The sequence below is a fragment of the Arvicola amphibius genome, chromosome 4, assembly GCF_903992535.2.
Source record: "Arvicola amphibius chromosome 4, mArvAmp1.2, whole genome shotgun sequence".
Classification (NCBI taxonomy): domain Eukaryota; kingdom Metazoa; phylum Chordata; class Mammalia; order Rodentia; family Cricetidae; genus Arvicola; species Arvicola amphibius.
In genome coordinates, this window is record NC_052050.1 from 26,306,618 (window position 1) to 26,378,021 (window position 71,404).

Genomic DNA, 71,404 nt, shown 5'->3' on the forward strand with positions numbered 1-71,404 from the left:
AATTCCATTTTTCATCCACTCTCTTCAGAATCTTCTCCTAAACTTCTCAGATGAAACACTCCACCCCTTCTCTGTAGCCAGGGGACCTTCCCTCTCTGTTTGTTTTTCATCCTCCTAGCACTTTAGTACTATGAGCTTACTGCCCAGTTTCCCGCAATAGACTCCTAGCTCCACTGAGGGAGTTGGTGTTTTCTTCATCTTGGTGTGACTTGATGTCTGTGTTAATTGTTGGGTTTCTAAAGCTGACGAGAGGTTAAATAGATAAATGCAATCACTAATACCATGTGAAATCACTAAACATTAGGATGTTATAGTCATGTTTAGGGAGACTATAAACACAGAAGCCATGTATTGAGCCCTTACTCTAGCTCACGAACTCGCTGAGTATTTCAAAACACTCATTTCTTTTATTAATTACAACCACTTATGGTCATTAGCAGACACTTCAAGATGAGAAAACTCAGATCAACTTAAAAACTTGTCCAAGAGCCGGGCGGTGGTGGCGCACGCCTTTAATCCCAGCACTCGGGAGGCAGAGGCAGGCGGATCTCTGTGAGTTCGAGGCCAGCCTGGTCTACAAGAGCTAGTTCCAGGCCAGGCTCTAAAAAAAAAAAAAAAAAAAAAAAAAGCTGCAGAGAAACCCTGTCTCGAAAAAACCAAAAAAAAAAAACCAAAAAAAAAAAAAAACACTTGTCCAAGAGCAACCCACAGAGAGAAAATGACTGAGTTGATTCAAACCTAGATCTGACATCAAGGCCTAGTGCTCGATGACGCTAGTAAAGCCGGTGAGTAAGGGGATGGGAACCATGTTCCTCTAGGCTGCACAGTGGAGTGGGGGCGAAGTACCCGCCGAACTTTGAGAGAACATACAGTGGTCACTGCTAAGGGGTATGTCACTGAGCTCTACCGCCTCACAAACAGTAAATCAGAAAGGAAAGTAACTCTAGGGGGTTGGAAGATTCATCTAGGCAGGAATGTCACTGCTAAGGGGTACGTCACTGAGCTCTACCGCCTCACGAACAGTAAATCAGAAAGGAAAGTAACTCTAGGGGGTTGGAAGATTCATCCAGGCGGGAAAACTGAATCTAAGGAACATTGACAGGCAAAACAGTGGTGAGTGCTTAGGTCGCCTGCCAGATGAGGAGAAGCAGAGAAATCTGGGTGAAGGATTTGAGACCAACGGTTCCTGTTTGTATCATAATGAAAATAACTCTCAGAGTAAAGATTACAATTGGAGAGAGTGGAAAAAATAAGAATAGGAAAATCAGGAAAAAAATAATTGGGGAGAGAGGTAGAGGCAAAGACAGTGAGAAAGGGAGAAGGGGAGAGAGAAGAAGAGAGAATGAGAACGAATGCAAAAGAAAATGCCTTTAAAATTCTACTTTCCCTAAACGTCCCATTCTCATCTCAAGATACTTTTGTTATATGATCATATTTCTATCCTAGTAGTGTTAGTTCATTTTCTTATTCTTTTTCTTTTCTTTTTTTTCTTTTTTTTTTTTTTTTTTTTGTCTTTTGAGACAGGGTTTCTCTGTGTAGCTTCAGAGCCTGTCCTGGAACTCACTCTGTAGACCAGGTTGGCCTCGAACTCATATAGATCTGTCTGCCTCTGCCTCCCGAGTGCTGGGATTAAAGGCCTGCGTCATCACCGCCCAGCTCGAGTACATTTTCAAAAGATAAGAACCATATCTAAACAAGATTTTACACTAACAAAAACGATGAACACCTGTAATGATGTAAATGCTAAGAATAATCTGATTGAGTAGCAATGTTCACTGTGGATTGAACGTGGAGCGGGTACTCTGGAAAGGCTGGTATGGAAAACCTGAAATACAAAATAAAATAATACATAAATTTCTCTTCTTTTTTGGCAGGAGGGAACGTTGTTTTTTGATAGTGTCTCCTATAGCCTAGGCTATAATCATGCTATAACCATGTAGCTGATAACCTTAAACTGAATCTCATGCCTCCTCCTCCAAGAACTGGGATTACAGACGTGTGTCACTACAGCTATCTTAAAATGATATCATTTAAATATAGTTAGGGAGTTAGAACATTCCAGAGTAACCCCAGGAAAACATCTGTAAGTGTAAAAAAACAGTAATGCCACGGAACTAAAGGCATGAGCGCTAAAATCCTAGAGGGAGAAATGTGAGCCATTTTCAAGTAGGTTTTTATGTGCAGTTCAATTCACATGGATTATTCAAAGGTATTTATGCTAAGTACTAAAAATGAAATACTAAATGCTGCCTGTGTCAACAATGGCTCAAACTATCCCCAAGGCTAGTGGGCTAAGGGTCTAGAACTTTTAACTCTAGAGATTCTCTGTTTAGCATATCAATCAGGTGTTTGTATTCTGTTCTTTAAGGCTTTCTCTAGAGCTTAGCTGGTCGCAGATAGAAATTCTGATAGGGGCCAGTGAAAGGGCTCGCTGGGTAAAGGCACTTGCTCTGCTCAACAAGCCTGGTGGCCTGAGTTTGACCCTGAGACCCCATAAAGGCGGAGTGAACCTACTCCACTCCACGAAAATTGTTCTCTGAGCATTCACTCAGTCAGGCCTGTACACACACACACACACACACACACTTAGTCAGGCCCGTGTGCGCGCACACACACACACACACACACACACACAGCATAAACTCAGTCAGGCCTGTACACACACAGCACTCACTCAGTCAGGCCTGTATACACACACATACACACACAGACACACACACATTTGAAGAAACTAGAATCCTAAGTCAGTAACTAAGCTTGCTTTGATCCCACCTAGTCACTCCTCGCCTGAGGTTAAAACTTCAAGGCCTACTAACCACTTGCCTGCCTTTTCTTTTTTTTTTTATTTTTTATTTTTTTTTGGTTTTTCGAGACAGGGTTTCTCTGCAGCTTTTTTAGAGCCTGTCCTGGAACTAGCTCTTGTAGACCAGGCTGGCCTCGAACTCACAGAGATCCGCCTGCCTCTGCCTCCCGAGTGCTGGGATTAAAGGCGTGCGCCACCACCGCCCGGCTCTGCCTTTTCTTTTTTGAGACAGGGTCTGGCCGGCGTAGCCCTAGGCTAGCCTTGAACTCAGAGATCTGCCTGTCTCAAAAAGCGCGACCTACACGCCCGGTTCCACGCTTTTCTTATGGCTCTTCTTCCAGCCTTAATCAACTTCTTTCCTGTGTCCTTTTATTATTTTTAAATACCCACTCCTTTTGGAGGGCTCCAGTGTCTTTGAAAATACTTCTTTCTCTACCTCCCATTCCCAAGTCTTGGCTCCTGCTTTTGGGCTAGAGGTTACACGGGCCGAATGGCGTTCAAGGCTTCTCCGACTTTGGTACAGCACCCAGCACCCTCGTGTTCATATCACCTCCTCGGCCCCTCTCCAGTCACCCAAAGCTCGCAAGCCATAGCAGAAGTCGGGGGCGTTTCACCGCAGAGCTAAACTGGGAACTCTTTGGCGCCACGGCGTTCGGAGAACAGCTCTGCATCATCCTGGAACGTGAACGTAACTTACTTGCTGTTTTCTTAATGCAAGGACAATGTCTCCTCTACCAGACAGGAAACTTGGTGGCTGACAGAACCCTGCCAATCCTTTATTCAAGCCCCCACTGGCCCTACTCCGGAACACAGAATAGGCCTTAGAACAGTTCCTTAGACAAAATAGTTTTTCCCAGCTCCGAGCTTACATGATAAACGGAAACGACCTCTGATCGACTAGGAGACAAAAGGGTTAAAGCTCGACAACCTGATGGATTCTGGGGTTTTCCTTCCTCCACGGCAGAAATTAAACGACCAGGAAGGGAGATTTCGCCCAAGGTAAAGATGAAAACGGTTAACTTCAACTGTCAGACGTCTGCCCCAAACAATCATGGCTACCTAATCCCACAAAGGTTGCCACACACCTAACTAAAAATGGCTGGCCCAAGGTTTCACTATCGGTGTGCTTTCCTGCCCAACTCCAAAATGGCGCTCACTGGCCTCTCTACAAGTTGCAAACTTTCCCAGTATCCTCTCTGGCTTAATCGTCAGGTGACGCGAGCCTCAGCCGGAAGTGAAGGAAAAAGCGCTTCAGCCCGCGGCGCCTGCGCAGAAGGCTCCAGACGCTGAGAGGCAGGAGGCACTTGGGATCGTCCGCAGGGTTTGGGATTGCTACAGAGGCCGCCACGGAGCCCGCCGGAGCCACCGTTCCTGCTGCTGCTGCTGCCGCCGCCCGAATCGGAACCGTCGGGCTGCAGCCGCCGGCAATGCCGCGAAGGAAGGTGAGAAATGGCAGAGGAGGGATGGCGGGTTTCTGAGGCGAGGCGGTTGAGTAACGTGACGCAGCTGGCCACGCCTCGCCGTGGTCGGCTTCCAACTTCCCGCTCCCCCGAACCCAGCCTAAGCACCCCGTCGCCTCTCGGTACCAGACAGAAAAATGTGGGCCCGACCCTGGCCTCGGCCTATGCTTGTAGCTATTCCCGCCCTCTGCTTTCCTGGGCCGGAGGCGTTCTTCTTGTTAATTGGTCGCCGAAGCGTCTCGAAGGATATTGATTGGATGGTGACGCCGCCTATTTGGGCTCAACGGTCACCTCCCCGCGTGCGTGGGCGGCGTCTGGGTCTGGCCCCGGTGCTCTCCGACTGGCTGTGGAGGATGCTCGCCCTTTCCCTCATTGGCCCAGCGTCGCAGTCTGTTCTTGTGGCGGGTGCGGTTTAGCAAGGCCCGGATTGGGTCGCCCGAGGCCCCGTCCTTCCGGATAGAGGTGGCGTTAGGCGCAAAGACGAGTTTTGCAGAGCCCACTTTCCCCTCCAGGTGGGGAGCACAACAAAACAGAGGAATGGGTGGTGGCAAAACCAGCGCCCACTCCCAAGGGGTACCTCGCAGGCCTGTTGCATCGCAGACGCCGTCTTCCCCTGACTCAGTTTGACATTGCCTGGAAAGTACATTTTGGAAAAATAGCAACACAAGACTTGATAGCTAGAAGGGTTTTTTTTGAATTTTGAAATCATACAGGAAATATATGATCGTGTGTGGTGCGTGCTCTTGAGGGTGCGGGTGCGGGCGACTGACGTATATGCCTGAGCAAGACATCTTCCTCTATGTCTTGCTTACTGAGCCAGAAGCTAGGTTTTCTGGCTTGCAGCAGGCTCTCAGGACCCACCTGTCATGTCTCCCCAGTGGTAGTGTTCTAGGCTCGTGCTGGTTTTTTTTTTTTTTTTTTTTTTTTTTTTTTTGTGCATGCTGGGGATCTATACTGAGGCTTTTATGCTGACATCTAAAGCCGGCTGTCCAGCCCCGAACCTACTCATTGCATTCTACAACTGAATATAGGAAGGATAGCTGACCTGCATCTAGGCCACTTGTCAAGTGCAGGCAAGCCAGAACTACAGAACAAATGTAATGCAGTTCCGCAGATGTTCGCTGACCTCTTGCCACATGCTAGTCATTAGGAATTTAAAAAGTAGGGATGATCCCTGGTTTACGGGTATCACAGTTGAGTGGAGAACGCAAAGAGGTAACCACAGAAGGCTGCAGTACAGGCTCAGCTGGAAATTACGCTGTGAGGAAGCAGTTAACTCAAATAAATGGCGAAGAGCTGGCTGTCAGGGTGAAGCCCTGAAGAATTGCTAGAAGGTCGTGGATTCCCATTTGGTTCATTGGATGCGGAGACTTTAAGGATTGCCTCTTATTTTAGTGATACTCTATGACTCTGGAGCCAGATTATGAATGAGATACATGGATGGATAGATGGTTGGTATTCCTGTTTCTGCAGAAATCATTCTTCATGGAGGCTTTTCAAGAAGAATATTTATATTAATGTCTTTTAAAATGACTGAGTTGACAAGTTGTGTTTATGACCAAATACAAGAGACATACATACGGGTACATTGGAAGAGGTCCGGTATCCTTTTAGCATTTTCCAAATAACTAGAGTCCTGGAAAATGTAAATTCTTACTGGGTATTATGGCACAAACCTTTAATCTCAGCACTTGGGAGGTGGATCTCTGTAGTTTGAGGTACACCCTGCACGCTAAGAGAGATCCTGTCTCACACATTCACACACACACACACACACACACACACACACACACACACACAAACAAGAAAATGTAAGCTCTTGCTGGTATAGTGGTACACACCTATAGTCCTAGTTATTCTGAAGGCTGAGGCTAGCCTAAGCAATATAGCAAGATCCTATCTCAACAACAACAAAGCCCCAGATGTAAATAAGTTAGTATCTTGTCTGATGGCAGATCTGTCCTAAGTTATCCTTAGACTATTTAATTTTTTTATCTATCTCTTTCAGTGTAGTACTATTCTATTTGCATTAAAAATATTAATGTGTTTAATGAGGGGGTTATTTGCAGGACTTGTGTTCTTTCTAAAAATCTAAAGACTGAGAAGTCGGATCTCTGTGTGTAGCCTGTCTACAGAGCTAGTTTCAGGACAGCTAGGGCTGTTACTCAGAAAACTCTCCCACCCCCAAAAATCTAAAGGATTTTTTAGCTCCAAACATACTTGGCAGCTTATTTTTTGAATAATGAATTTTGACCTAGAGCTAGGGTAAGCTCAGTGATACATGGTTAGTGCCTGGAAACCCCAAGTTTAGACCTAGTGCATCCTACTTTTTGCCCTGCCAAAAATATTAGGACTTAAGTTTGAGGTGTTGAAGTGATTTCAGCAAATTTTCTTCTATTTCTGGTTTAGAAAAGGGCATAGTGTAAGTGCTTAAATGATAAAAGTAATCTTCGTGGCTAATCACTCCGCTGGAGGCTAACTGACGATTATGACTAGGATGTGAGGAGAGCTTTTAAAAACCTGACATGTGGGGCTGGAGAGATGGCTCAGAAGGTAAGAGCACTGGCTGCTCTTCCAGAGGTCCTGAGTTCAATTCCCAGCAACCACATGGTGGCTCATAACCATCTGGTTTTTTGTTTTTGTTTTTTGTTTTTTGTTTTTTTTTTTTTTTTTTTGGTTTTTCGAGACAGGGTTTCTCTGTGGCTTTAGAGCCTGTCCTGGAACTAGCTCTTGTAGACCAGGCTGGTCTCGAACTCACAGAGATCCGCCTGCCTCTGCCTCCCGAGTGCTGGGATTAAAGGCGTGCACCACCACCGCCCGGCTTTTTTTTTTTTTTTGGGCTCACAACCATCTGTAATGAGACCTGGTTCCTTCCTTGCCAGCAGTACATTGTATGCTTAATAAATAAATCTTTAAAAAAAAAAAAAAAAACCTGACATGTGAGACTGGAGAGAGGGCTTGGTCCAGAGCATTTGTTGCTTTTACAGAGGGCCTGGGTTCATTTATGACTCCAGTTTCAGGGGGTTTGACAATGTCCCTTGACGTCTAAAGGCATGTATGTGATACACAGACATGCAGACAAAGCTGTCATACATATAGAATAAAATAAATGGGGGCTGGAGAGATGGCTCAGCAGTTAATAGCACTGGCTGTTCTTCCAGAGGTCCTGAGTTCAATTCCCAGCGCCCACATGGTGGCTCACAATCATCTGTAATGAGATTTGGTGTCTTCTTCTGGTGTGCAGGCATACATGTAGACAGAATACTGTATACATAATAAATAAATCTTTAAAAAATGTAATTTCTTTTTAAAACCTGGTTTGACTACCTATGAGTCTTTAGTATAAATTCCTTTTCTAGCACTTAAACACCCATGTATAGAAACTTCAAGGACAGGTGACTCAAAATAATGTGTGTCTTTTTTCTTAATTTTTTTTGAGATTAGAGTTATAGACCATGTTAGTTTGATGTGTCTTTTTAGATTTTTTTTTATGTATAATATATGTGTGTGTATATACTTGAATGTATATAGATTTACCACATAGGTACCTGTAGAAGCCAAATGAACTTGTTGAAGTTCCTAGAACTGGAGTTATAGGTAGTTGTGAGTCACTATGTGGATGTTGGGAATCAAACTCAGGTCCTCTACAAAAAAGCAGCATATGTTCTTAAACAGTGAACCATTTTTCCTACCTCAAGGCCATATTTTGAAATGATGTATTTTTTAATGTGTTGTTTTGTGTTGGGGTCAGGGTCTTTCTGTATGTCACTCTAGATGTTCTGGAACTCACTTATATAGATAGATCAGGCTGGCCTGGAACTCACATAGATTTTCCTACTTTTACTGGGATTAAAGGCATGCACCACTTTGCCCAGCTAATGTGTGATTTTTCTTGATGGAGAGTTTGAACAAAATTTACCCTGACGTTAAATGGGGCCTAGCATTAACATTTTATTCATTGTCTTGGACTTTTTAAAAAAATGATTTAGTTATATTGCTCTAACTATGTGTATGTATGTATGCCCCAGGAGGCGAGAGGACAGAGGCATTGGTTTCCCTGGAGCTGGAGTTACAGGCAGTTTGTGAGTCACTGTGTAGCTGCTGGGAATTGAACTCTGGTGTATACAGCCTGAGCTGTATACGCTCTTAGCCAAGAGCCACTGGTTCGTCTCTGCTTTTTCTTTTCTTTTCTGACATGGTTATGCTAGCCAGACCATTTGATTTTGGTGTTTTGTTGTTAGATTAGGTGCTTTTATTTCCAATTTGTTGATCTCTTATGAGAGTTCTAATGATTTAGTCCGAATTGTTTCAGAATTAGTGATAATACAATAAGATTACTTCTTTTTCCAAGTTTATTTAGCACAAGTGTCTTACTTATTTGTAGGTTGTTCCACTAAAATGTCTGAAATGAAGGACAGTTCCTCTGAGCAGTAAGGGGAAATTGTGGTGGAGTCCTTTCTTACATTGGAACTTGATACTTCAGCTTCACGGTTCATTTTACTTCCAGTGCTAATAGAATCCCGCAGTAAATGCTTCCATGCTAATGTCTGGATCTATGGTATTACAGAGAAATGCAGGCAGTAGTTCAGATGGAACCGAAGATTCCGATTTTTCTACAGATCTCGAGCACACAGACAGTTCAGAGAGTGATGGTACATCGCGACGTTCTGCCCGAGTCACTCGCTCTTCAGCCAGGCTAAGCCAGAGTTCTCAAGGTAAAAGTCATTATTTTTTTTCCTCACCGTTCCTCACACTGGACAGATTGGTACCATTTTATTGTTCTAGTTCATAGGGATACTGGTCCTTAGGCTTGGTGTAGATAGACTGTGTCAAAGTGTAAGGCAAATACAGAGATACTAGGTCATCAAAATGTTTCTGACAGATACCATGTCCTATGTATAGGCTGTGGCTTGCATAAATATGAGACACAGGTGTCTTGAGTCATTTTTTAAAGACTTTATGGTATTGTCAGTCATAAAATGGTAAAATGGGAATGTTACTTTAGCTCTTTGTAAAATGACTTAGGGCCTTTAGACGCGTATTTCATGTGTTGGTGAGGCTTATTGCTTCTAAAAGAACATTTAATTATAGAATGTAGAGTCACATTTGATAGATGTGTGAATAAATACCCAGACAGTGTGTGAATAAATACCGAGAATTTTGCTTTGGTCATAAAAGGACAAAAGTCTTGTGTTTGGAAGGTAGTTGGAAGGCTCTTTAGTGTACTTAGCCGCCTGTTTGGGCTCATTTGGTAGGTAGCCTTTGCCCCACCAAATTTGTGTGGAAGAGAGGTCTTGCTAAAACACGAAGGTGACTCAGTCTGTGATGATAGAGTAAACGGAAAAATCATAATATGGGAGTGGGTATGGTAGTGTATGCCTTGACCCCCAATACTTGGGAAGCAGAGGCATGCTTGCAGAGCTCTGAACTCAAGGCCATTCTGGTCTATATAGTTCAAGACTAACCAGAGCTTCATACTGAGACTCTGGATCACCCTCCCCCCAACCCCCCCAAAAAAAAAAAAAGTAAAAAGCAAAGAGTAATTGATAGGTAGGTAGATACAGTTACATGGATGTTTGTGTGTGTGTTTGTACACACACAAATAAATGTGATTTGTTAAAGAATCCTGTGGAAGCCCAGAGGTGGGGCAACCACATTGTTATCTGGTAGCAGTCTAATAGGAGTTTACAGATTGAAACCTAAAGGCAATGGATACTCAAAACAGCTTGAGGGGGGGATCCTCTGCAGTTATTTTATTTCCTGGCCATGGAACTATACAACTCTTGAGCATCAGCACAGGGTAAGACTGCCCTCCCTATGTGAAATAAAGACAGCCTTGTGAAAAGAGCCCCCAAAAGTATATGAATTTGGGGACCTGTGTACAAACATCTCTCTGGACAGCTTGAGAAACTCAACTTACATTTCACACATTGTTATAGTATGTGTTTATATAACAATCTATAGTTTCAACTTTGAGTCTCTTTTCTTATTGGAGATGTGAAGGTCTATAAAGGCTTTAGAATAGGTTTCTCTATGGGAACAACTTAAGGGGCTGAAGTGAGGGCTCAGCAGTTAAGAGCACTTAGTTGCTTTTTCAGAGTACCTAGGTTCAGCTCCCAGCACCCACCTAGTGCCAAGTAAATCCAGGGAATTTAATACTCACACACATAAAAATAAAATAAAGCACCAGGTGGTGGTGGTACACACCTTTAGTCCCAGCACTTTGGGAGGCAGAGACAGGCTGATCTTCGTGAGTTTGAGGCCAGCCTGGTCTACAAGAGCTAGTTCCAGGACAGCTAGGACTGTTACACAGAGAAACCCTATCTTGAAAAACCAATAAATAAATAAAGTTTTTTAAAAATCCAAAACTTAAAAACGATAAATTTCATTTGTTTTGAGCCAGTTTATTCTTAGGTAGCCCAGGCTGGCCTGTAAGTTACTATCATTCTGCCTCAGACTCCCGAGTACAATACTTATGTCACTAGGTTTGTCTTAAAAATTTTTGTACTTTTCGAATACATTATAACGTCACATAAAAATGTAAGGACAATTAGAAAGACTAAGTAAACCCCCAATATAGTATGTATTATTCTGTTAGCTTTAGGGCATCTGTATTATGATGGGCTGTAGCAAGGAAGGAAACAGGTGGCATAGTTAAGTAAAGAACTCTCCTCATAATATTGAGGAATATGCAGCTAGTGTGTCCTCCCCCCCAACTAAGGTAAGTATTTTTCTTTTTCATAGATAAAGAAGCAAACTTGGAGACATTAACTTGCCCAAGATGCCACACATGGTTTCTGTGTGGAGTGGAATCTGAATAGAGTTCATTCTTCACTACAGAGCCTAAATTTTCATGTTCTGCTCTTATGAAATTATTACACCTGAGCTAAACTCCTGTCATGTGTCATTTAGTGAGATCAATATAGTCTAAGGACTTGTTGGGTTTGTGAAATAATGAAGAAAAGGAACTGCATTCTTATTAATTGTGTGGATGAGAATACAATGGCTCTTCTTTTTTCCTTTATTTTATGACCTTTAAAACTGGGATCAGATTCTAGCCCTGTTCGAAATTTGCCATCTTTTGGTGCTGAGGAGCCCGCATATTCTACCAGAAGAGTGACCCGTAGTCAGCAGCAGCCCACCCCAGTGACTCCAAAAAAGTACCCTCTTCGGCAGACTCGCTCATCTGGCTCTGAAACGGAACAGGTGGTTGATTTCTCAGATAGAGGTAAGTGGATGTGTATGACTTGTTGGTATACAAAGGATCTGGTCAGTTTCTCTTAAGGCTTTGATGCTGCTGATAGTCAGAATTTAGGTAAACAAACACTATTTACTTGAGTTTTGTTTGTTTGTTTGTTTGTTTGGGGTTTTGTAGATGGAACGGCGGGCCGCTTCCCTCCACCTGGCTTTCGGCCGCCTGGCTAGCTTATGCTCCAAAATAACAACACACAAATTGTATTCTTTTAAACACTGCCTGGCCCATTAGTTTCAGCCTGTTGTTGGTTAATTCTCACATCTTTAACCCATATTTAGTAATCTGTGTAGCACCATGAGGTGGTGCCTTACTGGGAAGAATCTTAGCATCCGTCTTGGATAGGAGAGTCATGGCGACCACCTGAGACGTCTGCCTTACTCTGCTTTCTTTTCCCACAATTCTGTTCTGTCTACTCCACCTACCTATGTTCTGACCTATCAGGCCAAGCAATTTTCTTTATTAATTAACCAATGAACAACAGATACACAGATGACCCTCCTCCATCAGGGTTTGCAGCTTTGTTTGTAGTTTATGAAATGGGGTTCACAGTAGATAGCCTCAGAATTGTGATCCTCCTGCCTCAACCTCCAGAGTGCTGGGGCTGCAGATGTATGCCACCATGTTCAATTTATTTAATTTCTTACTGTCTTGCACAGTCTGTTTTGGTTGCTACAGTGTTAATGTCCAAGCAGCTAGAGTGTATTAGATTGGATGTGTAATGGGGGAAAAGGAGGTGGGGCCTTCTGAGCCTCAACATGAAGAAGGCATGGCCCAGATTTTACTAGCTCTGTGATTACTAGTCCATTTTCCTCCAGACTGTTGACTAGAAGAGATCTTTGGTGATAGATAGTGGTAAGTTATTTGGTTGTGACTCAGTTACTCAAGAGCCTTAGAGAGAGGTGTTAGAGTAGATCTTACAGGCTACTGAGATAATTCAACCAGGCAACATGGTTGGTTGGTTTGCACAAATTCAAATGGTTTAACTCTATTAGTAATACTTGGAAGTACAAAGATTTTCATATAAAAATTTGTACTTATTTTTAAATTTTTATTATATTTTATATGTTTGGTCTGCATATAAATCTTTGAACCATGTTTGTGCTTAGTACCCAAGGAGCCAGAGAGGGCATAAGATTTCCTGGGATGAGAGTTCAAACTGTGAACTGTTGTGTGGATGCTGTAATGAAACCCAGGTCCTCTGGGAGAACAGCTAGTGCTCTTTAACCAATGAGTCATCTCTCCAGCCCCAATACTTCATTTTTTGGTTGTCTAATTATTTTTGCTTTGTTTGGTTTGAGACAGGATCTCTATGTAGAGCTGGCTATCCTGGAACGTACTATCTAGATCAGGCTGGCTTTGAACTCACAGATCAATAGTTAATTTTTAAAACAGGAAAGATTTGGAAATACTGGTGGCCATTTATCCACAGTAATTATTAGCTGGAGCTGAATAGTAACTGTCACCTTTGGAGACAATGAGATTATTTGACCATCTTCAGCTCTATAGGTATCTGGCTTGTAATCCTTGATTTAAGAGTGTTCAGTTGGCCAGGTGTGTTGGTGTACCCCTTTAATTCAAATACTTGGGAGGCAGAGGCAGATGGATTTCTGAGTTCAAGGTCAGCCTGGTCTATAACCTCTATAGAGCTAGTTCCAGGACAACTAGGGCTTTACACAGAGAAACCCTATCTCAACAAGCAAGAGTGTGCAGTTTCTGTGGCCGGACAGATGGCTCAGTGGTTAAGAGCATGTATTGCTCTTTTTTTTGCAGGGTGAGGGACAGAATTTTACATATCCTTGGCTGTCCTGGGATAGCATCGCATAGACTAGGCTGGCCTCAAGCTCACAGAGAGCTCCCGAGTGCTGAAATTAAAAGCATGAATCACCACACAGGACACTGCTCTTGTAGAGAGAGGACCTGAGTTAGGTTCCCAGTACACATGTCTGGTGGCTCACAACTGCCTGTAACTCCAACTTTAGGAGATCTGATGCCCTGTTCTGGCCTCTGCCAGTATCTACATTTTGTCCACATACACATAATTAAAAATGAGATCTTTAAAGAGTATAGTATCTTATCTAAGTGTTTGGGAGGTAGAGACAGGTAGATCCCTATGTGTTTAAGGCCACCTGTCATACATAGAAAGTTCCAGACCAACCAGGGATAAATAAAGTCTGTTGTTTTGTTTTTAAGAAAAAAAAAACCAAAATGTTTGAATTCCAAGATTATGAGACCCCAGTAACTTCAGGCACATTGAGTATACACACATACATGCAGACAAAACATTCATACACATAAAATAAATATGAAAAATTTTAAGTCAGTTTCATTCCTTTTTTGTTGTTGTTGTTGTTGTTGTTGTTGTTGTTGTTGTTGTTGTTGTTGTTGGGGTTGGTTTTGAGACAGGGTCTTTCTGTGTAGCCTTCCTTGCTATGTAGTCCAGGCTGGCCTTGAACTCAATCTCAGAGAATGCCTGCTTTTACCTTCTGAGTATTGGTATTAAAGGAATGTACTACTGCACCCAGCTTATTTATTTTCTGTCTTGTGTATCTCTAGGAAGGGAAATGGGTTGATTATTTAGTAACTTATTTTTTCCAGTAAAGAACATAATACCTTTTGGTGAATTTTTAAAATGACAGTAAAAAGTTTTAAGTTTTACTGCTAAACAACACTTGGGATGGTGAGAACACGGCTTTGTGATATTTGGGTGCTTTTGAAGACTTTATATTCAGTTTTTGATTACCCTGGATTAAAAGCTTAGGAGAAACATAAAAAAGTAACATGTAGTAGGAAAACCCCAAATTTACATTCAGCCAGAATTTACAGTTACATCAAAGTGATGGTTTCAGTGTCTTATAGCAGATAAGTAGATAAAAATTACTGGTTAAGATCTTGGAGGGTTATATAGACATAGCTCATTTGTGGACTGCTGGCATAACATGTATGAGGCCCTGCTGGGCCTACCACTGCAGAAAACTAGGTGTGCTGGTACATGCCTATAAGCTCAGAACTAGAGAACTAGAGGCAGGAGGATGCAATCTATAGAGTCTGGGCTGCTTGACACCATGTCTTTTTTAAAAGCTGTAAAAAGAGAGCTGCAAAGTCTATAAACTCTTCAATCTAATGAATCTTCAAGTAAATAGACCCATTCACCAGTTCTACCAATTGCTTTTTTTAGAAACTAAAAACACAGCTGATCATGATGAGTCACCTCCTAGAACTCCAACTGGAAATGCACCTTCGTCTGAGTCTGACATCGACATCTCTAGCCCCAATGTGTCTCATGATGAGAGCATTGCCAAGGACATGTCCCTGAAGGACTCAGGCAGTGATCTCTCTCACCGTCCCAAGCGCCGTCGATTTCACGAAAGCTACAATTTCAATATGAAATGTCCTACGCCAGGCTGCAACTCTCTAGGTGAGTGTGCCCCAGCTTCGTGACTGTGATACAAGGATCCCATTGTGATCCAGTGGTTGTGTACTCAGAGCAGTCATAAATGAAAACTGTTCTTGGCCTATTGTTCGTACATAATATCAGATGTAGGGAAATATAACTATGATTAACTGTTCACTGCATGCTTTTCCCAGTGAAAAAGTCCCTCCTTTCCTCAGCAGAAACAAAAATGGAAAACTAGTTCTTTTGAAATGCCTTATCATGCAGCACCTGGTTTATGCTTCTGAGGTCTGATGCAGTATAAGATAATGCCTAATAATGGATGCATGGCCACCCACAGCTGATACAGAAACGATGAGAACATATGCATGAGACCTGACCTTTCATGACCAAGAGTTTTTAATTTCTAAGCTTTGTGTATTAGGCTAGTCTAAGTGGGAAAAACTTCTCTGATAAATGTCTTGTTTTCTTAAAACTTTTAACTTTTAGGGAATCACTTTTGGGATTCTTGCAGTGATTTGAAGCTTATTTGTGCTGCTTGAATGAGCTGAGATGTAGCTGTTGTGAGTGAGCCTTTGCCTGAAGTTGGAAGGTTGATAGATAAAGCACCTTTTAGTATGGATTTATCTTTATTCTTATACTCTGGTCATAAAGGGTGCCAGCAGTGTTGTGTGCTTTTTAAAAGTAGATACTTTTAGACATGCTTTGACGATACTAGTGAATAAAAGCAGTTGGTAAATTGGTGTCAGTAGACTTGTTAAACAGAACTGCCATAACCTTCAGTTTGTAAAACATTCAGTCTCTGAAAACAGGTTTCGAAGTAGTGGCGCTGCACTTTACATGCTGTGTTTGATTAGAGAATAGTTTTTTTTCTGTCTAAGAAATGGCTTCATGTTGCTTAATGGCAAGGATATGTTTTGAGAGCATATACTTTGACAAACTTTGATATATCCTACTGTACAATTAGGCTGTTGGATGGGTGTGTGTGTGTGTGTGTGTGTGTGTGTGTGTGTATTTGTATATAGCACAGCCTATTATTTTTATACCCCAGTGAACAAAGCAACCTGTGGTCAGTCAAACATGAGAACACGGCGCAGTTTACAGACTCAGTAAACTCAAAATGTATGTGATGGTTGCTAGTGGAACTTGGATGCTGCTTTACTAGGAACTTTTATTTAACAGGATTGCACTGAAATAAGGATGAGCTGGGTATGGCGGCAGGTGCCTTAATCTCAGCACTCAGAAGACCAAGGTAGAAGGTGGCTGAGTTCAAGGCTGGTCTAGGCTGTCTAATGAGACTTTCTAAATAAATAAAAAAATGATGAAAAGTATAATGCCCTAAACCAATAACCTAGTTGCTTATATTGTCAGTCATTATATGCTACATAGAATTAGTTGTATGTGCTATGATCAGCTTAATAGATTTGTTTATATTAGTGTGCCCACAAGTACATGAGTTGTGCATCCCACTTTACACATTGCAGAAACTGCAAAATCATGAACTGATAGGAACTTTTCAGCCCCACTGTAATATGATGGAACCCTTATTTGTGTGGTCTGCTATTTTTGTTCTTAGAGGTCCACTGTTAACTGAAACATTAGACAGTATGTGTCTCTCTAAAGTTATAATCTTTTCCTCTCGTCTTCATTCTTTTGAAATAGGTTCTTGGTATGTAGCCCTGTTTGGCCTGATAGTCACTGTGTAGCCTACGTTGACCTCAAATTTATAGAAATCCTCTTTTAAAATTTTTTTTAAAGAATTTTTTTGTTGTTTTGAGATTTTATGTGTATGAATGTTTTGCCTGTGTGTATGTCTGTATACCACATTTGTGTCTGGTACCTGAAGAAGTCAAAAAGGTTATGGGATCCAAACTGGAGTTAAAGGTGGTTGTGGGTCCTTGGATTAAAACCTGGGTCCTCTGGAAGAGCAACAAGTACTTGAAATTTCTGAGTTATCTCTTCATTCCCTAGAGAAATTGTTTCAGTCTTCCAAGTGATAGCATTACAGGCATGTTCCACCATGCCTTGGTAAAGTACAGTCCCAGTGAACTGACAACCTGAGTGTCATAAATACCAAACTTCCTTTGGAGTTGGATTATTATCAGCCTTCAAAATTTACTCTATGGATTATGCTATGGTTTTTTTTATCTTGTTTTTTATTTATTTATTTTTAAGAATTTCATGCTGTATATTTTGTTTAGATCTTTTTCCCCAATTCCTCCCATATTCAACCCTTCCTCCCTGCTGTATAATTTTTAAAATCCCAGTGTCTCCTTAAGCCCAAAGTTAACAGTTTTTTACTTTGAAAGAATGGTGAGCTTTTTGAAAGAAAATTGTGCAGTGTGTTTGCAGGTACTTGAGCCAGATACACATCTGTGGGAGCTAGATGAGTATATTGGATGTTTTTAAAAGGGTGAGGAGTTTTGTAGGCTTGCATTTAACTTGACTAGTTAATCTTTTTATCTTATTAGCATTGTCTCTCTGCTCTTTGAATCATTGGTGTTTTATAATCCTCTTAGAAGAGGTATATAGCAAAGAAATAATGTTCAGTTTTCTGTATTTTTAAAGTTTGTTATTTATGTATGTAGGGTACACTTGTCATAGCATGGGTGTGGAGGACAGAGATCATATTTTTGAAGACTGTTCTCTCCTTCACCTTTTTGTGGGGTTCAGGGATTGAACTCATGTTGCTGAGCTTGAGAGCAGCCAGAGCTACATAGTTAGACCTGTCTAAAAACAGAGAGAGACAGAGACAGAGACACACAGACAGAAATTGCCTAAGGGGACCCAGGAAAATGACTCTGTAGGTAAAAGTGCTTGCTGTACAAGCAAGCCTGACAATGGAACCCTCATAAAGTGAATCTGTTAAGCCTAGCACCCCTACTACTCTGAGATAGGAGGCAGATGTAGAATCATTGGTGGAATCTGGAGAGCCCAGGAGTACTGATACACAGCACCCAAAACAAGAAAGATCCTGGCTCAACAAGGTGGAATGCAAAGAGACAAATACCACTTTTAACACATGTAAACAAATGTACATATGAGCACAAAATAACATGGAGAACAAGAAAGGGTACATATTAAGTGAAGGACTGAGTGCAAGTAATGGACACTTAAGTCATGAAAGAGGGTATGAAGCTAATTTTCCAGTTTTAACTCTCATGGGTTGTATTTGGTTTGTTGGTTGAAGAGAAGTGCATATATTTAATAGTGAAAGTGTGAAATCCATTATGAAACTCCACAGCTTCAGATTGGCTATCCTAACTGTACAGAAATTTATTGGTTATTCCCTGTATGATTTTTTTGTATGCAGGCTCTTTATAATATTAAGTTTTAATAAATTATAAGCAAAACAAAAAACAAGGTGGAAGGTAAGAACCAATTTCCAAAAGTTGTTCTCTTCAACACACACATTAATAATGACAATAATAATAGCACCTGTGATGGTGGTGATACACAATCTTTACTTCCAGCACTCAGGAGGCAGAGGCAGGGGGATCTCTGTGGGATCGTGGCCAGCCCAGTCTGTGGAAAGAGTTTCAGGACAGCCAGGGGTACACAGTGAAATCCTGTCTCAGAAAAAACAAGAACAAAACAAAAACCTATCTGAAAATAGAAACATGAGTAGAAATATGACTCTGTAATAGAGTGCTGGCCTAGCATGGCTTAGACCCTGGCTCCCATTCTCATTCATCAGTGTTAAAAAAGAAAGAAAAAAGGAACAAGAGAAGGAATACAGGAAGACTGCCCTGTAGTTAGAACAAACTTCCTGTGTCGTCCCTGATATTTTCCCCAAGAAGGCCTTATGCAAATTGCCCTATTAACTTAGAGTTTGGTTATAGAAATTCAGATCTTTAAATATTCATTCTTCAAAAAAAGTATATTGAATCTTATTCAAGATTATCAGAATATGTTTTCATATTGTAAAAGTGGCCATTTTCTTTTGATTATTCAAAGGAGTTAAATGTAGAGTAGGTTAGTTTTGCATAGTAGAAAGAATTAATATACTTCTTTTAAATTCATTAGACTGGATTAATTTAAGAAAGGTTTTGTTCGTTTGTTTTACTTGTTTTTTGAGACAGGTTTCTCTGTGTAGCCCTGGCTGTCCTAGAACTCACTCTGTAGACCAGGCTGGCCCCAAACTCAGACCTGACTGCCTCTGCCTCCTGAATGCTGGGAATAAAGGTGTGCACCACCAGGTACAAGTCATGATCTTCTAAGTTTTCCCTCCTTTAACAGGACATCTTACAGGAAAACACGAGAGACATTTCTCCATCTCAGGATGCCCGCTCTATCATAACCTCTCAGCTGACGAATGCAAGGTAACTGTGTGCTCCTTTTTTCAGGGCGTGCTCTAGAATGCTTGCTACTTGACCTGCACTTTGCTAAGCACTCGGGGTACAGCAGTAACAAGGGGACAAGGTCTTGTTCTTACATGTCAGTGGAGGAAGCAATGAAAAAAAGTTTTTTGTTTTTTTTTTTAAACAAAATCTAGCTACATGGACAAATAAAAGAATATCATGTGTAATGAGTGTTAGGGAAGAATTAATAGAGATTTATCTTTAGAATATTGGGAATTTCACCTCTAGCACATTCATTTCCTTGGTAACTGACTTCATAATCTGCCAGGGACAAATCTTTTCTACTCAAGCAGAATTTGCATAGATAGTTGATCCCATTGTTCCACCTCAGGCTTTAACAACTCTGTGAAGTTGTTTTGCTTTTTCAGCCATTTTCAAATGTTTATTCTTCTGTTCATTCTTCAGAATACTATTCCTATCTGTTCCTATCAGTCACAATCTATTCTTGGCTAGTTCTTTTACATTCTTCAAAAACACAGTTCCTAAATAACCTTTGGGACTTGGGTTAATGTGTTTGAGACTCCAGCCTAAGGTCCTCTTTTGTTCGTTCCTGCGTGGGTTTCTGCTACCAGGGTGGATCATGCTAATTATGGGGAAGCAAGAATTTCAAATAGTAATTAAATAGAGGGCTCAGGTAGTCTTTGGACAAGTTATCCAAGCTAAGTACTTTGACTGCACCAAAGTGTTAGCTGCTGTTTTGTTGTTGTTCCTTTGCTCACAAGGCCTGGGTCACAGGATTATGCTTGTGCGAACAGGTCTCATTTGGAAAAGAATTCAATTTCCTGTTCTTTTTGCTTCAGGAACTTGTTCATATTTACAAGGTCTTTGGGTGGAGATGGGAAAGCGTTTCTTCACATGTTTAAATTTTCACCAAGTAAAACTTGAAATGCTTCCATGTATTTTTCATGTTGTCAAAGACCCTGCTCTTTATTTCCATTCCAAATCTGTCTGTAGGAGGCAGCGTCTGTGTTGGTTTTGTTTATCTTCTCCCTGTCTTCCATCAGCTGGCTGAGAGTAAGCATGGTGCTGTCAGCACCCAACTCAGGCGCTGACCAAACACTTCTTTTTCTGAAAATAACTGCGATGGTGTTGTCGTGATGTTCCTCTACTGCTTATCTTTAATACAGCAATCTGATAGTGCTTTGTTTTACATCAGTCTACCTGAAACATAACTTTGAAGAACATGACATGCAGCAATATTTACCAAGTACCTTAAGCAGTTTATTTTAGAAATTTAAGGAAATTTTTAGACCAGGGAAGAAAATCCTAAATAAAGGAAAAGGTTTCTGTTTTAAATTTTTCCTGTGTGTCCTGTACAGGGAGATACGACAGGCATCATCTTTTTACTGCTGGGCTGTGCATGCCAGGCAGATGCGCCATTATTGAGCCACTTCCCTGATGAAAGCTCTTAAATTTTTTTTTTTAAATATTTATTTATTATGTGTACAGCATTCCTTCCATGTGTGCCCACAAGCCAGAAGGGGGCGCCAGGTCTCATATAGATGGATGTGAGCCACCATGTGGTTGCTGGGAATTGAACTCAGTACCTCTGGAAGAGCAGTCAGTGCTCTTAACCACTGAGCCATCTCTCCAGCCCCCTGCTCTTAAATTTTAAACAGCCCGCATATACATTATTGCTCTTGCATTTTCCAGCAAACATTTTTTATTGTGTTTTTTTTTTTTTGTGTGTGTGTGTTTGGCTGCATATAACTTTTTATGGATAACAAAGGATTCAGTTGAGTAAAATAAAATAAAAAACTAAAACACTTGTGATCAAGGAGTTTGCATTCTCATGGGGGGGAATTGTGAATTAATAAGTAAATATAAGTTTATGACACAATAAACACCATGAAAAACACCAAAGTGGGAGTAGCATATTGTTTTTACTAGAGGAGGTCAAGGAAGCCCTCTCTGAGATTGGTATGCATTCTAGAACATGGGTGGTGTCAGAGGAGTGGAGATAGCTAAGAAGGAATATGAACTGGAGATAGACTGTTGGGCTTGAAAGTAGGTTGTGTAACTGGAGCATGATAGGAAATGAAGAAGCAGGATTGAGATCATAAGGCCTGTAGGTGTTAGCACAAGGATTACATTTTTATTCTGATGACAGTAGAAACATTTGGAGGGTTCTGCAGAGAAGAGGTAGTCATTGAAACAACCATTGTGGAGCATGGCTGGAGAAGAAAGAGATGAGACAGGATAGATGGATTGGAAGCTATCTTAGACGTTCTTGCAGTAAGTGGTAGCTTGGACTGTTGTGATGGTAAAATTTTAAGAACAGATTGGAGTCAGGATGTGTTTTGAAGGGGAGCAAGCTAGTAGGAGTTGGGCTTAGTAGAGATAGGAGAAAAAGAAATGAAGGATTACATCCAAGTTTTGAATCAATCAGTTGTTGAGATGGTACCATTTGTTGATATTGGAGAGCAGTGGAATGGAGCAGATGTGAGAAATATTGGTATTCTTCTTTGAGGCTGCTAAGTGATTAACCCAGTAGGCAGGTAGATATGAGATGTCAGTTTCCAAAGGGTGAAATTGAAATTAATGAGAGCTAACAGGATTTCTCTGGGGTCTTCTGTTTACAGAGTTGTGTTTGCCTGTAGACTTGAATTAAGGTTTTCCCATCTTTCCTTTCCTTCAAGCTCCTCCACCCCCGATCCTTTCTTAGTTCTTGAGGCAGGATCTAGTCTCCTTATGCTGCATAGGCTGGTCTTAAATTCCTCTAAGCTGTCTCAGCCTGTTTGCTAACTAAGACTATGGGCAAATGTCACTGTGCCCATCCTGAACCCAGATTTTTCTGATGTTTTCTTCATACTTGCTTATTCCCTTGTACTTCTTTACAGTTTCCTATCAGCATAGTGGAAGAATTTCAGGCCAGAGCCATCATTCCTACTGAAAGTCTCAACTTTACAACATTTAGCTTTGATAATTTCTCTTCTTTGATATCTAGTGGCTGAGAAAGCACTGTGTGAGCCTTGTCTCACATCTTTCTGATAGAAATAGAAATAATCAATAATAAGAGTACTTTAAAAGAGTAGTGCAAATACAAAGGATTATCACAAATTCTTATGCTTTAAGTATATGTAGTCTTAGAAGCAGGTGAATTTATTGACATTGTTGATGGTTGCAGGTGAGAGCACAGAGCCGGGATAAGCAGATAGAAGAAAGGATGCTGTCCCACAGGCAAGATGACAACAACAGGCATGCAACCAGGCACCAGGTATGGGCCTTGTGAAAGCTCTGGCCAGCCACAGTTTGAGGTCTGTCTTTTTGGATCTCCTTTGCCCCATAACTGTCTTTATAGGCAAATTCATGCCTCTTGTTTCCCATGGCACATCAAAATCACTGGTCTTTCAGACATCAACTTGAAATCATGTTTGGCTTTCAACTAGTAATTTTTCATAAAGCATATAACATTTTTCTCATAAGTGGAGGACTCAAGCTATTTATAATAATAGTAACAGTAGCAATAGTATAAAAATTTGTAGTTATTTGAAAGGTTCCATTGCATTTCCATTTCCTTATTTCGCAGCCTTATTTTTAACCATTGTGGTTGGCTTCCAAACACCTTTGACTTTGCTGGCATATTTTCAACATCACCAGTGGCATTTCCTCAGTATTTGACACTTGTCAGTTGTGCCAGTTTTTACTTCTGTTTTTCTGTGATTTTCAGAAAGCATCCTTGTTTTGTCCTAATCTCCCACTCTGAACATTCAGGCTGCATAGACTGTACTTAATTCCTTGCTTCTTCCTAAAGGACTTTGATCTTTCTGAGAACTCTGTATCATTACCACGAAGAGATTACATATATATCCTTCAAGGCTTCAAGCAAGTCTTAGCTCTTGTAAGAATTTTTCTAAGACCTTCTTCTGCAATTAGTAACCCTTTCTCTGTATTCTTCTCATATACTTTCTTCCAAATGTCAGCCTTTGTAAAGTATTAGTCATAGCTGTCATCTAAGTATCTGTTTCTGCAGTTGGATTGTACATGACTAGCAGAGGAGTCACAGTGGAAAGAAAGATTCTGATTCTCTCATTAGCTGTGTTGTCCTGGGCAGGCCAGCTACGAAACTTCATGAATAGTGCCCACCAGTCAGGGTAGTCATCTAACGTGTGTGATATCTGACCTCAGTGCTTGGCAAAAGCAGTCTGTAACTCATCCTTATCCTTTTTGATTCTGTCATAGGTTTTATTTTTGCTGTTTTTTTAATGCCGTTATTGATGGAACATTAAATAATAGTACTTAAAATCAGTATTTGTACACTTAAAATGATCTTTATTTTTATTTTGGTAGAGATTTCCATCTTATTTTAGTTTTTTGATAGGAATTTTGACATATAGCCCTTATAGGTCTGGAACTGGCTATGTAGACCAGACTGGCCTGGAACTTACAGCAATCATTCTGGTTCTGCTGGGGTTATAAACATGAATCATGATGCTCCTGACTCCTCCTTCGTGACTTCACTCTTTATTCATATTAATTAAAATAAATTTGCATTCCCGAAAGGGCAGTAAGAACATTGGTTTGAATAGTAAAAGACTACCAATTTAGGATTATAAAATTAACATATTATTAACTGTGTGGTGGTACTGTTCCTGGCAGGTTTTTTTTCTTTAGAATTTTTTTTCCTTTTTTTTTTTTTTTTTTAAATATTTATTTATTATGTATACAGCATTTCTTCCATGTATGTCTGCAGCCCAGAAGAGGGCACCAGACCCCATTACAGATGGTTGTGAGCCACCATATGGTTGCTGGGAATTGAACTCAGGACCTTTGGAAGAGCAGGCAATGCTCTTAACCACTGAGCCATCTCTCCAGCCCCCTTGTTTTTCCTTTTTTAAAGAAAAGAAAAGCTCAGTATTGTTGGTGGTCCATGTCTCTAATCCCAGCACACTAGAGACTGAGAAAGAGAAAGAAGGATTGGCCACCAGGACTATTTAGAGAAGACCCTTTCTTTCTCTTTGAAAAAACAAAAAACCTGACATGGTAGATTGGATTTGTAATCCCAGCACTTGGGAGATAGAAGCAAGAACAGAGGTTCCAGGTTTGGAGGCGCCCTTGGGTTTAATGAAATCCTAAAAAAAAGAAAAACTTAAAAGACATTTTGATGTTTTAAAACTTATCTTCATAATGAGTTTTCTAGCTAGCTTCTCTGTTCTGTTTTTCTTTTAGGCACCAACAGAAAGACAGCTGCGGTATAAGGAAAAGGTGGCTGAACTCAGGAAGAGAAGGAATTCTGGACTGAGCAAAGAGCAGAAGGAGAAATATATGGTGAGGAGAAAATCCAGTCCTTTCTTAACCTGAACCCAACCCTCACACTTGAGCCTAAGCGTCTGCCTTTCATATTATTTAGTTGTTTCCTATAAGGGGATCCAGTGAATTCTGAGGGGTTCTTTTATGTCATTTAGTAACCTGCCCCAAGTTGGAGCTGTTGAGTGGGAGACAAAGGGGCTTATACAGATGAAACAGGAGTTTGTTTTTGGACATTCCATCCCCTAGGCCTTGTGGATGCAGCTCAGTTGGTAGAATCCCTTCACTGTAGTTTTAAGTAAAAACATTTAAAGAGATGTGGCTCTGTAATAATCCCAGCTGCTCTGAAGGCTGAGGCAAGATGATGAGCTCCAGGCCTATCTGGCTACCAAGTGAGTTCCAGGTCAGCCTTAGCAGTCTAGCAAGACCCTGTCCCCAAGTGAAAAATGAAGGGCTTGTCATATACATCAAAGTGGCCTGGGTTCAATCTGCATACTGTGGGAGGGGAGCAAATTTGCCTACTAGAAGAAATACTGATGACATTAGAAATGTCTGTATACAATAAAATATTTAGGGGCTAGAGATACAGCTGAGCACCAGAGCACTAACTTTGAATATAATATCATTTTATAGTAAAAATCCGGACTAGTATACAGAAGATTAATCTACCCAAAAATAGCCACAACTAGCATTTTTGAAGTTTCTAGCTTTCTATATTGTAACTACGTAATTTGTCATTTTCATTATATGTCATATGCCATAGCACCTAGTTGTCTTTTCACTTGAAGATCTTTAACTAATGTCTTCATGGTAAAGTCTTCAAACATTTTCTGCATAAAGTATAGCCAGGCAGTGATGATGAACACTTTTAATCCCAGCACTCGGGAGACAGAGGCAGGCAGATCTCTTGAGTTTGAGACTAGCCTGATCTACAGCTAGGGCTATGCAGAGTAACCTTGTTTCCAGTGTGTGTGTGTGTGTGTGTGTGTGTGTGTGTGTGTGTGTGTGTGTGTGTGTGTGTGTGTGGCTTTTTAGGTAACAATTTATTTTTACTGAAAATGTATTAGTACTTGTTTTCTGCTGAAATATAGCCAGACATGGTAGTATATCCAGAGACCAACCTGGGCAGCATAGCAAGACCCTGTTTTGAAAACAAAACAAAAGAAAGGAAAGTCAGGAGTGATTACGCACACCTGCAGGAAGGCCATGAGTTTGAGGCCAGTGCGGGCCACAAAGTGATATCTAAAGCATCCTGGACTATAGAATGAAACTCTGTCTTGGAAAAAAAAAATGAAGAGAGATCAAAAATTTGAGACTATTTCCAGTAAAAATCACCCACCCAAGATACTACATATTAATAACATGTTGATATGTGTTCACTTGGTCTTTTTCTGAGTATTTTTTTTCTTCATAGAATTAGAATGCTATTTTGCTTTGTCTTTAGAATAGGTAACAAATGAATGATTTGTAAGTTGTAGCTGAACTTACTGAGAATCTGTAACTAAACACATGTAGTGTTTTGTTTTGTGTTTTGAGATAGGGTTTCTCTGTAGCTTTGGACACTATCCTGGAACTAGCTAGCCTGCCTCTGTCTCCTGAGTGCTGGGATTAAAGGTATGTGCCACCACTGCCTGGCAACACATTTAGTTTTATGGATGAGGTGGAGGGCTCTGGTAGTGGGCTTACCAGATCGGGATGCATGCTTATTTTTTGTTTGTAAGTTGAGTTGGGGAAGCACAATGATGTGATTCACTGAGAGACTATGATACACTATTCTTCACCCAGGTGGCAGTCCCATAAGATGGATCTGTTCACTCTGGGAAAGGGCTTAGAAAAGGTAATGGACCTTCAAATTAATACAGGTAGAAAGAGCATATAATATAAAAGCTCTTGAGCTGTTTAACCTTACAGACATCTGCTTTTCACTAGCTTGAGATATGTTATTTGGATCCTTCCTGATTTTAAAAATTCTAGATAGAAATTTTTCTTGTTGCTGAGTGCTGGTGGCGCATGCCTTTAATCCCAGTACTTGGGAGGCAGAGACAGGGCGGATCTCTGAGTTTGAGACCAATCTGGTCTACAGAGTCAGTTCCAGAACAGCCAGAGCGACACAGAAACTCTGTTTTAAAAAACCAAAAAAGAACTTTTTCTTGTTGCTTATTTTTTTTTTTTTTTCTTTTGAAATAGGATCTCGCGTGGCACAGACTGGCCTTGAGCTTGCTAGTCTGTGGCCAAGTCCAGCCTGAAACTGATTATACACTTCCTGAGTGCTGGGATTACAGGCCTGTGACACTGCTCCTGGCTGATTTGTCTTTGTTTTTAGGTCTGGGGAAGTGGCTCGGTTGAGTGTTTGCCTAGTGTGTAGCACATTCCAGATTTGATTCCCCAGCACTGTGACATACTTGTAATTCCAGCACTTTGGAAGTGAGGTCCTATCTCAAAAAGTAAGAAAAGGGGGAAGGTGCAATGACATTTTCAAACTAGAAGAACTCAGTAATACTTAGAACCTAAACTTTTAAGTCATAGAGTCCAAATTTCAAAAAGCTGCAACAGATTGACTCAGTTTAGCTGTAGGAAATGTTCATAGGGTGAGTGCTTTCTTCAGACGCTGATGTGTTTGTTAAGTGTGGGATGTTCTTCCTGGGGTGAATCTTCCACTTCTGGCAACTCCCATTGCTGCTTTTCTGGGGGAGGTGGAGCCTAGCGTGGAGAGAAGAGAGCTAGAGCCAGGTTTAAAAGAGAAGTCTTCCTCCTCCACTATCCTTTCAGGGCATGAATATTCGTAGTGACCAGCTTGGTCAGGTTTGAAATTATTTTTAATTTTTCTTGATGTTTAACAAGACATTGTTAGAGATTCTAGCTGTGCACTTGGGCAAGGGCTGTAACATGGGAGCCTTACATGGTTGCAGTCAATGAGGTAGTGTCAGGAGGAGTTTCCTAAGGACTGCTAGTCCAGCTGCCCTCCTTGCTGCAAGGTTTCCTTCCAGGCAGCATCTTCAAGGACTAAGTTTTAGAGGATCTATTTATTCGTCAGGGATTATCACCAGCTCTAGGATTCCAACATCTCTGGTGCCTCCTGGGGGCTGCTGCCCTTTGTGTTGTTGAAATCCATAGGGCGAATAGGGGCAGCCTCTGACACTGACCTGTTACCAGTTGCTTGAGCTCAGTCCCCACACCCAGTGTTTAAGTCCTTTGTAAATCGTTTTTAGTTCAGCTTGGCATCTATGGAAATAAAATGAACCAAGTTCTACAGATAGTATCACCTCTGGTTAATTTTCCTAGGAACACAGACAGACTTATGGGAACACTCGGGAGCCTCTCTTGGAAAATCTGACAAGCGAATATGACTTAGATCTTTTCCGAAGAGCACAAGCCCGGGCTTCTGAGGATTTGGTGAGTATCAAGAACCCCAAAGTGAGGGGAGGACCTTTATGCAAAGCCCTTAGAACTACCAAGAAAGGTGATTAGCAACCAGTCTGTTGGGAGTTGGGTATTCCACTGCTTCATCTCTGCCCATCACAGCCTGTCTTTAGAGATAGTCTTCCCATTTCCATAGAAAACACATCACCTTTTTCTTATCCTGTTTTCTTAATTTTTTTTCTCTTATCTCCCTCAACTGGAAGATTCAATTTGGCTTGAGGTAGTGAGGCTAGTTAAAACTCTGGGTGCTCTTTTTGTCTTGGTTGAATAAAATTAACAATTCTGAGAACCTAGGGACTTGAAGGGCTGCAGCCTTTTGTAGGGTTTCTTTTCATTTTAATACATTTACCCTAGAAGCATAAAAATAACAGTGAAGGAAAGTGGTGAGGAAGACTACAGTCAGATAGTTTATTGAATTCATTGATTTTTGATAAGGAGGGGAATCTCATCTTGTTGTCTAAACAAGTTTCAAACTTCTGGGCTCATGCCATGCTCCCACTAATTATAGATGCACTCCATATCCTTGCAGAAATGCCCTTTTTTGTTTGCTTTTGATAGAGTTTTATACACACACACACACACACACACACACACACACACACACATATACTTGTGACTGGCTTAGAATTCACTAATACTGGCCACTGTTTCTACTGCTAAGATTTCAGGCATGTTCAACTGTCACCTAGACAGAATTTTTATCAACTGTGATTTTACAGCTGTGATAAAACAAATTAAATGTGCTCAGGGAAATTTAGTTTGTAGTGTTAATTTCATCTCCACTCCTTCCTTTTATTATATCATTTGCAGGAGGCAGGCTTTGGTGGCTGTCCTCTGACCTCTATTTGCATTTACATACACACAATAAATTAGAAATTAATTTAAAAAATTTAAAACAAACAGAACCAGGAATGGGCTAAGATTGTAGCTCTTTTGGTAGAGTGCTTATCTGGGATCCAAGAACCCTGGGTTCTCTCTCCAGCACCACGCAACTCTATGTTATGGTGCACACCTTTAATTACAACATCTGAAAATGAAGGCAGAAGAACTAAAATACAAGAGACTTCTTTTTTTTATTGTACGATTCTGGGCAGTATAGCTGGGAAGTTTTCTGTGTAAACTGCCTGATTTTCCATGTTCAGGTATAGAAGGAGTGGCGGGCTTCATTTCCCGCCTGGCTAGCTTATGTCCGAAATAACAACACACAAATTATATTCATTTAAACACTGCTTGGCCCATTAGCTCTAGCCTCTTACTGGCTAACTCACATCTTGATTAACCCATTTCTAATAATCTGTGTGCCACCATAAAGTGGTGGCTTACTGAGAAGATTCTAGCCTGCATCCATCTTGGAGAGGAGAGCTATAACGTCTGCCCCACTGCCTTCTTCCTCCCAGCATTCTGTTCTGTCTACTCCACCCACCTATGTTCTGACCTATCAGGCCAAGCAGTTTTCTTTATTAATTAACCAATGAGAGTAACACATAGATGACCCTCCTCCATCATTCAGGTAACTCTCATTAGTGGCTGTCTCATGGATAAAGGCCAATCTAGCCGATTATTTTATAGCTTAGCCACCGGCCTAGCAGAGTCTTAAGAACAAGGATAATAGGAACTCTAGATGGCTCAGTGGCTAAGAACACTTGCTATTTTTGCAGAGAGCTGTGTTCGGTTCCTAGCACCCACCTGATGACTATAGTCACCCGTAACTCCCAATTTCAGGCATCTGATGCCCTTTTTTTCTGATCTCTGCAGATACTAGGCACGCGTGTAATGCACATATGTGTATGCAAATAACATCCATACACATTATATAGATAAAATCTAATTTTAAAATCAAAGCTAAGGAATCCTAATTTTTATTTGTTTTGGATAATTCCTTGTTGTTTTGGTGTCTTCTTGGCAATAGGAGAAGTTAAGGCTTCAAGGCCAAATAACGGAGGGGAGCAACATGATTAAAACAATTGCTTTTGGGCGCTATGAGCTGGATACTTGGTACCATTCTCCCTATCCTGAAGAATATGCACGGCTGGGACGTCTCTACATGTGTGAATTCTGCTTAAAATACATGAAGAGCCAAACAATACTCCGCCGACATATGGTATGTTTTTTTGAGTTCTACTACTGTATCCATGGGCATGAGGGTGATGTTATAGGATTTCCCAATTATGTCCTAGAGATGACATCTCCCAAGTCGTAGCAATCGAGTGGAGACTTAAGGAATTGAAAGTTATATTTCAGGGGGGCCACTGCTGCAAGGCACCTTAATTACATCCTGTCTACAAACATGTTTTTTTCTCTTTCCAATCTTTTGTTTTCTTCCTCAGAAAATGAATTACCTCTCCCTATAGTATGTGTTTGCCCCAAATTCCAAGAAAATACATGTATTTCATTAGATAAGACAGGACAGTGTAACTCATATTTTAGGTGGAGGGTGTTTATGGAATGTGTGTTGAATGAATGTATATACAAGGGAGATCCACTTAGAATGGATGATGAAAGTAACAGAATTGGTTGATAGTTTGTCTTTCTGAATGTTATTTGTATTAAAATAGGAAAGGATTGCACACTTTGGTCTAGTGAATTATATGAGTATAAAAGTCAGATTTCAGGAAATACAAGCTTGTTTGCATTCCCGTTGTGTCAGGTGTAATCACTTGTAATCCCTGAAATGGCCTCTGTTTTCATGCTGGCTAATGTTTTCAACAAATAACTATTGCATTGGTTTCGTTATCGTGGAAAAAACCAGCAAGAGTAAGTGTAGCAGGCTTTCTTGGACCTCCAACCCCCAAATCAGAACATGGAGACTTATTATTAGTTATGAATGCTTAGCCTTAGTTTAGGCTTGTCCCACTAGCTCTTATAACTTACTTTAACTTGTTTCTCTTCCTCTCTGTTTTTCCTTGGGGCTTTTTACCTTTCTTTATTCTGTATGTTCTACTTTCTTGCTTCCTTTATGTCTGGCTGACTGGTGGCAGCCTCGCTGGCTAGTCCCTAGTGTCTCCTCTCTTTCTCCCTCCTTCTTTCCTCAAACCTGGATTCCTCTTCCTGCTTATTCTCTCTGCCTGCCAGCCCTGCCTATTTCTCGACTGCCTAGCTATTGGCCTGTCAGCTTTTTATTAGAACAATCAGGTGTCTTAGGCAGGCAAGGTAAAACAAAAGTACCACATCTTTACATAGTTAAACAAATATTCTATTTCTTAGAAATAAGGGGAGGAGATAGGAACATAGATGGAACTTTGAAACAATTCTAGTTAATGAATTTTTGAAAGCCGGGCGGTGGTGGCGCACGCCTTTAATCCCAGCACTCAGGAGGCAGAGGCAGAGGCAGGCGGATCTCTGTGAGTTCGAGACCAGCCTGGTCTACAAGAGCTAGTTCCAGGACAGGCTCCAAAGCTACAGAGAAACCCTGTCTCGAAAAACAAACAAATAAATGAATTTTTGAGTTACCTATGAAAATTAGAACATGTTGTGTATGCCTTAAACAGACACACACACAGGCTTGAGCGCCTGCCTCTGTGCTAGGGAGGGAATGCAACCTCATGCTTACTGGGTAAGTACTTTACAATATACTGTACCATTGAGCTACGTTCCCAAACCTGGAACATAATTCTTTTAAGGTGTGTATATAATGTTTGTTTCAGATAGGGTCTTTAGCTCAAGCTAGCTGTTTTCCTACCTCTGTCTCTTGAGTACTTATATTACCAGTGTGCACCAACCACGTTGTCCAGTGGATCTTTATTCTTAAGTTGTCAAAAAGATGTAGTAAAATGTTTAATAAGAGTTTTTCTATATGTGTGAATATGTATGTGTGTGTATGCATGCTGATGTGTGCACACGTGAATACATACCATGGCGTACATGTGAAGATGATAGAACAACTTGTGGGAGTCAGTTCCCTCTTGCTATGTAAGTTCCCAGAATTGAATTAGCCATCATGCTTGGCAGCAAACACCTGTACTTGCTTAGAACTTTTCACCGACAGAGTATGAGGACTTGGCTTGCTGCCTAAGATGCTGGGTACTAGCCCCAGCACCACGAATTGAACATTTTGAGAATAAGAAAACGGGGTTACTTTGGAGCCAAGTGCCTTCCAGCTTCCTGTTTCTTTGCCAGGCCTTCTACCTGTTAAAATAAGCCATAGAAGGGATTTCTTTTTCTAGCATATGACAGGAGGTGGGCAGATAGTGAGTGACTCGTGATTGCACATTTATTTTCCAGGCTGAGGACAGAAGATGAAGGTAGGATGGTACTGGGAAGGGACTGGTAAAGGTGAGCCTAGCATACTTAGCAACACTAAGCTGCCAAAATAAGCTGCTTAAGAATTTCCTGTTAGCATGAGACATTTTATTGTAAGCAAGGATATTCTTATTAATCTGGCTTTTACGTTGTCGGTGATTTAATATCTTGGACTGAGATAATGCCAAAAATAATCCAGAAAACTTGAACCAAACAGCCAAAGTAATGCCATTGATATGTTGCAACAGCTTAAGAAGGCTTTAACTTTTCTGAAAATGATTGATTTCACTGTCCTCAAGTGTGTTCAACTGTCCATTAACTCAGCCAGTTTTAACCCGCAGTTCCTTTTCCCTCTTGAGGAACAGGGTTGTAGGAAAATCTGATTGTTTCATGTGAACTCCATTTTCTTGTAGGCCAAGTGTGTGTGGAAACACCCCCCTGGTGATGAGATATACCGCAAAGGCTCCATCTCTGTGTTTGAAGTAGATGGCAAGAAAAACAAGGTAAAAAGTGGTGTCTTGAGAGAAAGATGCTAGTGGCAAGCATTGATGGGGTTCCAAAGGATTGTTTTATCTTCACCAAACATTTGTGTGGGACTAGGGATTAGTTCTGTTTCAAAGTAGTGCTGGTACGGTTATTGTTTTAGGCTTTGCTTTGGGTGTTTTCTCAATTCTTCTGGTCATTGGCTCTTTCTCTGTTTCCAGATCTACTGCCAAAATCTGTGCCTTTTGGCGAAGCTTTTTCTGGACCATAAGACGTTATACTATGATGTAGAACCTTTCCTGTTCTACGTTATGACAGAAGCAGACAATACTGGCTGTCACCTGATTGGATATTTTTCTAAGGTCAGCAGGATCCTGGTGATTTAGAAGCTTAACAACCACAGCAGCATTGTGGGTATTGGCGTTAGAGAACTCAGATCTCTGATGGGGAAGCAGACAGTGGTGATAGGCTTCTTGTAAACTAAAGAAGAAAGGCAAACATTACACATGCATTACAGATGGCTTCGTGCAAGTATTCTGTTCAGGCTCTGCCTTTGTCACCCAGGCTGGCCGGGAATTGTTGTACAGCTAAACTGGCTTCAAACTCAGGCCCAGGACAGTCTTCCTGCCTCAACTTCCAAAGGGCTGGGATTACAGATGTGAGCCAAGACACCTGGCTAGTGTTATTAGAAGGTTCTAGTTTATTTGTTTTTATACTTTTGGATTGGAGCTATTAATTACTGGCCTGGACCCTCCCTGTAAACTTAAAACATCCAGTAGCTGAAGCACCTCTTCTGGCTTTGCTTCCCTCTTTGTTATTAGGTTAAAACCAGGAACATAAACTGGTCAGTGGTGGTGCACACCTTTAATCCCAGCACTTGGGAGGCAGAGGCAGGCGGATCTCTGTGATTTCAAGGCCATCCTGGTCTACAAAGCAAGTTCCAGGACAGTCAGGGCTGTTATACAGAGAAACCCTGTCTCCAAACAAACAAAAAGATGGAAGATTAACATTGTGGTCTCCAAACTGACTATTTCAAAAGTATTTTTGTCTACTTGTTCTCTGTTGTATGATTTCAATCCAGATGATCCTTTCGTACCCGAGGTTGCTTGGATCTACAAAACAGAGAGATAGAGAAAAGTACAGCAGAATAGCTAGCTCCAGAATGAACTCAGAAGTATGTGATGTAATTAAAGAAATTATTGGATAGCCTCTATAGATAAAGCTAGGGAACTCTGAAAGAGACAGTCCTTTTGATTTCCATTTGGCTGCTTTCTGTGAGCCCACTCCTCATTTTTCCTGTGCACATGTTTATCTGACATAGCAGTGCTGTGTGCTGTACATTGAACAACAAACTAGAAATACTGTACTTCTTTTTTTTTTTTTTTTTTTTTTTGGTTTTTCAAGACAGGGTTTCTCTGTGGCTTTGGAGCCTGTCCTGGAACTAGCTCTTGTAGACCAGGCTGGTCTCGAACTACAGAGATCCGCCTGCCTCTGCCTCCCGAGTGCTGGGATTAAAGGCGTGCGCCACCATCGCCCGGCTGAAATACTGTACTTCTGTACCCACATTGTCTCCTAGCAGAGAAGTGTGTGTGTGAGAAGCCAGTTCTTCAGGCATATCCTAGGTGTGAGACTAAAAGCTTTCCTTGTTAACCTACATTTGGATAATGGTAAGACATGAGGGGTAGTGGGCACACAGTGTGGGCTTGGATGGAAGGAAAAAGACTCCAGTGACCCGTAGGAGATTGTTCTTAAGTGGAATCCATCTCATTTCAAACAGTCATAAAAAGCAAGGTGAAGAACCTGAAGCTGTTTTCGTATTCATTTCACCCTGAAGGACCTACAAGCTAGGTAGATGTTATGACCAAACAGATTAGACTCTGCCTACATGCTATATTTTAAGGTCTAAGTTTGACTGATAAACATTTAAATGGACTGGAGCAGTTAGCACATAAAATGCAGTGGGCTTTATTTCCAATACTCACCTTCCTGCTCTTTCAGCCCTCCTCTTTTTTTAGCCCCTTTCCATAATCTTTGGTTTGTATGTGGTTTCTCAGTTAACACATAGTTGATAGCACTTATTTTTCTTAAAAACACTGATATAGGCCTGTTTCGATGTAAGGCTGAAAATTCATTTGATGGAAATACTTGTGTGTATTTAAAGACCCAGTTGCTCCTCTGGAGCTTGTACACTCAAGAATGATTAATCTGTGCAATAAACTGACTACCATAATCATTACATATTAAAAAAACAAACAAACAAAAACAAAAAAAAAAACGTGCAAGCCCAGATCCGGCTTATGGTTTTCTTTCGTTTTATTGAGGCAGGGTCTCCCTGTGTAGTCCTTACTGGCCTAGAACTCAGCATAGATTTACCTGTTTTTGCCTCCATGGTGCTGGTATTAAAGGTTACCACAGCTGTGGTTATGGATTTTAATGTACTGTGACAACTTAATTAAAACACAGTGCACCATACAATTCATCCCTTAAACTGTTCAGGGCAGTGACTCCTAGTATAATGACAAGTTGTGACTGGTGTGGTCGTCATGGTTTCCATTGTTTCAAGAAGAGACATTGCAGTCTGTTCCTATTTCCTCTTTCCCCTTCCTGGCACCTCTCCTACAAATTGACTTATTCTGGACATTTATAAACAGAATCAGGTATTGTGTGATTTATTTGTCTTTTGACCTTCCAGGGGAATGTGGTTTGGTTTCCTGTCTTTCTGATGGGCAAGCTGTCTTCTGAAACAGTGCTTCTTAGAGAGGGCTCCTAGTATATCATCCCAGCACTCTTGGCTTTGGCATGCTCTTGGAGTTATCTCCTTAAATTGGCACTGGAGGTCTGAGCTTGAAGATCCTTAGGTTAATAGCTTTGGCCATCATGGTGTGGTAACAGCTGTCACATCCTCAGACTAACAATATTTTGATTTACAAGGCCTTATAGCCTTATTTTTTACTTAGGATGGGGATGATTTTAGTGGTGAAACTTTTGGTCTCATCGTCTCATGATCTGCTTGTCTGTTTTTGATTTTAGGAGAAGAATTCATTTCTCAACTACAATGTGTCCTGTATCCTCACCATGCCTCAGTATATGAGACAGGGCTATGGCAAAATGCTCATTGATTTCAGTAAGTGATGCTGCTGAGCATCAGCTCTTCAAGGCTGGGACCCTGGGGGTATCGTTGGGCACTTTTGATGTGTGCTCTTGATAGTTCCCACCATGTAGTCGAAGTATCCTGACAGCTAGTTAGTGAATGGACAAAGTGGGGGAATACGCACATTTACCAATGAATACAGAACCTGAAGTTGCTACTGACTTAGTAGGAGATGCAGAGAATAATAAAGTAAGCTCTGCAGGATTATCCCATTTGAGACTGAAACGGCACGTATGCGTGGCTTAGGCTTAAATCTGTCCTTTGATGCTTGGGATTTCACTTATGTAAGCACTTGTGGAAATAATCCATGTACCTGATTCAGGCTTTGGGTTTTATACTCACTCTTCATTAATCGTGGGTATCGGGTTTGAATTTGTCTAACCCACTAATGTGTGCCTCCCATGTTAATGGGGGGAGGGATTTTATTACATTTGTTGGTTTGGAGGGTACATGTGGAGATCAGAGGACAACTTGCAAGAGTCTTCCTCCTCCATGTGGGTCCTGGGTTTGAACTAAGATCAATCACCTTGATGACAAAAGTGCCTTCATTAAACTGTCAGTTTAAAATGACTGTAAGCATTGTGCTGAAGTAATGGTCTTTAGCACAGGAAGACTGATAAATGCATGTGTTGGACATGCTCTCTACAGACATGAATTACAGTACTATGGGTTGTGAGCCTCTGAATCAACAGAATGTGTTGTAAGATGTTTTTAAACGGGGCTGGAGAAATGGCTCAGTGATTAAGAGAACTGGCTGTTCTCCTAGAGGACCCAAGTTCAGCTCCCAGCATCCACATGGCAGCTCACAACTGTCTGTAACTCCAGGATCTGACATCCTCACACAGACAAACATGCACACCAATGTACATAAACTAAAAGTAATTTTTTTAAAAAAAATGTTTTTAAACAGAAAAGAACATTAGACAGAAAATTTGATGGCTCTGGCCAGAGGTGCTCAAGAAGCAAACTTCTCTCCTATGAGCAGTGATTCAGTATTTCTAAGTCTGCATAACCACTGTGACAACGAGAATCAGCTGTGTACTATCAGCATCCATGTATTGAATTTTAGTCACAGGAGAGTGGAGGCTTAGCTGGAGAGATGGCTCAGTGAGAGGGTAAGAGCACTGACTGCTCTTGCTGAGAGCCCAGGTTCAGTTTCTAGAACCCACATGGTACTCAGAACCAACTGTAATTCTAGTTCCATGGATCAGATGCCCTCTTCTGGCCTCCACACATTGTATACATACATAAATTCATACATGTAGGCAGACACCATACACATAAAAATAAATGTTTTTAAGTCTATTTTTGGTCATGAGTATATCTGATAGGCCTGTGTGTATGTTCACATTGACAACCAGAAGTTGATTGATGTGGGAGAGTCTTCTGTTTGTGTTGATTTCATTTGTTAATAAAGAAACTGCCTTTGCCCATTTAATAGGCCAGTCCTTAGGTGGGTAGAGTAGACAGAACACGAAGAAGGAAGTGAGGTAGATGGCTCAGACAGTCGCCATGCCTCTCCTCTCTGAGATTGACGCAGATTAAGATCTCTCCTGGTAAGCGACCACCTCGTGATGCTACACAGATTACTAAATATGGGTTAAAACAAGATGTGAGAATTAGGCAATAAGAGGCTGAAACTAATGGGCCAAGCAATGTTTAAATGAATATAGTTTCTGTGTAATTATTTCGGGTGTAAAGCTAGCCAGGTGGCGGGACACAGCCCCGCAGTTCCATCTACAGTTGATAGTATAGTATCTCCTCCATTTTTGCTTTATTTATTGACAGAACATCTCTCACTAAACTGAGAACTCAATTTACTTTGACTAGTCTAGATGGCCTTGCATGCCTATCTATGCCTCCAGAAAGCTGAGGTTACTGGCAGCCACCATGTCTTGCCTACTTTTTTGAGGATTCTTGGGATCCAGACTCTTGTTTTTATGCTTACATGGAAAGTACTTTATTGGGGCTGGAGAGATGGCTCAGAGGTTAAGAGCACTGGCTGCTCTTCCAGAGGCCCTGAGTTCAATTCCGAGCAACCACATGGTGGCTCACAATCATCTGTAATGAAATCTGGTTCCCTCTTCTGGCCTGAGGGCACACATGGAGACAGAACACTGTAAACAAAAAAATAATAAATCTTTAAAATTAAAAAAAAAAGTACTTTATTTGCTGAGCCATTTTCCTAGTCCCTAAATATTTTTTTTGTTGTTGTCTTTTTGTTTGGTTTTGGTTTTGGTTTTTTCAAGATAGGGTTTCTCTGTAGCTTTTGGAGTCTGTCCTGGAACTAGCTCTTGTAGACTAGACTGGCCTTGAACTCACAGAGATCAACCCACCTCTGCCTCCCGAGTGCTGGGATTAAAAGCATGTGCCACCATCGCCTGGTTAAAAAATTTTTTTAATTAATATTTAGTTAGTTTGATTATTTTGAGGCAGGGTTTCTATGTGTGACAGTTCTGGCTGTCCTGGAATTCACTCTGTAGACTAGGATGGCCTTGAACTAACAAGATCCGCCTGCCTCTGCCTCCTGGGTGCTGGGATTAAAGGCATGCGCCACTACCACCTGGCCATATTTTATGTACATTGGTGTTTTGCCTGCATATATATCTGTGTAAGGGCTTCCAGTGCCCTGGAAGTAGAGTCACAGACAGTTGTGAGCTGCCATGTGGGTTCTGGGAATTCAATCTGAGTTGTCTGGAAGAACAGTCAGTGCTCTTAACCGTAAAGCCATTTCTCCAGCCCCAAGGAATATATTTTAGACTAGACATGGTGGGTTGTACATATAATGCTAACACTCCTGAGGATTATCACACTGTCAGCCTGGTTTAACTTAAAAAAGAAAATGATTGTTGTGTTTTGTAATAAAGCGACTTCCATCTCTGTTCTTAGCAAACACCTACAGAACCATTGCTATTAAAGCTTCTTGTGACGGCTTCCAGGGTTGTCTCTAAGTGCCGGTTATAAGGCATTTAGTTAGACTGTAAGTACACATTTCCTCCACTCTTGTTTATACAAAGCCAGTATGTCTTCACCAGCCACACAGAACATCTTTGCCAAATAGCTGGCTCTCTGGTATTGCAAAGCAGATGTCCTAAGTCTTCTGTGTTTGCAGTTTTTTGCTGTTAGAACGAGGTTTAGTGTTACGTGAAAAAGTCTGGCTGGGCTTCCCAACACTGTGGAGGCAGAAACAATGGGGAAGATTTCACTGCAGGTTCAAGGCCAGTCTGGTCTATATATAATATGTAACAGGCCAATCAACATCATATTGAGACCTTGTCTCAAAAAAGCCACCTCACCCAAGGGCTGGTGAGACAGCTCAGTGAGTAATGGCATTTGCTGCCAAGCTAAGGATCTGAGTTCAGTTCCCAATACCTACACAGTAGAAGGCGAGAACTGATTTCTGCAAGTTGTTCTTTGATTTCCACATCAGCATGTCCACAAAATAAGTAGACAGAATTTTTTAAGTCCTCTCCCTAAATAAAAAGAATGAAATTCAAGTCTGTGTTTTTCTTTTTTTTTTTTCCTTGTCAGGTTATTTACTTTCCAAAGTGGAAGAGAAAGTCGGCTCTCCAGAGCGCCCCCTATCAGACCTGGGGCTCATAAGCTACCGAAGCTACTGGAAGGAAGTGCTGCTCCGGTACCTGCACAACTTTCAGGGCAAGGAGATTTCCATCAAAGGTAGGTCATGCTTGGTGACAGTGGTCCCCGTTCTGTTTAATCTGACTATGATTAGAGAGCATTGCAGAGACCCTCACTGCAGGGCTGAAGCTCCCAGAACGTTGGGTCCTAGAATGGTTGTAAAGTGGTTTCTCCCATCTGGAGTTGTTAACACTCAGTTCACGTAAAAACCAAGAAGAGGACCTGGAGAGATGGCTTAGCAGTTAAGGGCACTGGCTGCTCTTCTGGAGGAATTGGGTTCAATTTGTAGTACCCATATTGAGGCCCACAACTACATGTAACTCCAGTTTTAGCATACATACACACAGACATACACTTGGGCCAAATGCCCATATACATAAAATATATTCATACACCTGTGAATATATGTCATTTCTTTTAAAAATCAAGAAGAAAGACTTCAAGTATTTTGAAACATTGGAATTTTAGGAAAGACATCTGGCTCTCATACAGGAAGAATTTAGGATTCCAGTTTGATTTCTGAGGATCTCAAGAGTAGCGTCTTACCATTATATCTGTTTTTGGTAGTTAACTTTGGCTGGTCAAACATTCTGATCAAGTAGCCTAAGTACCTCAGATTTGTGCTCTGGAAACTCCATGAAAATGAAAGAGGGCCTTGGGAGGCATGGGTGTGGGTTCTATGCTTCAGCTGGGATCTCAGTAGCTGCTCTGTTACAGAAATCAGCCAGGAAACAGCTGTGAATCCCGTGGACATCGTCAGCACTCTTCAAGCCCTTCAGATGCTCAAGTACTGGAAAGGCAAGCACCTAGTTTTGAAGAGACAGGTGAGAGTTCCCTCAGCTGCGGGTGGTGTCCTTAGAATTTAGAGCTCATTAGGGCTGCACTACCCACAGTTGACTTCCCTTAAAGGGTGTGACTGGAAGCTTCTTCTAGCCTTGTTCCAGCTGGCAGTGAGGTCCACATGGCCTTTGTTTCTAAGCTTATCTCCTCCCTTGTCCTTATCAGAGCTTTTGGTAAGCTCTGTGAGATCTGGCTGACAAGCTAAGAAGCTTTGTGTGGCATAACATTTCTGCCCATCCATGAGCGTTCTCGTGAGTCCTAAGATTCTCATAAGTAGTTTGGGATTATTTTGTTAAATGCCACCTCAGCCCATCCCCATTTTGCATTTTTAGTTATTTACACATAATAAGCATAAATGAATGGTTTTCAGCTCTCATTGAAGGCAGAATAGGAAGAAATAGATTAGGAGGAAAGCAGTTTGCAAATCCAAAGATAATATCGTGTTTTACCTTTAATAGATTATTGGAACCTGGGAGAATCTGTTGCTGGTCATTTTGGAATCTTTTAAAGTGTGTTAGCTCCATATATGTAATAATTGCTCCTTTTTTTCTACACAGGACCTGATAGATGAATGGATAGCCAAAGAGGCCAAAAGGTCCAACTCCAATAAAACCATGGATCCAAGCTGCTTAAAATGGACCCCTCCCAAGGGCACTTAAAGTGACCTGTCATTCTGAGCCAGCGAGCCCCAGCAGTAGGAATCCGTACCCTAGGGATCTGTCTGTCATTTCTGTTGCTCTTGTGATTGGCAAGTACAGTATCCTTTGGGAAGGCCACCCCCTCAGGACTGTCCTGGCTCCGACCTTCGTGTACACTGCAGACACTGGTTCTGAGGAACTGTTGTTTCGGCCTCAGTGAGGTTGCCTGGACGGATCTGTATTAGGCTCAAGTACAGATCCTCATAGCACTGACCCAGGAGTTGTGTTATGGTACTGTACCTGTCCAGTCACTGGTTCCCTCATATTCGTTAGCCCCGTGAGGTTTGTTGTGTCCTGAACTTTGTGCTAGTGCTTTTTCCTGCCTGGTTACCAGACCTCCAAACATGGTTGCAACCAAAAAGGCTCTTTCCAGTTATTCCTTACACATTCTTTGTGAAGGGCGGGGAAGAGGCAGCACTTATGAGTATATGTCTATCTCCTGGGAGGGTCCATTCATCCTGGATTTCATCTCACTGTCACTTATTTTTCCATTTTTGTCCAATGACTTGCCTTTGGTCAGGATCAGACTGGCCCGAGCTAGGTATTCCTAAAACGTTCCCAGGGGATCACAGCAGCTGGTCCATCTGAATGAGACAGACTGAAGAGGAAGAGGAGGTGATTCCATATTTTTCTTTGTGCTCACTCACGGGCACTGGGGCAGTATCTTACTGGAAGGAAATGGGTAATTCTTTTTTCACAGCAGAAAGTACCCCCTCTTTTTTTATTTCCTGCCCCCTTTTATGTTGGCAGTCGCCTAGTATTTTAACAGTTTTCTTTCATGCCACATGGTAGTTGATTAATCACACTGCAGCTATTTCCACCTGCCTTTGCCAGTCTGGTGTAGGGCAGATAAACTTCCACGTAAGTTGCACTGATTTTGTCCAGAGCTTCCTGGGAGAAGTGGAAAGTGGTTGAAAATGAGTTCTGTTTCTCAGCCCATGACTCAGCAAGACAGAGTGGCCACACTGCTACGGTTTGCTTCCCTTCAACAGTGCCTCCCCCTACAACAGGCTGAAGTGCTTCTGTCCCTCCAAGAACTTCATTGCCCTTTTAGAACTTGCCACCATCATCCTGTTCTCTGGTTTCCTATTTTTGGTGGTGTTAAGTGAAGGAAGAAATGTTCCCTCTAATTTCTCCCTGTCCCATTATATAACCTGCTATCTTGGGGGCAGCTTTTGATGTCTGACATGTCACCCTTCCCAACTTGGTCTCCTGCAGCACTGCTGTCTTCACGTGGCACCCTCACCACAATCCTAACTCTGGTCATTTGTGCCTTTCTCTTGTCATCTCTGTACACTACTAATATCCACTGTGGGTTGGAGGGAGCTGATCTTAAGCATGTTCAGTGGCGGCTCCCTCCAGTTTCAGTGTCACTGTTAACATTTATCCAAATGCTGTTCACTGGGGATTTTTCTTAAGGGATAAAGGCCTTTTACAGATGCTGAACCCTTCCCCACATGTGGTAGAATGTGCTCTTCTTTATCTACTCAATAAAGCATGTTCTCTGCTCATGTCTGAGTAATCTGAAGCTTGTTTATGTGTGGAAATGGTATGATTGATCTGTGGTTAATGGCTCAGTGAAGGGTTAGGAGTGGGGTTTGTAACTGGATTATTTTCCCCATGTGAAACAGATTGTTGACAGAATAAGTGTTGACTCTGAACTCATTAATTGGTAGGACAAATTGAATCTGCCTCCCTTTGGCTCCAGGAACTAGTTATACACAACAGTGACTAGCTAGTATAACATTCTTTGATTCTTCTGCCTCTGGTTTGGGGGGTGGAACCAGTGGGGAGTTAAGGTAGGTGGGGGTACCGTACTTGCTTATAGGAGGCAGAAACAAGTGTGTTCTTTTTTCTCGAGGTGTGTCTACCAGCAGTGAGCCACGTAAGCCATGAATCTCTAATCATTCCCCAACTCAGACTGTGCTTCTGGGAATAGTTGCATTTTGCTTGTGTTTGCTTGTTCAGGTTGGGCACTGCCATCTGTATGGTGGAAGAGGGGCTGTGTTTGCTGGGGTGGTTTTGCTCACTGGCAGGCCCTCCTACTGCAGTTGGGAAATACAGTGGAGAAAAATAGCTTACCCTTTTATTCATCTTAGAAAAGGTTTGTTCAAGTCTCTGTGTTATAAACATTCACAGCAGAGGGAACTTTTGTTCTTTTACAGTTTGAAGATTGTTAATGTGGACCATGAGAAATGAGTACTAAGAGAGAAAGGTTGTGTGGTCCTGATCCTGTCTCTAGACTAGTCATCACCACTAAAGTTTGACACTACCCATTTACAACCTACTTGGCTTTCCAACCTGTAAAAGAAATCTGGAGAATAGTCTACAGTTAGTTGTTTCTGGGTCTGACACAGTGAAGGACTGTGTGGGACAGCATCCTGTGTGCTTAGCACTATTTTCCCAGGCCCTTGCATTAGCTACATGCTGTTTGCTCACACTGGTTGTACAGGAGGAACTCTGGAGCCAGGATGCCAGAATGTTCACTATGCTCTGTCCCAGGTGAGAATCTGTACTGCCTCTACCATTGCCTTCTTCAGCTTCAGTTCTGTAGTGTGTAATCATCCTCTCTCTCTGCTAGGTAGATACACTTATTAGAAACAGCCATGTTGCTGGGAGGTGGTGGCGCACGCCTTTAATACCAGCACTTGGGAGGCAGAGGCAGGTGGATCTCTGTGAGTTCGAGGCCAGCCTGGTCTACAAGAGCTAGTTCCAGGACAGGCTCCAAAGCTACAGAGAAACCCTGTCTCGAAAAACCACAAAAAAAGAAACAGCCATTTTTCTAGAGGCTTCGTTGAAAGGATACTCATTAATTTGCTGAGAACTTTCAGATACTGAATGAGAGCCTTGTATTTCTTTTTTCTTTTTCTTTTTTTTTTTTTTTGGCTGTAGATAGTATCTTTTTTGTTGTTGTTTTTTGAGCCTTGTATTTCTTGCCTCCAAAAGGCATGCCGTGATGAGGTCTGGTCACCTGATGCCTGTTTTCCCATTTCTCCTGGGATTATTGGGTCCTGCAGAGTCATTTTTAGCAGTGTAGTGTTTGCTTTGTAGAGCACGGTGGTGCTTCCCACTTGGGCTTGGCTGGGATTTGGTATGCTGGAATGTAGTTGTCAGTCAGGCTGATTGTCTAGATCAGTGGTTCTCAACTTTCCTAATGTTGCAATCCTTTAATACAGTTCCTCATATTGTGACCCCAACCATAAGACTATTTTTGTTGCTACTCCATAACTGATTTTGCTACTGTCATGAACTGTAATGTCAATATCTGATATGCAGGATATCTAATATGCAACCCTGCTAAAAGGGGTAAAAGGGCCATTTGACCCACAGTTGGGAACTACTGGTCTAGATCTAGTTATAGATAAAAATTGAGCACAGTTTGCTTGCAGCACCATTGCTTCTGAACAAGAAACCAGTGGGAATAATCATTTGGTTGCCTTACAAGAGTAGCCCTAGACCTTCCTGCTCTTAAGAGGAAGAGCAGTTGCCAAGTCAAATGATTAGTTAGAGTGACTGTTCTTACAGCAGGGTCAAGCAGGAGGGCTCCGAGCCATGATCTTCTGTTTATGGCCTTTGGGAAGCTGATAAATACTTTAGGGGTACGTGTGTGCATACATGCATGTGTGTGTACACTTATGCAGAAATGCACACATTTATTTACAGTTTAGGAAATTGCCTTTCAAGTCCTTCCCAGACATGAGGTTAGTGAGGCCTGATTTGAGAGTCTTCGTGGTTTAGCAGGAAACATTCTGGCTGCTCTACTCTTACTCAGGACTCTGAACTGGTTCTCGGGATGTGCTTGAATGCAAAGAACCGATTCTGGTGAGTGGTGAGGTATAGAGGGAGGACTGGTTCACTGGATGCTGGACTCACAGGGTGCGTGTCTTGAGAACAGAAGATGAGAACACCTTTACTAAATAATAGGATGTGATGTGCTAGGAATGGGATCTCAGCTGGTTTTACTCAGGACTTTTTTGGCCACAAGCTTGCAAATGACTGCCTCTCGCAGACTGAGGGGGGCAGTGTAAATTGCTCACTTCCTTTGTGGTATCTTAAGCAATGCCAGTGAATGTCACTAAACCAAAAACAAGGCTTAGCAGTGAGGAAAATGCCTCCCTGGGGGAAGCATCAGTTTGCCCCTCCCCTCCTGTTCAGTGTGTGCCTTCAGGTACATGTCCGGACACCTGGCTTTGTTTACTTGAGCCTCAGAATAGAGAAAATAACCTGGACTGTTGACCACTTTGGCTCCATGGTGTCGCCTCCCAAGTGTCCCTTGTGAGTGATAAGCATCGCTATTCTCTACAAGTCACGTTCCAGTAGGGGTTGTTTCTGGAAACAGCTTACCTTGGACTCAACTCTGCCACAAGTTGTTGGAGACTTGTTCTCATCTCAGTATAGAGTGTGCTAGATACTACTTCATCCCTATGTGCATGGGGGCCTTGTGAGTGGTTTACTTCCTTGAGTGTGTGTCAGATTTGGGATTTTGGAATGATGGTTTGGTGCTTGTAGATCAGAAACAGAAGTTGACCTGCAGCGTATGGAGAGACTAGACAGAACTGGGGTACTCCTGCTGACAGCACCAAAAACTCAAACGTGGGGTTGAAGATGTCACTCCCAACCTAGCTCAGGAATTCAGAGTCTGGCTTTGAATTCCTAATCCTCCTGCCTCCACCTTGGAATGCTGGGATTTCAGGTGTATGGCACCACACTCACTTGAGACATGACTTTCAGAACTATAACTTTCTTCTTGGGATGACCACTATTTCTGTTACCTGTACTGTGTAGCTCCCTGGAGACAGGCCTGTTGGAAGCAGGGGGTGTTAATCCTTCCAGATACTCTCCAAGCACTTGCCAGTACTGACATTGAGCTGGCGTTAGATCCTGTACTTTGAGAAATCCCACTGTACTGAGAGACGAGCTCAGTACTTAGAGCACCAGCATTATCTCACCACTTCACAGTGGGCATGGGAAGAAGAGGACACTGAGGCAGCCAAATGATGGCTCCCAGTTAGAACCTTTACAAAGCAACTGGCTTGGCTACTCACTAGAAATCACTCTGATGGAGACAGTGTTGTGTGCAGAGATCAGGAGCTTGGGGTAACATGCACAGAAGTGGGCTTTCAGACATCTCAGCTCTTTCCCAAAAGCCATCAAGTCTTCCAAGGCACCTGGGATGCTTGGATTGGGAAGTGAGCAGATGAAGTATATCTACCGGAAAATTCTGCTCTAAGGTCAGACTCCAGGGAAGAAGTCCATACTGTCCCCAACTCGATATTCATCTCCATTGTGAGAGAAGGAAGAAAGGCTTGAAGTTGGCTTGAGTTTTAATGGTAAACAGGAAGTTTTAGAACAGATTTACTATAGGTCTAGAAAGTAGGCTGGCTGGGCATGGTGTACAGAGCTGTAATCCTAGCCTGGGGTGGCTGAACTTGGAGGATTGCAGATTTTTTTTAAATTTATTTATTTATTATGTATACAATGTTCTGCCTGCATGTGTCTTGCAGACAGAAGTTGACATCAGATCTTATTACAAGTGGTTGTGAGCCACCATATGGTTGCTGGGAATTGAACTCAGGACCTCTGGAAGAACAGTCAATGCTCTTAACCACTGAGCCTTCTCTCCAGCCCGGAGGACTACAGATGAAAGGCCATCCTAGCTGCCCTGTCTTAGGAAAAAAGAAAACGAGAAAAAAAAAAGTGAAGACTTCCTTAGTGGTAGTCTTAATTAATTTGATCACCTCTCCAGTGTCCTCTGCTGTCACCGCCCAGGCTGTGACAAATGCTTAACTTCCCTTCCTGTTCAGTGTACCTTGCTGCCACTCGACTTCACACATGGAGGGGAACAAGTGCCCCCGGAAAGATAACCATTTCCTCTTGGAATGAGGGACACAAGATGAACATATTTTTGTGGTTCAGTGAGTAAGTGAATGAGCTTCCTTTTCTGTAAACCCTGCCCATGTAATTCCAATATATTTCTAGTTCATCCCTATCACGTATGTTCCTGTGTGTATTTAGGTACTTGCATGTGTATGCACAGCATGAGAGGGTCAGAGGACAATCTTGGGTATTGTTTTTCAGGTGCTAAACACTTGTGTTTTTGAGACCAGATCTCTTATTTGCATAGAGCTCACCTATCTCTGTCCTCTTTCCCTAGCACCATGATTATAAACACACTACTGCTGGGCAGTGGCACATGCCTTTAATTCCAACACTTGGGAGGCAGAGGCAGGTAGGTGATCTCTGAGTTCGAGACCAGCTTGGTCTACAGAGTGAGTGCCAGAACAGGCTCCAAAGCTATGCAGAGAAATCCTGTCTCGAAAACAAAAACAGAATAAAAAACACACACTCTACCATGCTCTGTTTCTTTTTCCTGTTGTTTGTTACATTTGGTTGGTTGGTTTTTCGAGACAGGGTTTCACTATACAGTTCTGGTTGTCCTGAAACTCACTCTGTAGATCAGGCTGGCCTTGAGCTCACAGAGATCCAAATGCCTCCTGAGTACTGGGATTAAAGGTATGCATCACCATCATCTGGCTATTATTATTTTATTCTAGGGATCAAACTGCGGTGTTCATGCTTACATGGAAAGTACTGTGCTGGCTGAGCTGGCTCCCATCCCCTACCAATCTTATTTCCAGTGTTTGCCCCTGGATTTCATTCTAAGGGACTTTATAAAAATTAAGTTTACTAACTGGGTGTGGTGGCGCAAGCCTTTAATCCCAGCACTTGGGAGGCAGAAGCAGGCGGATCTCTGAGTTTAAGGTCAGCCTGGTCTACAAAGTGAGTTCCTGGGCAGCCAACGCTGCACAGAGAAACTATGTCTCAAAAAGCCAAAAGAAAAAAGAAAAATGAACTATTTTGTGTGTACACACGTGAGTACTACATCACGAGGTGATCAGAGGATATGTTTTGAGAGTTCCTTCTCTTCACTGAGTGGGTCTTGGAGATGGCATCAGATTTGGTAGTAAGCGGTCTACTCTCTGAGAGAAGTGAGTCAGCTCACTGGAACACCACTTTCTCTCCCCGGAGAGTCTCAGCATGTTGTTCAGGCTGAATTCCTGAGCTTAAGCCTCAGCCTCCTGCGGGCCAAGACTGCAGAGAAATACCACCATACCTAGCCTCTGACGAAATTAAACATCTCAGGGTCCTCTGTCATAGGTAAAGTGTTTCCCCCACTAGATTGGGGCTCTGAGGTTGCTGCTGTTTTTCTTGATCTCTACCCTGGCATACGAATGGGGACAGCTAATTGTAAAAGCCAAGCAGTTGAAGGGCCACCTTATGCAAAAAGATTGAAGACCTGGGACCAAACTGCAATCAGGAGGACTAAATTGGAGAGGGTGACTTCATTGGGTTTTTTTTAATCTTTTTTTAGCTTTATTTTGTGTCTCTGTGTTGGTACACATATGCTATCTCACACATGCAGAAGTCAAAGGACTACTTGGAAGTGTTTACTCTTTTCTTCCACTTTGTGGTTCCTGGGGATTGAACTCAAGTTGCTGGTCTTGGCATAAGTACCTTAAACCCACTCAGCCTTATCATCAAGCCAGGAATATCAGGAATCCAAGGAGAAGAAGGCCTCTGACCCTACTCCCTCTTACACCCAAATGCATGCAGTGCCCATCCATCAGGAACTCTCTTGGTTCTGTTGCAGTTCTTAGCCTGGCCCCAAGTTCTTTTCCCACCCGAGGGTGGACCTGGGCTGTGTAATTTTGCTCTGCTCTTCTGACATCCTGCCCTCTGCCCTACCTGGCCAAGGAAGCTACTTGTTACTGCTCTGTGAGTAAGCTCACACTAGTCTACCTATTATCCCAGAACTGTAGAATATGGCATTTAAATAACTTAGGCTTCTGTTGGCATAAGACATGATTGCTCCTGGCAGCACCGATCTATTCCCAAGAGAACATTGAGCACTGAACATACTCCACTTGGAACTTGTTTTCTTCTTGGCAAAACTGGCCTTTGGGCAAGAAACTGCCCATGCCTCGACCACTGACAAAATGCACGGTGTCCGGACCGGACAAGCAAAATACAAGAAAAAAGACAGCCAGATCTTGCCAAGACAGGGTAAGATGGTTTTGGAAATTTTCCTGCCTCTGAAAATGGTCTGTCAGTTAGTCTAGGCCTTAGCTAAAGTTGGATGCTCCAACGTTGCAAATGAGATTTTTGGGTGATTGCCCAGGTAGCCAGTTGTCTCTGTCATTTACTGCACATTTTGGAAGCTGCTTGATTTCACTTCCTGCCTCCTCAAGTAATATTATTTCCCTTCTCAGGTCTTCTATGAGGTTGAAGACTAGATAGTCGTAGTTACTTTCCTCTAATGACTTAGCCAAGCTATTTCTAATGCAAGACTTAGACTCCTTAGGATAAAATAATTACTAAAACATATGTTTCTTGCTTAATATTGTTTATTTTGGTTGTAATTCTAATTTTTATATTTGATACCTGTTATGTATAGTTTTGTATTGGGTTTGGAACTCTTATTTAGACAAAAAGGGGAGGTGCTGGGAACCTCCTTCAGCCGTGGCCTTTGAGAGGCCGTGGGAGGTTGGGCGTGGACTTGAGTACCAAAAAGGTGCGCCTGAGCTCTCTCCTCTCGCCTGGATGCTAGATTCAGTTCCTGTTCCCCATTTGTGCAGAGGACTGATCTGTGAGTCCCCCTTAAATAAAGAATCCCTTATTGTACTTCATTCTGAGTTAGTGTGGGATTAATTTATTTGCATTCTTCTACACTGCTCACTTGTTTATTGAGCCCCACTGTTGGGCATGAGTTACAGGGTGTGACTCTTACCCTGTAATACATAGACACAAGAGCCTGGGTGCAAGGGAGAGCTGGGCCACTCCAGCCCGTGAGGCAGCACTGCTTTGTGTGCCATTGCTACCTGGTGCCAAAAGGCCTGGAAGAAATGCAGGGCTCAGTGCAGGCCTGGCATGAATGTCAAAGTTAAGGACAAGACACTGGACTGTGGGCCTGAGGCGCTTCAGCTGTAACATTCAGGGAGAGGTGTGCATGGCATCATTTGAGAAGCGTCCTTTGGGGCTCACTCTAAACCCTGGTCATCCTCTTCTGTGTCCAGGGAGAATGCTACACGTTGCTGGTGATTGAGAGAGTCTGGTCTTCCTGTTTGACTCTGGAGGCCTTCTCTGGTCACTGCTCCGGGCTCTGCAGTCTTGTGGTGTGTCTCCTGTCTGCAGGTTCCTAGAGCAGTGAAATTACAGGTTCATCTGCCACATCTCCAGCCAGCCCTTCCTTGGTCATCCTCCACAGAAAGGGGAATGGTATCCTAAAGCCCAAAAGATTTTCCTGGGGACATGGAAAACTGGTTTTGTTACTAGTTCACTTTGGCTTAGGACAAATTACTTTCTGTCCCTGGAAAATGATGCTTCTAAGCAACCAGCTCTCCCCATGATGTAGAACATTCATTTCAACTTGATACTGGGGCGAGTTCCAAAGACCCTCTGAAAGACTCATCCCCTGAAAAAAAGTCTCAGGGGGAAAGTGTTCATTCCAGCCTTCCCAATAGCCAGTGTTCTATCAGGAAAGATAGGGAGGAGCCAGAAGTCAGGCACAACACTGAAACAAGAGCATGGAGTTCATCATGTGACCTGCATCTGATCACTGTGGATCCACTGCTTTGCAATGGCTCACTGGCTCCGCTCCTCCCCCAGCCTGAATTGTTTATCTTCATGCCTGGCTTCAGGGACCATTTGAGGGTACAGCTCTTGCTTGGGGTTGGGGGCAGAGTGTTAGCTGCTTAGGGTATCGTCTTCCCCACCCCACCCCACCCCCCGCCCCGATAGGACTGCTCACTTAATAACAGCTGTTGACTAAGAATCTCTTTAAGATCAAATGCCTGGCCTAGGGATCAACAACTAGGACTTTACAGACAGGAAAGGGAGGAGATATCTGCAGAACATCGGAACCATGTGTGACCACCTGAGTTGGGTCTCTGGTACATGATGAAAGAAGAAACCCAACTCTTGCAGGTTGACCTCTGACCACGCACATCATATGGCACACACGAACACTCAGAAGACTGGCAGGAGCCTCTCCCATCCCTTGCACCTCAGCTCCTGCCTCCTCTGGACACTTCTGCTGGATAGAATGGTATGGGAGCCTGTCCTATCTGATGGCAGCCGAGCGCCTGGCTGTTTTCCCATGATGCCCTTGTCACCCTTTAGATGCTCTCTCCTACCTTTTATGGAGAAGCCTCTTGCGCCAAGGAGGTCCTGCATTATTCGTCCCAGCTGATAACCTGGTGAGAGGTAGAGAAAGGAGGAACAGTAAAGGAAGGTTGCCTAGGGCATGGGGTAAGGACAGGCAGGGCAGAGCTGGGCTTTGCAAAGGCAGCCATCCTTACTCAGGGCAGGTAAAGAAATGCCCTGGATCCCTCCATCCATCCATGGCTTTACTCATTGAATCCCTCCTCTTGCTCTTCCTTTCACCGATATTTCCATGTATAGAGACTAGGCTAAGTATTAAGGGTGTGGAGTGACCGAAACCTTGGGGCTTCCTGTGGGGAGTTTCCAGGCTGGAAACAACAGCCATGTGACGCACCAGGACTGCACAGTGCAGTGTGCCACTGAGTCCACCATTCCCAGGCCATGGAGACGAGCTCCCTGCTCAGGAGGGGCAGTCCCGCATTAGCCGTTAAGGATGGGGCAGCTGAAACCAGTAATGACCCCAATGGGGCGTGAAGGGTTGTGCCTGATCCACGCAGCATTCAGGAGTTGTGGGAACAAGTTGGTGTTACCTGTGTTGTTTCGTTTCATCCGAGAGGGGCTCTTGCTTTATAGTCCCCAAGGGCTGGGATTACAGGTGTGAGCCACCACACCTGACCCCTCTCGTGATCCCCTTTCTGTGGAAGGGCTTAAGCAGAATGAAGCCTACCTGGATTTGCAGTTCTAACATCCTCACGGGCAAGGGTTTGAATCTCTGAGCTCTTCCTGGTTGATTCATTTTTCTTAGCCCTGGTCATTCTAAAGCTCTGGCCCCGTCTCCTACCTCTGCAGGCACTCCCTGAGCATGCATATCCCACACTCTGGGAAAATAACCAGAAAATCCATCTCTGGTCAAGTCATAGCAGCCCTCCGATGGGACAGCAGTACCAGCCAGGCATGCCCCCAGCCAGAGCTTCACTGCTTATTCCAGGGTGGCTAATGGCCAACACTGTGTACCCAGCCCCACCCCAGGGAGCATGCTGAGGGTAGACCAGGGCAGCACTCACCCGTTCCTTCCCTTGGCGGGATCGGACGTATTCCTGGAAGGAGAAAGAGACTGAAGACTGAACTGCTTCCCTGGCGGCTTGGTGAGAGGTGTGAAGGGTTCTTCACGGGAATGCTGGCCATTCCCGTTGTCCCTGTGTCTGCTGCCACAGGAGGCAGCAGAGCCTGCATATATTGGCGTCATTGGAATTTGACACCAGATGGGAGGCATCCTTGGGAAAAGTACTATCAGAACCTTGTCACCTACTGGGCATATGGGGTGCTGTTGCCATAGTGACCATGTTGAGGTTCTGCTGTGCTCAAGGGCAAAAAAGAAAAAAAAAGTCTTTGTCTTCCTGATTCAATGTCCATTATGTTTTTTGAGGCAGGGCCTCCCACTGAACCAATTTGGTTTGACTAGCTGGCCAGCAAGTCCCAAATATCATCCTGTCTTTACTGCCCCAGTGCTAGGATTACAGGTGTGCTGTCTAGATTCTCTGTGGGTGTTGAGTGCTAAATTCAGGTTCTCATGCTTGTGTGGCAGGCACTTTACTAACTGAACCATCTCCCTGATCCTCCCCCTACCCTGGTTTTTTGTTTGTTTGTTTGTTTGTTTTGAGACAGGGTCTCATGTAGTCTAAGCTGCCTCAAACTCACTATGTAGCCAAAAATGACCTTGAACTTCTAACCATCTAGTATTAAAGGCATATGCCACCGTGTCCTATTTATGGCCCATATTCTGACCTTTTCCCCACTGGCGGCCTTAAGTTTTTTTTAATATATTTATATTTATTTATTATTTATACAGTGTTCTGTCTGCATAGAAGAGGGAACCAAATCAAATTACAGATGGATGTGAGCCACCATATGGTTGCTGGGAATTGAACTCAGGACCTCTGGGAAGAGGAGCCAGTGCTCTTAACCTCTGAGCCATCTCTCCAGCCCGGCCTTAAGTTTTGCAAACCCTTGCTGTTATGAACAACTTGTCAGTGAACCCTGTAGTGCACACATCTTGGTTCATGTGACATTCTCATACAAACTTGAGATTTTCTGATGTGAAACTATTGCTCAAAAGTGTACACCAGATGTTGGTGGTGCACACCTTTGATCCCAGCACTCAGGAGGCAGAGGCAGAGGCAGACAGATCTCTAGGAGTTTGAGACCAGCCTGGTCTAAAGAGTAAGTTCCAAGACAGCCAAAGCTACACAGAAAAACTGTCTGGGGGACAAAAAGTGCGCACATTTCCTACTTTGATGGATGTCTCCAAGTGGACAGCAGAAATGCCAACACAGAGCGTGACTACTCAGGACAACAGTGTTGAAGACCGCAAACCAAGAGAAGCTGAGCTTTGCCCAGGATGACATCTCCTGGGACAGCTTCCTTGTTCCCAGTACCCTCAGGTACACAATAACTGTGCTTGAACTGCTGGAAAACCTGCCTAGCTCACATCTAGATGCTGCTGCTCATTTCCCAGCATGCCCCATCACCCAGGTACAGAACCTGGGTGTAAAGCATCAGCCCTACTGCTCATGTGCTGGACCTGTTGCCATTGGCACCCCCCAAAGCATCCTGCTGGGATGATGACTGGTAGGGACAGTGTACCTCACCATCCCATGGGCATCCTTTACCTAGTGTTGCAGAAGGCACTCAGAACCACGCCCTCTGCCTTAGTCACTCACCTTCCACCCGCTTCCCCATCAGACCATAGAACTGGCGAGTTCTGCTTCTCTTCAGCTCCTGAAGCTGGAGTTCAATGCTGGCAACAGGGAGTCCCTGGAGAAGCAGAGAGTTAGCATTAGAGTGTGGAGCTGATGAGGAGACGGGGCCATAACCAGCTCAACAACAACCTGACACCAGACTCTTTTGCATATTTTACCCCCAACATTGTATTAAGGATGATGTAAAATTTCACCTGCTATGTTCTTGGTACTGTCCTAAGCACTTTCATTCGGTAGCTTACTAATTCTCACCCAAACCTCGTGAAAATAGCCCAATGTTATTGCTGTCAGCATTTTATAAATGAAGACATCCAGGTACATAGAGATGAAATGATATGTCCAAAAATAGCTGAGAAGAGCCAGAGCCAAAGCCGTCTGGATCAAAGGGCAGGCTCTCAAACACTCGGTCAAAATTTTAATATAAGGGTCAGGCGCACGCCTTTAATCCCAGCACTCGGGAGGCAGAGGCAGGCGGATCTATGTGAGTTCAAGACCAGCCTGGTCTACAAGAGCTAGCTCCAGGATAGGCTCTAAAGCTGCAGAGAAACCCTGTCTCGAAAAAAAAAAAAAAAAAAGACTGGAGCTGGGCATGGATGGTGGCAGGTGATGGTAACCCCACACTTGAGTGGCTGAGGCAGGAGTATTATGAGTACAAGGTCAGTCTGAGCCACATAGCCAAAACACTACCACCACCACACACACAAAGGCAGAAGCAGGAGTGCTACAAACCGGAGGTTAGATGAATCCACATGTGGTTCTGGGTCAGCTAGGGATACACAGTAATACATAGTAAGACTGTCTCAAAAGAACACGTAGCTGGGTGGTGGTGCACACCTTTCATCCCAGCACTCAGTAGGCAGAGGCAGGGGGATCTCTGTGAGTTGAAGGCCAGCCTGGTCTACAGAGCTAATTTGAGGACAGCCAGGGCTTCTACACAGAGAAACCCTGACTCAAACAAACAAAAAAGTGACTCTCCCTGTCCATTTTACTTATGTGTGGAAACTGAGGTTTCTAGTAACCTTAATCAAGGTACAGGAGAAGCTGAAGCATGATTCAAAACTCTTGAGAAATGTCAACAAGGTCCAGAAGTGGCTGCCCCTTACCATAGCAGGGCAACCAGGTCTAATAGCTGTTCTCTCCTGCATTGACCCAGATTTACCCTCCCCAGAGCTGGGCATCCTGGGAGGAGTCCCCCATGGGATCTGGGTGGAGCTACTGTCCTGAAGAAAGACATTTTAATCCCCTAGCCTAGCCCAATTGGCAAATATCCTTCCCAGAAGCTGTAGACCTGAGTTCTCTCTCCCCCACTCCCTCTGTGACCTTGAATCTCTTGAGGGAGCACCTTTTTCTCTGACCATCTTTGAACTGAGACTGGTGGGAACCACCTTGTCCAACAAGGCTGAAGGCAGGCCACAGCCTCGAGGCCCTAGGCTGGGAACTGGGGTCTGGGGTCTGGGGTCTGGGGGCAGCTCAGTGACTTGGAGCTGCTGCAGATCTCAGGACTCCAGGGATCCGGTTGGGAGTCAGGGAAGACCCATGAGCTGTTTGGGGCTTGTCACGCCGTTTTCTTGATAGATTGTTTTCTAAGCCTTGGCCTAATTCAGTCTCCCAGTCTGTCTCCTCCCTGAGCTGTCAGTGGCTGGGACAGCTGTCGCCAGCTGGAGTCACCCAGCCTAGCCAGAAACCAGAGAAAAGTCTCTTTGGAGATTTAGGCCCATCTTTGAACAGCTCACGAAAACCACTTTGCCTTAATAAAGGGCATCCTTCAAGCTCAGACTGGAAAGAGTGGTCTTTTATGAATTAGACAGAGCAGAGACCCTTCTATCCGCCAGATTTCTGCTAGGGGAAGGGAAGCACTGGGAGGACCATTCTGTTACACAGGAAGCCCGGTGGTGACTGCAGGCAGGGCACCCGCAGAACTGGGAGCTATGAGGTCATTCCATTTGTCGTCACACTTAGCAACCTGCGGTCAGTCTGTCAGGATTTCTGGTCGCCTAGCCTAGCCTCTCCTCTCCTTGGGAGGCAGAGAGGCACTACAGAGAGGAGGGGACAAGAGTCACCCCTGCAGGATGAGCTAATTGACTGCAGGTGAAAACCAAAGCTGCCAATGCCATGTGAAATTGATGACACCCCTATGTGGCTGTGCCCAGTGTTCTCTATGATTCAACAGGGCTTTCCATACATTGCTTGTCTGTCACACACACACACACACACACACACACACACAAATGACAGCTCCAGAATGAACTAGGGGTTATTTTATTTTCTCTCTCCCTCCATCTTGCAGGCAAGGAAACCGAGGTTGAGGGTAGCAGGAGTCAGTGAAGAAGCTGGACTTGAACCCAGGTCTCCCAGGCCCGCTGTCCTCTCCCACTGCCCATATTTTCCTAGTCACACTAGAGCGGACCCATCAGCAGGGCTCTCTCTGCATGGTTTTTCCTGGGGTCCCATTATTGAGGCTTCCTCTTCTCCCTAGGCTTCCCTTGAACTCCCTATGGAGCCTAGAATGACCCTGAACTTCTGATCCTCCTGCCTCGAGGGGACTGAACCCCTGAACTTCTGATCCTCCTGCCTCAAGGGGATTGAACACATGGTTTCATGTATACTAAACAAGCCCTTTACCTGAGCCACCCAATTCTAATAGTGTCCAGGGACCTCACATAGCTCAGCAGCATAAACCAACTTCAGCTGAGTATCCTTTCCATCCTGGGACTGCGGGGAGACAGGCCCCAGTTACCCTCCTGGTTTCTTGGTCAGGGATCAGGAGCTCCATGGACAGGGTCTTCACCTAGGTGAGAGGTATTGGATCTCAGAGTAGGCTGGGGCTCCAACTTTTAGATTTCTTTCCGGTGGCAGTGCTCACCAGTTTGGTAGACACCACTATAGTCAAACACCAGTGCTTGTCAGGGGACAAAAGTGATCCTGCTCCAGTTGGTGCCGTGAAAAGAAATTCTCTGATGCTTAGATACAGTCAGCACCTAGCTAAGGTGGAATCAGTACTTTTGAAGCAGTGCATCTTAAACAAGTTCTTTGCCCCCTGTACCTCAGTTTTCTCATCTGTGAAATGGGAATAACAATGGTAGCCTCGCCATTAAGTTGAAACATGTTACTGTCTATGATATAGACAGTCAGGACAGTATGAGGAAGAGAGCAGGTGTTAACTACATGTTTCTGTACACACGGCACACATTATTGCTGTCACATGTCCGAGCTGAATGTGTCTCTGATGTTGGATCAGGGCTCATAGCCTTGACTTTCCCCACTCAGGGAAGTTGACTAGCCTACCATTCAGGGTTCAGGGTACACTCAGCTATTCTGACAGCCTCAGAAGGGATCTCCCAGCCCTCCACCCTGGGTACCTTCAGGTTCACGGTCATCCAGGACTCTGCTTCTGTGCTGAGTGTCAGATCCTCTCTGTCCCCTGTTGTAGCGCACACTAACCGCCCAATCAGGAGAAACAGGGCAACGAGGGGCAGCATGGTGAGCCAGCACTGCTCTGTCCAGGGAGTCCAGGAGCCCCTCTCAGCCTGATGCCTCCTCCTTCAGCAATCCCCACTGGGCCAGTTCAGTGTGGGTGGGAAATCCTCCCTTGTTCTCCAGGCCTTCCAGCTCCTCTGCTTCCTTCCTGTGACTAATCCCATCTTCGGGCCACTTCACTAACAGCCTCTCTCCCTGGCTGATTGAGCCAACACCATCAAGATCCTAGACCTCCCCATAGCCACCCCCAAACATTTGATCCCCAGGCTTAACACTGATGCAATACCAGCCCTACTGTTGGCTGAGTTCCCTCCTGCGACAGGTGCACAAAGGCACAGTAAGTGGGGCCTGGAGATTACGGTTTGTCAGGGACAAGCCCCGGGGGCCCAGGGGCGTAGCTCTATTGTTGGGAATGAAAAGAGAGAGCGGTATGGTGCCAGGAGGTCACTGCCACCAACCACTTCCATCCCATCTCTTCTGCCTCTGCACTCTCCCCACCCACAGCCCCCATGTGTGCTCAGAACACTCTGCTTGCCCTGGGAGGTGCCAGACGTTAAAGAAGCAAGGCTTCTTGCAAGTGGGAACTGAGATTTGCTAGAAAATGGCCTCTGACACCAAATGTCAGCTAATGAACCTCAGTGGTTTCTCACTATTGCCAAAATGACCTTCTAACATTGCACCACGCTTGTCCCCTCTGCTTGTAGCCCCTGTGTGCCTCCTCCCTGTCACTTTTCTTCCCACAAACTCCAAGCTTCTGAATATGCTCAGTCCCCTCTGTTAAGCTCCACGCTCTGCTTGGCCATCCATCCATCCATCCATCCATCCATCCATCCATCCACCCATCCACCCACCCACCCATCCATCCACCCACCCACCCATCCACCCACCCACCCACCCATCCATCCATCCACCTACCCATCCATCCATCCACCCACCCATCCACCCATCCACCCACCCACCCATCCATCCATCATCCATCCATCCATCCATCCATCCACCCATCCATCCATCATCCATCCATCCATCCATCCATCCATCCATCCATCTGTTATCTCTCAGTCTAGAACAAGGGGCCTGTGGTCAGAGACCAGGGATCCACTTGTAGCATCTTTGTTGAAGAGCTTTGTGACCTCTGGCTATCATGTAACCCCTCTAAACCTTAGGACCCTCCTGGGTAACACTAGGCTGAGGATAAATGAGATAATGCATGTGGAGCATTCAGCACAGTGTGGAATGGTCAATATTTAATGTCCGTTAACTACTGTTATTGTTACTTTTCTTTGAGATAAGAATTTCTCTGTGTAGCCTTGGCTGTCCTCGAACTCTCTCTCTCTGTAGACTGGCTGGTCTTGAAATCAGAGATCCACCTGCCTCTGCCTCCCGAGTGCTGCGATTTAAGGCGTGCGCTACCATGCCTGGCTAACTATTATTACTATTATTAAGACTGGGTGGGAAGATGATGACGACACTGTGCCTGACCCCGTCACTTATCTTTTACCCAGCATTCCCATGGGCAAGACTCCCAATATCTCCATCCTCTGGTTTTGGCCTTTCCATCATCTTTCTTAAATTCTTCCTCACAGGTACCACTTTCCCCCTCTTCCTTTTACAGACGTGGAAACAGGCAGGTCAGGCTTGATCTAAAGAACCCTGGATTAGGGCTTGCAGGTTGGCCTGAAATCCCAGCACAGGTCTCTGGATGTGGGAGGTGGCCTTCCCACAGCAGGCACAGACAAATTGACCTTAGCCCGTGACGAGTTTCTGAGCCTCAGTTTCCCCATCTGCAAACCTTCTAGGGTGGGGCAAGTAGTTCATGAATGAGTGGGTAAAGTGCTCGCAGGCACAGAGGAAGCCTGGGCCTCAGCATTGGTCTTGAGGCTCCCCACCTCGCTGGCGAAGGAACCACCGTGCCTGGGGCAGGATGTGGTGGGCACACTGTGTGGACGAGGCGGGAGGCATCGGGCAGATGAGAGGGCGGAGAGAAGAGAAAGGAAACCCCAAAGGTCCGGAAGGCAGAGAGGGAGGCAGGGCACCAGCTGGAAACCGCGACTATTTGCAGCGTCGCTCTAGGTTTGCGGTCAGGCTGGGCTGGAAGGCCCGGCGACCGGGTTCGCAGCCCCGCCCGGTGTCCTCGGCCACCCGGGTGAGGCCGTGGCCCATGAGTCTCCTTCGCTGCAACGTTGAGTCCCGGTAGGTGGCAGGGCTGGGGCGCCGAAGCCAGGAGCAGAACAAGGCCACCGGAGGAGAAACGCACGCTGGTTAGAGACAGGGGAAACGCAGTGTGGGCGGGGCCCCGGCCGGTTGGGGTAGGCGGGGCCCCGGCAGGTTGGGAGTCCCTACCACCCACAGAGGTCCGCACGCCCTGGCGGGCAGCGCCCTCCACCGGCCGAGCTAGGCAGCGCCCAGGACCGGGCGAGCTGGCCAGCGCCCCCTATCGGCTGAGGCCGGCAGCAGCGCTCACCGACCGATGCGGGCAAGTTCAGGACCAGAACAACCGCGTGTGGGCGGCCCGGTCCGGGGCGGCGCTGTGGCCGCGGGGCGGGTCGCGGCAGCGGTGAGGCTCGCTGGGCGCCGGGTGGGCGCGAAGGATTGCTAAAGGCTGCGGTTTGGCCAGGATTGCGGAGCCGAGAAGAAAAAGATGCAAGCGAGGAGGGAGGAAAAAAAACGAAGAAGAAAAGGGAAACACTAGATCCCGCGGGCGAGCTGCGGGCAGGAAGCCGACGCTTCCAAGCGCCCACTCGGCCAGAGGAGGGGGGGTCGCGGGCCCTTTGCACAGGCCGGCTCCAGGAGGCCAGGCGCCAAGGGTGGCAGAGTCGGGATTCGAACCTGGATCTGCATTCAATTATAACGTTCACTTCCTGGACCAAGGAACCGAAATGGAGGATGGCGGGGTTGGTGAGGATGGTTGGGGGTTGGTGAGAGGTCTCGGCAGCGGAGAAGGCGTGCTGTTTGGGAACTATCTGGGGACGCTACCGGACCCTGCTTCCGTCCATCCTACGCCCTTCCAGCGCCTCCACGTGGACGCTTCTGACCGACTCACGGCCTCTCCTAGAGTGCAGGCGAGTCAGGAGCTGCGTGCTGGCCTCTAATGACCTGTCCTTTGCATAGAGAGACAAGGGGTTTCTTCCATTGGTGGGGGAGGAAAGTGGTTCAGGTCACCTCGGAGTCCAGACCTGGGGAACATCAAATATAAACCCCGTGCTTGTACCCGTCCATTGCAACAGCTTGGACCCACTTCTCTCCCTCAACTGACTGCTCCCCTTCGTTGACAATGGATTCACTTGACATAGCAGGGCATCCGCAGAAGAGCAGGAACATGGGCCAGAACATCTCCACACTGGGAGATGGAGCAGATGCCTGGTCCTTGAGCCCAGAATTTCGGTGGGCAGATATTTGCCCACACTTGGAGGATTTAACCTAAATCTCTCCTGCTCTTGGCATCTGTAGTTCTGTTAGACAGTCAGCCTCCACCTCCGCCTCCCCCCATCTCTGGAAGGTACTAGAAAGTGCCTCATGTATTGCCAGGTCTACTGCTAGCAGATCAGAGTTTTGTTGTTGTTATTTTGTTTTTAGTTCTTTCAACCTTGTGTCTTATGTGTATGGATGTTTTATCTCCATGTGCCTCTGCACTACATGTGTTCTCTGCCTGTGGAGGGCGCTGTGAGCCACAACGTGAATTCTGGAAATGGAACCAGAATCCTTTGGAAGAACAATCAGTGTCTCTCCAGCTCCCAGATCAGAATTTTGAAAATGATCACAAGGGGACCCCTGTTCTCCACCACCCCTATCACCAGCCCTTCCTTCACTGTCAAAAACACAGGCTCAGGGTAGCAGGAGCCTGGGGCCTTCTCTTGGCGCCTTTCCTTTTCTCTCACCTCTACAAGACCTCCTCACGCGCATCCCTCTAAAGTGAGACACCATCAGGAATACGGAACACCAGGGTGGGGGAGTCAGAGTAGCGGGCTAAGGTCCAAATTATGGCCTGGTCACTTAGCCATGGGTGGTGACCTTAGATAAGATACTCAACTGTTTTGAACTTCCCTTCCCTTTGAACCGGTGGCAGAGAGAGAGAGAGAGAGAGAGAGAGAGAGAGAGAGAGAGAGAGAGAGAGAGAGAGAGAGAGAGAGAGAGAGAGAGTGACAAGGTTACAGGGCTGCAGAGATAACACAAGAACTGTGCAGCATGTTTCGCTCGCTGTCAGCATATAATAAATGACAGCAATTACTGCTGTTAATAATGCAATTAAACGACAACATCCATCTGCATTCCCTGGGAAAGCCCAAATTAAGAAAAGTCATCATGGGGCATTCCCGGATGTTTCACCATCCCGTTGTTTCTTAAGGATGGCGACTAGGTGCCTGCCATCAGACTGGGTCTCCCTGGGTGAAGTCAGCACCCTAGGTCTTAAAGGGTGGACCCAGGGAGGCTGGTGGAGCCAGGTGTTAGGAGTTCTGGGTTCTAGTACTGCTCCTTGCCTCAAGGGGAATCCAGGAACCTCTCCAAAGTGCTCATCTCTCCCGGTGGCTGCAAGCCTTGAACCCTGTCTTCTGACCCCATTAGTGAGGAGAGAGCAGCTCTGTTTAAAACGCGCCCTTTCCTGGAGCCCGGTCTGAGTGCTGGAGGAGAGTGTACTATGAATTGAAAACATTTATAATGCATTGTCCCTGGTCTACTGAATGGAGCCTCCGGCTCCCACCGTCTGCAGAACAGCCTGTTGCCCTCAACTAAAAAAGACTCTGGAGTGGAAACAGTGCCCTGGAGTGGGAGCCAGACTTACTGAACTCAAGGGGGGGCCTGGGGCTGTCCTTGCAAGACCCCTACCCGGACACCTAAGCCACCACAAGTGGGAAGCAGGCATCTGGAGCTGAGGGGGCTCCCATGCCCTCCTGGGCCCTTCCTGGGTCTGCCCAACCCTTCTATGGTCTGAGGTGAACTTGGGATAGATGGGGAGAGCTGGGGGTTGGGAGAGAATCCCAAGCCGTTTCCGGCCTGTTGTATGAGCACAGAGGGCCAGGACAGAAGTGGCTGTGGAAATGAAAGTCAGGATGCTCTCAGTTCCCTGAGCCTGCAAGGCCTGGGGCTGGGACCTAGGCTCTGCCTCTCCTAGTGGGCCTGATCCCTGTTCCTGAAGTTCCGACCCTGCAGATGTAGACAGCCAAGGTTCAGTTCACATCCTATCTCCGCTCAGCCCTTAGAGACTTCAAAATTTCTTTTATTTCTTTTTTTGTTTCTGTTTTTTTTTTTTTTTTAGTTAGGATTTCCCCATATAGCTCTGGTTCCTGTCCTGGAACTCGCTCTGTAGAACAGACTGGCCTCAAACTCACTGGCCTGCCTCTGCCTCCCAAATTACTGGGATTAAAGGCAAGTGCCACCACTGCCCGGTACAAAATTTCTTTTCTTATTTTTTTTTAATTTTAATCTTATTTTCCCCATATAGCTGTTTTGCCTATGTATATGTCTGAGCAGCACTTGTATGCTTGGTGCACATGGGAGCCGGAACAGGCATCAGATGCCCTGGGACTGGAGTTAAAGAAGGTTGTGAGCAACATGTGACTGCCGGAATCCAGTCGTTGTCCTTTGGAAGAGCAACAAATGCTCTTAACTGCTAAGACATCTATCTCTCCAGATTCCTGTTGAGTTTTGAGACAGTCTCACCTCTGTAGACCAGGCTGGTCTTGAACTCAGTCTTTCTGTTTCTGTCTCTCTAGTGCTAGGATAATGGGCATGTCCTACTATGCCCAACTGAGCCTCTCTTTAAAAAAAAAAAAAAAAGTTCACAAACAAGGATCTGGGGCTTCCAGTTCACCTGGACCTTGCATGGCTCTTCAGCAGGTGTAGTGGGGTTCTGTCCAGAGCATGTGAGTGCATATGAGGTAGGGTGGAGACAGGTCACTGGAATAGACCAGGGATAACCTGAGGTGGGGCTGGGTGAGATCAGTCCTGAGCCAGAAAAGAGAGGGCTGAGCTCAGTGACAGCAGCGGCTGTCCTGGGTTTGAGGTCTGGAGGACAGGAAATGGGAGGCCCTGGGATGCTGAAAGGGAATCTGTCTCAGGGCAATAGGGATGCGTGAGTGCTATTCTGGACAGTTTGATAGTTTGAATTGCCCTTGACTGTCCGGGGGAGCAAGGTGTGGGGTGAAGTGAGGCCAGTACACGAGGCTGTTAGGGTGCACCAAGAAATCCCCCGAAGGGCTCGGGGAGGGACTCAGTTTGAGGGCCTGAGTGCACATACCAAGAACCCGCACACAAGCCAGAGAGGGTGGTGTGAATCTGCAGTCCCTCGTGAGATGGGAGTCGGAGCCGGAGACTTACTAGAGAAGTTCAAGGGCAGATAGCCTAGCACGTCCTGTCAGGGTGGAAGACCTGACCCCTGAGGCTGTCCTCTGACATGGTTGGGCGGGGGCAAGGGATGCCCGAAGAAATGGGAGCGAATGAAGTTCAGGCTGAAGATGAAGACTGTGAGATACCACAAATCAGCGAAATGGATCAACTAGGGTCCGCAGAGCAGTGAGAGCTAAAACTGAAAAGAAGAGGGGGAATGGTAGGGTGTCTCTCGTGTGACTGCATCTGTTTATTAACATGAAAACATGTCCACTTGTAAATGGACACATGCAGATGCCATGAAAGAATCAAACACGTGAGAATAATGGATCCAGTCTAGGAAGCACTTTACCTATGGGAAGGAAAGCGGGAGGGAGAAGGGATCTGGAAGGGACACAGGCTTGCTTCATTTTTCTCTGAAAGGGGTTGGTTTCTCTTTTCTTTTAATTTTTACATTCATTATTTGTATTGTGTTCATGGGACGGAGGTGTGTCCATGTCACAGGTGTGTGGTGGAGGGAGTTGGTTCTCGCCCTCCGTCATATAGGTCCCAGAGACTGAACTCAGGACATCACAGTTGACAGCAAGCAGAGTCATTTTACCGGCCCACGTTCTGGCACTTTAAACTGAAGTGGGATTCTGGTCTTGCACACCTTGCTGTGCCGGATGCAATGAGTAAATTCTGGAAAAGAAGGCTGCAGTGGAAGTCTGAGAACCACGGAGGAGAGCTTCATGCATGGTTGGAGCAGAATGCTTGCCTGGCATGCTTGAGGCTGTTGGTTCAATCCCCAGCAATGAGCAGGAATGGGAGGGGAGGGGATGATTTCTTTCTGTGACCTCACTAGCCAGTGCAGCTGGAGGGGTAGTTAACCCAGAGGCAGGGGATGACCATGCTGAATTCTGCAGGAGTCACTGAGTCTCCAGCACCTAGGGGCTGATGGGTAAGAACAGTGTTGAGGCTTGAAGATTTGGGGAGGCTACAGCCAAGCCCCAGTGCCCGGGCATGGAGAGTGGGTGATACTCGCTCTTGGCAGGCAGCAGGGTGAAGGATGCTGTGCCAGGCTGGGTAGAGGGGCTGCCAGGGTAGAAGATCAGAGGAGCGGATGGGGGTGCAGGGGCATTGTCAGGGCTTGAAGCAGGAGGCTGCCGGGGGTGGAGTATGGGGGAAAAGCAAAACTCAGGGGAGGCCAAGAGGAAGTGGGTATTGCCAAGTGTGTGGTGGGAAGCAGTTGATGCCAGCTTCGGGCTGGGGAGCAGAGGGCACGGATGGGTACCCGGGGCCTAGTCTCCCAAGCCTTCAGCTATCAGTTCTATGACATATACAGTTTTGCTGTTTCTATATTGTAGTATCCAGGAACTTCAGGGTCAGAGGACCTTTGGGGTACTCTGTACGGAAAAGGACAGCCATGCCTGGGGTGGGGAGGGTGGCCTAGGCAAGGCCACCCTGTGAGTTTAGTGGCAAGCCCTGGACTGGAGCTACCTCTGTGTTTGGACATGTGCAAACCCTGTGGGTTGCATGGTGGGAAGGAGGGGACATATGAGGGGAGATGAGGAAGGGCTCCATGCTGACCCTGAGCCAAAAGCCCTGCTGTGGAACAATGACGCCCACATGTTTCCAAACAGGCAGACGGAAGGCCACAGACACCACTGGGTACATGTTCTAGGCCAATAGTAGAGTGGACCCTGTGATTTGGGGCCTTAGGGAAGGGGGTCCCACAGAATCTGCAGCTTTTACAGAGCAGCATAAAGGGAGAAGCTTTTGTATCCAATAAGAATTTATTTAATTTATTTTTTGAGGCTGGCTGTCCTGGAACTCACTCTGTAGACCAGGCTGGCTTTGAACTCACAGAGATCCATATGCCTCGGCCTTTAGAGTGCTGGGATCAAAGACATGCACCACCACACCACTTTAAGAATTTATTTTCAGGGGCTGGAGAGATGGCTCAGTGGGTAATAGCACTAGGCGCTCTTGTGGAGAGCATGGGTTCAATTCCTAACACCCTCATGGCAGCTCACAACTGTCTGTAACTCTAGTTCCAGGGGATCCAATGCCCTCACACAGGCACACATAAGGGCAAAACACCACTGCACATAAAAATAAATAAATCTAGAAAAAATTTATTTTTAGAGCTGAGTGTTAATCCCAGTACTCAGGAACCTGAGGCATGAGGATTTCTGTGGGTGCTGGGAATTGAACTTGGGTCCTCTCTGGAAGAGCAACGGTGCTCTTCACCACTGAGTTATCCCTCCAGCCCCAGAAAGATGGTTTATAATGGAAACCAAATGCTCCATGATGTCAGGACAGACTTTGAAGGACAAAACACATTGAGAAGATGACCTTGGTAAGTGTCTGAGGCTGACTTTGTTAGTCAGCCTGTCCCAAGTGAGCCAGGACTTGGGTCTCTGAGAAGCAGAGATCCCCGAGGCCCCTGTATCTGCCTGGGAGCAGAGCTAAGGACTTTTCTCAGATTTCCTCTGCTGTGACCCCCCTTCCCCCCCCAGCAGGATCTGGAGGTCAAGGGCAGAGATCAATTGAGATGTATCCACCGGAGGGCTTGAAGCCTTCCCTGGTTTACAGTATAGGGACCAAGGCCCAAGGAGAAGTTGCATATCCGGAAGTTTGTCAGAAGTACAGGGCCATGTGACTGCAGGAGTTTGTGGCATCCTAGAAGGGCATCGGCTTAAGCTAGGCTGTCCCTGGGGGCTAAGAACAGTCCTAAGAAGGGCACACAGGGGAGCGAGCCTGGCTGGAGAAGGATGGAGCAGTATGGACTTCCCTGATGTCTTCTGACCAGAGGAGGAGCCAGTGGTGGCCGGAACCTTGTATCATCTCCACCCTTTCTTTCTCTCTCTGACCCAGAGGTGCCTGACTGCTTTGGAAGGGCGGGGAATGCAGTGGCTCCCGGGGGCTGCAGCACAGGACCCATTTAGCATCAGCAGTCATCTGACCCCCATGACTCAGGCCTGGCCCTGCCCGTGGAAGGCACAGGGCCAGTCTGAGCTCATCTCCACTGCCCGGAGCAGAAGTGGTAAACAACTTCACCTTCCACCTCCCACCCCGTGAGGAAGCAGAGAACGGAATGAAGTGAGGGCTCCCCCAAGACACTCACATCACCCAGGTGCATGTCGTGGGTACCCCGACATGACACGTTGTTGTGTGCTGGGCGTACCGGGCTCTTGCTGCCGGTGAACCTTTGATTTCACATATCCACGGGAGTGTCCACAGCCAACCTTCTGAGCACTGGAAGGTGACCAGGGCTCCTGAAGAGGTTAGGGCTTGACGGCTGAAAATACACGAAGCCCAACCTTGGACTGATGGTCACCACGGAGCAATAGCTTATTTTGCCTGGATGTGCCTGCACCTGCACGCTGTGGGCTTCTTGTGGCCTCTGGGAGTTCTTGACATGTCGTAGGAAAATATTCATGGTCTATTGCTCCAGCTTACCTGACTCACAGCAACATGGCAGGGACCGTTGTCCTCTGCAGCGTCTGCCCTCTCGCTGAACCTTCGGGTCCCAGGGTCATCTCCTCCCTTTCCTAGTTCCTTTCTGCTTTTCTGGGCTTTTACTTTACAGCTCCCTCACTCTCCCAGTCTAGTGACTGTTATTACCATTTGTGGCCACCAGATGGCACCAGCACATCATGGTGTGCTCTCTCATTGCTGGCACTTGAGCACCTGACCCCAGGAGAACATGCTATACTGCCCCCCACCCCCATAAGGTTTCTCTGTGTAGCTTTGGCTGTCCTCTCATTAGCTCTGCAGACCAGGCTGGCCTTGCACTCAGCGATCTGCCTGCCTCTGCCTCTAGAGTGCTGCGATTAAAGGCGTGCGTCACCACCACTGGCTATACACAACATTCTTTTCGTTTCTTTTGTTTTTACACCCCAAACAAGGTCTCCACTCCCTCTTCTCCTCCCAGCCCCCCATATTCTCCGGTTATCTTCAGAAAATAGTGTGTCTCCCATAAATATCACCCAGCCACGGTATATCAAGTTGCAGTATATACCTTTTTTTTTGTGTGTTTGCTTTGTTTTTTTTTTTTTTTTTTTTTTTTTTGTTTCTTTGAGACAGGTTTTCTCTGTGTATCCCTGGAACTCGCTCTGTAGATCAGGCTGGCCTTGAGTACACACCTTTCTTAACCCCTCAGCACACCCCCACCCTGCCCAGTGCCTCTTTGAAGCTTCAGACACCTAGTCAGGTCACTGCGGAAGACAGGAGCTCCCCGCTCCCAGGCCAAGGGCTCTGCTGACTCCTTCAGATGACTCCTGACAAGGGGTCAGAGTGCTTATTCCCCACAGATCATCTTTCTCAGGTATTTACTAAAGGACCCAAACTCAGAGAGATAATGATGGGACAGTACCTGTGTTGTGGAAGGGACTTAAATCTAAGCTTTGTGGGTTCCAAAACCCTGGGGATTTCTGAGTGTCAGGGGGTCCCCGGATCAGGCCACTCTCTCTCATACGTAAGTCTCTGCCAGCACCCTTCCTCTGACTGTTGGGTTTTCTTCAAATCTGCCTCAAGGGACTGGAGAGATGGCTCAGTGTTTAAGAGCACTGGCTGCTCTTCCAGAGAAACTGTGTTCGATACCCAACATCCCATAGCAGCTCACAACTGTCTATAACTCCAAGATCTGACACCCTCACACAGACATGCATGCAGGCAAAACACCAGTGCAGGAGAATAAAAATAAATCAATTATTAGAACTTAAAAAACCTCTGCCTCGAGATGGACTGTGACCATCCTGTACTAGCTGTTGCGGATTCAGAAACCTGGGTGTCCTCCAGCGTTTCTCCTGGCCCTGTCTGTCTCTGCAGCTGGTGCCAGCAAATGTGCTTAGGCCTCCCGCTGGTTTGACAGCTGAGCTAGGGGAAGAAGATGTCTAGGAGGCTTCCTGGAGGAGGCAGGCATCAGGACAGTGCAAGGGGAAGGTGGCCAGGTGAGGGCAGTATCCCCTGGAGCACCCTGCCCGGAGCTGTTCAGTGTGTACGCATGGGAACCGAGGAGGCTTGGCTGCCACAGCCCTGCAGTCAGTCCGGGCTCCCTGCTCACCCCACCCTCACCCCTCATTCCCTGTCCCACTGGGAGGCCCCTGTGGGCCAGGGGCCAGAGGGCAAGGGTGGAGTCCTTCCCTGGGCCTGAACTGTATCCTGGACAGGCTGTGGCAGTGCCCAGGAGGAGCCGGAGAGTAGCCGCCATCCCCCATCCAGGGTCCCTCTGTAATTAAGACTATTTTTAGGTCCCTCTTCCTTCCTATTTCAGGCCTCTGGACTAGGCTTGAGAGTGGGCTGTCCTGGGGCCGCGGCCTGGAGCCGCTAAAGTAAGCTGAGGCGTGGGAGTTCCAGCCACAGTGCAGACCACAGGTGGGCGGAGTCCTGGTCCAAGGAGCTCAAGACGTGGCCAGAGCAGGGCTGGGGGAGGAGGCGTGTCTTGGCTCACGGACCCCTTCGCTGATCTGCTCCATAACGGCCCATCCCTCTGCTGGCACCCCTGCTGGTCTGCACATTTAGCCCCGGGCAGTCTTTGAGTCTAAGATTGGGTACCCTTTATCTTTGCGACAGTGACCTTGCAAGGAAGGGCACAAACCATTCATAGTAACTATTATTGTTTCATATGTATGCATGTTGATGTGTGTCCATGTGGAGGCCAGAGGTCAACTTCTTCCTCTATTGATCCCCACCTTTCGAAAGAAAAAAAAATTTTAAAGAAAACAACGACAACACATAGCCTCACCATGTAACTCTGGGTGACCTGGAATTCATTCTGTAGACAGGCTGGCTTCAGACTTACAGAGGGCTACCTGCCTATGTCTCCTGAGGGCTGGAATCAAAGGTGAGCAAGACCATGCCTGGCCCATTTGGACCTTTAAAAAATATTTTTAAGTTTATTATTACTATGAGTTTTATTGTTGTTGTTGTTGTTGTTTTGTGTGTGTGTGTGTATGAGATGTATGTGTCTGGGTGCAGGTATATTCGTGCCACAGTGTGTGCAGGTCACAGGACAGCTTTTTTTTTTTTTTTTTAAAAAAAAAGATTTATTGATTTATTAAGCATACAATGTACTGCTGACAAGGAAGACACCAGGTCTCATTACAGATGGTTTTGAGCCACCTGGGAATTGAACTCGGGACCTCTGGAAGAGCAGCCAGTGCTCTTACCCTCTGAGCCATCTCTCCAGCCCCACAGGACAGCTTTTGGAGTCAGTTTTCTCTTTCCACAGTGGGTTCTTGGGGTCAAACTCAGGTCTCAGGCTTGCAAAGCTAACACTTCTACCCACTAACTGTCTACCTAACTCACCGACTGCTCAGACCAGCCCCCGAGATTCTCCTGTCTCAGCCTCCCAGGGTTGGGAATACAAGAGCATGCTGCCACACCCAGCTTTGTGTGGGTGCTGGAGATCAGGCCTTCGTGTTCATGCCGCAAGCATTTCATTCCCTGCGCCCTCTCCCAGCGCCTACAACAAGGGTTTGTTGAACACTTACTGTGTGCTAGGTGCTGTCCTAGTCCTTTGCCTATATTAATTTACTGTTGACCGCGTTCTGAGGTCAGGATTATTTTATCCTTATTTTGTAGATAGGGAAACTGAGGTTCTCAAGTATTTCATCGCCATGGCTAGGCTTGGTTTCACACAGCTTATGCTCTCATCCTTGTCTTTGATGGGGTTGGAGGAATGGCATCCAGACATAGGTTTCTTCCTGCTCTATTTCCATACTCAGGTCCTTGGGTCTGGGGCTATTAGGCATGGCGTGGCCTGCTTGGCTGTCTAGGGATGGCCCAAGGCCTATCCTACAGGAGGAAGGGTGAGTCTTGCCCAGCTGGTTCCAGTTAGGCTCCAGAAAGCAGGCAAGGGGTATATTTAGCCCTGGTTTCTTGAGGAGCCAGAGATCTTTCATCCTTGGAGACGCCGGCCACAGTGGGACTCTGCTTGCCACAGCTGGGCCCCTGGCTGGAGGGCGGACAGGCTTCAGGGCAGGGAGGGAAGAGTCCAGTGTGACACGATACTAGGAGGTGGTGACAGATGTGGGTGTCAGCTGGGGCCACTGTAGTTGATTTCGACTGTGAGACTCTGTCCCAAGGTTGAGGGCTACTGACAATCTTGGAGGCAACATCTGTCCCTACTGAGTGTTCTTGCAGCCCAGGTACAACTTGGCTTAGTGCTTCCCTAGGGAAGCCTTATCCTCTGTGTTTAGTCCTGGCCAAAGCAGCAGGATCCATTTCATCAGAAGGGGAAGGCAGACAATAGAGCTTGGGATGCAGGAAGGGGTATCTTTTTTATTCTTTTTTTAAAAAAGACTTTTAAAAAAGATTTACTTATTTTTAATTTTTTTATTTTATTTTAAAGTGTGTGTGTGTGTGTGTGTGTGTGTGTGTGTGTGTGTGTGTGTGCATGTATGAGTGTACTGCCTAAGAAGACCAGAAGAGGGCATTAGATCCTATGGAGCTAGAGCTACAGGGGTTTGGGAGCTGCCCAACATGGGTGCTGGGAATCAAACGAAGATTTTTTTTTCTCTCAAAACAGGGTTTCTCTGTGTAGCTTTGGAGCCTGTCCTGGAACTCACTCTGTAGCCCAGGCTAGCCTTGAACTCACAGAGATCCACCTGCCTCTGCCTCCTGAGTGCTGGGATTAAAGGTGTGTAGCATCACTGCCAAGCTACAAACACAGGTCTTTTGGAAGAGCAGGAAATACTCTTACAGAAGCATC

General features: G+C 44.9%; 2 protein-coding genes across 3 annotated transcripts; one reads left to right on the forward strand and one right to left on the reverse strand.

Moving 5' to 3' along the window:
• The first annotated feature begins 4,047 nt into the window (after positions 1-4,047).
• On the forward strand, positions 4,048-42,498 carry Kat7 (lysine acetyltransferase 7). Of its 2 annotated transcripts, XM_038327104.1 has the most exons (15): positions 4,048-4,245; positions 8,831-8,978; positions 11,315-11,491; positions 14,694-14,933; positions 19,149-19,231; positions 22,398-22,487; positions 24,440-24,538; positions 27,800-27,910; positions 29,847-30,038; positions 32,590-32,679; positions 32,881-33,021; positions 35,690-35,783; positions 39,342-39,488; positions 40,167-40,273; positions 40,847-42,498. In XM_038327104.1, the coding sequence occupies exons 1-15, from the start codon at positions 4,231-4,233 to the stop codon at positions 40,946-40,948; spliced, it is 1,836 nt and encodes a 611-aa protein (XP_038183032.1). In that variant the 5' UTR covers positions 4,048-4,230; the 3' UTR covers positions 40,949-42,498. The 2 variants fall into 2 exon arrangements, with proteins under 2 accessions (XP_038183032.1, XP_038183033.1); XM_038327105.1 differs by lacking the exon at positions 22,398-22,487.
• Positions 42,499-50,069: 7,571 nt separating this feature from the next.
• On the reverse strand, positions 50,070-57,386 carry Tac4 (tachykinin precursor 4). Its single transcript, XM_038324651.1, is given in 5 exon segments — positions 50,070-50,111; positions 50,113-50,183; positions 51,181-51,240; positions 53,869-53,962; positions 57,267-57,386. Coding segments are annotated over 5 exon segments (387 nt in total).
• Between the last annotated feature and the right edge of the window lie 14,018 nt (positions 57,387-71,404).

Bases quoted from the DNA above. Each gene is read 5' to 3' on its own strand.
- Kat7 (XM_038327104.1), top strand. The intron at 8,979-11,314 runs GTAAAAGTCATT...AACTGGGATCAG, and splicing joins GCTAAGCCAGAGTTCTCAAG to ATTCTAGCCCTGTTCGAAAT. The intron at 19,232-22,397 runs GTAACTGTGTGC...TGATGGTTGCAG, and splicing joins TCTCAGCTGACGAATGCAAG to GTGAGAGCACAGAGCCGGGA.